Raw genomic sequence first — 72,089 nt, 5'->3', positions numbered from 1 at the left:
CCATAAGGCCCATGGCATTTTGGGCTGTATAAGTAGGGGCATTGCCAGCAAATTGAGGGACGCCATCGTTCCCTTCTATTCGACATTGGTGAGGCTTTATCTGGAGTACTGTGTCCAGTTTTGGGCCCCACACTACAAGAAGGATGTGAAAAAATTGGAAAGCCTCCAGCAGAGGGCAACAAAAATGATTAGGGGACTGGAACACATGACTTATGAGAAGAGGCTGAGGGAACTGGGATTGTTTAGTTTGCAGAAGAGAAGAATGAGGGGGGATTTGATAGCAGCTTTCAAGTACCTGAAAGGGGGCTCCAAAGAGGATGGATCTAGACTGTTCTCCATGGTAGCAGATGATAGAATGGGGAGTAATGGTCTCAAGTTGCAGTGGGGGAGGTTTAGGTTGAATATTAGGAAAAACTTTTTCACTAGGAGGATGGTGAAGCACTGGAATGCGTTACCTAGGGAGGTGGTAGAATTTCTGTCCTTTGAGGTTTTTAAGATCAGGCTTGACAAAGCCCTGGCTGGGATTATTTAGCTGGGGATTGGTCCTGCTTTGAGCAGGGGGTTGGACTAGATGACCTCCTGAGGTCCCTTCCAACCCTGATATTCTATGATTCTATAATAATGGAAGAGCAGCCAAACTTTGCCCAGGCAAATGCCACCTTGGGAACTTGCCAGGCTGCATCTAATTTTCCTAAAATGGAGTACAGTGCAACCACGTCAACACCAGCATGGAGGCGCAGCTGTGGAGGCTACAGGTCCCAGCATGAAGTTTTCTGTCTTGAACTGAGTAGCCATGCCCATATTCCACAGGCTATGTTTGGCTCTCAGGCATTCTTTGGCAACCTGAGCAATAAAGGGAAAAACTCCAGCACTGTTACTAATACTGCACCACTTGCTACATTCACAAAGAAGCTGAAAGTGAACATTGGCTTTGACCAGACAATTAATTGAATTTATGGATCCTCAACACTTGTGTAAGGATAACATGCAGGACCAAAGTATTAGAGTCTTAGCCAAGCACACTGAACTCAGTGGGGACACTTACTGTACAGCTAAATATATAATCAGGATCCTTTGCTGGTATAATTCAGTATAGCTTCACTGATGTCAAGAAGGTTATGACAGTTTGCCCCAGCTTTTCCATAATGTAGTTTTACTGAAGTCCTAGCCACCCATCTAATACAAACCAGATTGAGCTGATCGGGGGGGAAAGGGGGAAATCTTCACAACTTTTGATATTTAAAAATGTGAAATATTAAAAAGTGATCTATTTACTTATTTATTACAACCAACTCTGTTGGTGGTCAAAAATGGGGAAATTTTTACATAAATGTTGTCAGGATTTTTCTCAATTTGTTTTTACTCCAAAAATTTACTCTAAAAATCAGAAAAATGTTGCACAGCGCTACTAATGCAAATATTCAAAACATATTCCTTAAGTGCATTAATTGGGAGCATTTAGTTTTTCTTTTGTAATAATGCATCAGCTCTCTATCTTCCAAAAAGAGTCGATATAAAACTCAGAACATCATTTAACAAAGCCCAGAGCCCGAGAAATGAAATAGCATATCTTATGTCATAATGCCCAGCATGTATGTTAGGAAACAACCCTAGAACTGATGAACAATCCTCTGTTCCTGTGTCATATAAGATGAATAAATTCTTTACTCTTTTCAAAATATTGAACAAAACTTCTTGCCATTTCAGGTTAAAACATCCGCCTGTCTCTTTCTCTCTCTCTTCTTGAGGATGTTCTGCTGCGTAATTGAGGGATGGAATCCACCACCGCCCCATTTTAATTTTTTTCAGTTTGCTTTGAAAAGGAGAAGTTGATTGATTTGTTTTCACCACATCTTGTGTAATCAGTTATTGTAAGAGGGAACAGACTCAGACTTGAAAGCTGTTACTTCCACTTTATTACACCAGGAATGAATTTGGCTCGTATATCCTATGACAGGGAGACCAAGAAAAAAATATTTTCCTGGAAATAATCCCAATAAGTACATAGTGGAAAGGCAAGTGTAAATTTCTACATGAAATTCAGATATGGACATAAAAAATATGTTCCCTTCTAGCAGCTCAAGTGAAATGCATTCACTACCTTACTTAATAGATCCCTGTATAAATTTGCCCAGCCATTCACTGTTTGTTTATGCTGAGTATACAGTGCACACAGTCTTCTATTGTCCAGTAAGGAATTAAAAACTAATGTCTAACTCAGGCAAATATTCTTAAAATCCAGTGACAAACCGGAAAGTGCTCTTGGAACTCCAAAAATTAATAAGTCTCCAAAGGAATCTGCTTCCTCATTTTTCTGTGCTGCTGGTAGAACTGGTCCAATGATGGATCAAGGCTCACACTTTAAAACTTGTGATGCTTTCAAAGAATGATCCCTGGTTTTGTATCCAAAGTACTGAAATGGGAATGCTGAAAAGATATCTACCAGTGGCAGGTACTGATTTTGGGGTAGAATATTAAAAAGGAATGTTAGTCTAGGGTATCGCTGGCTGGAATACTGCTTAAGGATTCAGAGTAGCAGCCATGTTAGTCTGTATTTGCAAAAAGAAAAGGAGTACTTGTGGCACCTTAGAGACTAACAAATTTATTTGAGCATAAGGTTTCGTGACCTACAGCCGATGAAGTGAGCTGTAGCTCACGAAAGCTTATGCTCAAATAAATTTGTTAGTCTCTAAGGTGCCACAAGTACTCCTTTTCTTTTTGCTTAAGGATTGTAAATGAGCTGAAGCAAAAATGAAAAGGCATATGTGTGCTCAAGAAAAAGCTGAAGGGTTAAATACTGCGTTGATGGAGAAAGCAAACTTTCATGAGCAAACCCTCACTGTAGCTTTCTTCATTCATTCATGGCTGGTCCAGAGGTGATAGTGTGAACCTTTCTCTGTCAATATAGATGTGATATCCACAATCTGTTGGATTTAGGAAGGGCTCAGAGTCAGGAATTGGATCCTTTAAACTGAGCACATTTCTGTTTGGATGGTTTTCCATTTGAGGCTGCTGTTAAATATCTTACGCAAAAAAATGGATTTGGCAAAGCAGCATAGGATGATGCATTGTGAATAGGAATGTAGACTTAGTAGTCAGAGCTGTGGCTTGTCAGCAGTAACATTACAGATCCCAGCAGTGTTGCTTAATTGTGATAGTCCCGTTAGTATGAAAAAAACCTACAGTACAGTCCCTTGAATACAAAAGTGCCTCTGAATTCCAGCCTTAAAGAATGTTGTCCATATACAGTACCAATGATTGCACATTACCCTTCATGTTGGAGAGAAGAGTTCCCCATTTATCTCCTGAGACAAGTCTGGTTCAAAATGTATCCACCAAGGCTTGGGGTTTCTTTTCCTCCATCAGTTGGCAACGTAAATAAAACACAAATTTTAAAAAGGCCCTTGTTATGCCATCTATCCACATCTCTTAACTATAGGATTCCCTGCACCTAAAAGGGACTAAAATCAGACTCACAGGTCTTTCCTATTTCTGGAGTTGATTGATTCTGGAGTCTGTGACGAATGACTCATAGGGCATGTCTTATATTAGCTGCATAGTCATATATGAGATCTGTGTTGAGATATGGTTCAAACAGGGAAGAAGGATGGTCTGTGACACAGTGATGGGAGTTAAAAACGGTGTGTTCTGTTCTTAGCTCCAGGGCCAGATTAATCTTTTGTGGGCCCGGCGCCAAACATATTTGTGGGTCCCCATGGAGGCAATGGGGAATGGCATGGCAGGGGCTAGTCCCTGCTCCGCCCAATGCGAGGGAACTATTTACAAACCAGCAGTTGCCAGATTCACAGTATGTCTGGCCCTATGCTGCCAGCACGCCCCTTCCCCTCAGGGGTGGGTCTATGCCACACCACATAGCCTCCCTCTCCCCTACTCAACACCCCCTGACTCCCTATGGCCAGCGCCCCCCCAGCCCCACCCACAAATGCACAGCGCCCTGCACAACTCCACCCCTGCCCACAGCCCCACCGCAACTGCCCAGCACCCCCCACAGAACCCCCACTCCCTAATGCCCCAACACACACAGATCCTCCCCGCCCCTTCACAGCCCAGCACCCCCCCCCCCACCATATTCTCCACAGACCCACTCTCCCAAGCCCTGCCTCTCAGCCACACTCACCAGCCTTGCTGGGAGGCGACTGTCTGTCAGGCTGAGCTGGCAGAGCTGCCAGCGCTGGTCCCAGGGCTGGGAATCGCTCTGGCCCCTCGGGACTGGCGCAATCAGCAAGGCCAGGACCTGTCCCGGCCAGGGTCCCTCGAGACGTACTTGCCTAGCGGGGCCTAGCCAAGCCCCCCACACTGTTTCCCCCTCCTCACACCTGGCTGAGACTGGTCAGGCTTTTGCACCAGTCCCAGGTGGCTCAGCTCCGGGGAGACAGGTGGCGCCCCACAGGTGGTGGGAAGCGGAGACTGCCCAGAACCGGAGGTGCACTGGGGTCTGGCCAGGGGGCTGAGAGGAGCCCTTGGCCAGCCAGCAGGCAGGTGGTGGGCAGAAAGAGCCAGGAGGGTCTCAGGGTCCAGTGCAAGCGGAGCAGGCCGGGGCCCCTTCTGAGCATGGGCCCGGTTCCATGGAGCCACTGGAGCCATTGTAAATCCGGCACTGCTTGGCTGTGCCACAGATTTCTGATGTGGCCTGTCAAAAATCACTTCACTGCTCTGTGCCTCGGTTTCCCCATCTATAAAATGGGGGTAACACTATTCCCCAGAGCTGTTGTGGGTCTAAATACATTGTTTGTGATCCTTGGCTGGGAGGTGCTATAGCACAGCCTGTGTAACAATGGGTCATTTTTGTTTCCTATTTACTGGGTCACAACAGGCCATAACATTTACAAAAGGATCCTGAGCCCAGAAAGGTTGAGAATCTCTGCTTTAGAAAAGCCTGTAGGAGTTATGAAATTTCAAAACCATATTTAAAATACATGAAATAACCCTTTACATAACCTATAAGCATGGAGAAAGAAGAGCTCTCTCCTCTCATATAGGGCAGCCAGACAGCCCTGTGTCTAGAAGGATGCATTTTAGACACTTTAAATAAACTGCACTGGTAATTTCTGGAGGTTTCTACATTTCCAGGAGTTTAGCTGGCCTTGTAAACGTGCAGTTGGGCACACTTCAGAGAGCTGCAGGAACCTCCTTGTACCATAATTACACTAAATAGGAACATGAGCCATCAAAATTCTTCTCTTGGCTTATTTTACTTTTTCCTATCAATCCCATGTTTCGTTTCTTAAACCTGTCCCAGAGGCAGCAGGAGTTACTAGACCTTTCCCATCTGATCATTGTCAGATACCTTCTTATTCCACTAGTCAGCTTCAGAATTTAACTAATGCAATCCCTGCTTCCATTTTACTTTATTGCACTTTGCTTTTTTTAGTGTCTTCAGAAGGCCCAATCTTGTGAGATGCTGAACACCTCCTGTGAGGGACTGAGCACCTTCAACCCCTTGGATTGGGCCCTGAAGCCAAAATTTTCCAAAGCTTGTGTAGGCCCAAGTGGCTTTTTGCCTGCTCCCACATGGGCTCTGTGCATGTGACACTGCCCGAGTGATTTTCAGAGCACATGCTTATTTCCACCCATGTTCTCTGCATGGCCCTGATGCTCCAAGAGGGCAGAGCCTTGGTGTAGTTAATGGGATATATGACCAATCATTGTTTTCAAAAACACTCAGAAATTTCTCTCTCCTCCTGCCACCCCCACTGAGCCAGCTGCTCCTGGCTTAACATGTAGTGGTCCTAACAGCTACAGGACCAATCCAGGAGGCACAAATTAAGCCACTCAGGCATCCAATCAATGGTTGTCTGCCCACCACATCTGAGAACATGACTCTAGACTCTGGGGTAAGTGTAGGTGGGAGGGATGAGGGGAGTAAGATTCATCTTGGGTTTGGCAATTCATATAGGAGCTATGCAGCCACTTGCTGCAGAACAATATCTGATCATGCTAGAGTGGTATACAATGAGGCATCAGACGAGCCGGAGAGAAAGTCTGGCCCTTGTTCAGAGATGGAGAAGATATAGGAACCGAGCAGAAACTTTCTTGATCTCACAGAGGTACAGGAAATCCAAAGGCACAGACTTGGCCTGGAATCCATCTCCATCCAGCTCTCTGGGAAGAGCTGAAGGGGGACCTGTCCGACAGGAATTGTGTCAGGCAGAGTCCCTACTGCCATGATTATGCTAGCTGCTGTGTCCTTTCAGAGGTCCAAAGGGGACAGCACTTGAATAAGCCAATCTACTGCCTCCCATTGCCTTGAGGGCTTCTTCAGCACAGCAGAGAGGGCTCAATACATCTCTTTGGACATGGACTGAAACAAGCTGTTAGCAATAATGTAGGACCTCAAGGAAAGAGCCCACTTCCCTTCCATGACAGGAATACTGAATGGGATACACGTGACTCTGAGGGCTCCTGGAGCTGAGAAAAACAGGAAGCACAAAGCCTGCATAGACATGATGTGCATTGACCCTCCAATGGTATCTGCAGTTGTAGTGGGAGTGTTGAGCAGAGCTCCCTGCAGGTGGCATCTCTGCTTGTGGTGGTGCTTTCCTGTACCTCTGTAACCAGAGGAGTGTTCTCAGCCACTGCCTGTGTTACAGACACATCCCCTGTGTTCCCCCATTCACAGACCCTGGGAAGAAGGATAAAGGAGTTGGAGGCGCAAGTGGTGTTCTCGTCCATCCTCCCCGTGGAAGGAAAAGGCCTGGGTAGGGACCGTCGAATCGTGGAGGTCAACGAATGGCTACGCAGGTGGTGTCGGAGAGAAGGCTTTGGATTCTTTGACCATGGGATGGTGTTCCATGAAGGAGGAGTGCTGGGCAGAGACGGGCTCCATCTTACGAAGAGAGGGAAGAACATCTTTGCCAGCAGGCTGGCTAACCTAGTGAGGAGGGCTTTAAACTAGGTTCACCGGGGGAAGGAGACCAAAGCCCTGAGGTAAGTGGGAAAGCGGGATACCGGGAGGAAGCACAGGCAGGAAGGTCTGTGAGGGGAGGGCTCCTGCCTCATACTGGGAATGAGGGGCGATCAACAGGTTATCTCAAGTGCTTATATACAAATGCACAAAGCCTTGGAAACAAGCAGGGAGAACTGGAGGTCCTGGTGATGTCAAGGAATTATGACGTGATTGGAATAACAGAGACTTGGTGGGATAACTCACATGACTGGAGTACAGTCATGGATGGTTATAAACTGTTCAGGAAGGACAGGCAGGGCAGAAAAGGTGGGGGAGTAGCACTGTATGTAAGGGAGCAGTATGACTGCTCAGAGCTCCGGTACGAAACTGTGGAAAAACCTGAGTGTCTCTGGATTAAGTTTAGAAGTGTGTGCAACAAGAGTGATGTCATGGTGGGAGTCTGCTATAGACCACCGGACCAGGGGGATGAGGTGGATGAGGCTTTCTTCCGGCAACTCACGGAAGCTACTAGATCGCATGCCCTGATTCTCATGGGTGACTTTAATTTTCCTGATATCTGCTGGGAGAGCAATACAGCGGTGCATAGACAATCCAGGAAGTTTTTGGAAAGCGTAGGGGACAATTTCCTGGTGCAAGTGCTAGGGGAGCCAACTAGGGGGAGCGCTTTTCTTGACCTGCTGCTCACAAACCGGGTAGAATTAGTGGGGGAAGCAAAAGTGGATGGGAATCTGGGAGGCAGTGACCATGAGTTGGTTGAGTTCAGGATCCTGACGCAGGGAAGAAAGGTAAGCAGCAGGATACGGACCCTGGACTTCAGGAAAGCAGACTTTGACTCCCTCAGGGAACAGATGGCCAGGATCCCCTGGGGGACTAACATGAAAGGGAAGGGAGTCCAGGAGAGCTGGCTGTATTTCAAGGAATCCCTGTTGAGGTTACAGGGACAAACCATCCCGATGAGTCGAAAGAATAGTAAATATGGCAGGCGACCAGCTTGGCTTAATGGTGAAATCCTAGCGGATCTTAAACATAAAAAAGAAGCTTACAAGAAGTGGAAGGTTGGACATATGACCAGGGAAGAGTATAAAAATATTGCTCGGGCATGTAGGAAAGATATCAGGAGGGCCAAATCGCACCTGGAGCTGCAGCTAGCAAGAGATGTCAAGAGTAACAAGAAGGGTTTCTTCAGGTATGTTGGCAACAAGAAGAAAGCCAAGGAAAGTGTGGGCCCCTTACTGAATGAGGGAGGCAAGCTAGTGACAGAGGATGTGGAAAAAGCTAATGTACTCAATGCTTTTTTTGCCTCTGTTTTCACTAACAAGGTCAGCTCCCAGACTGCTGTGCTGGGCAACACAAAATGGGGAAGAGATGGCCAGCCCTCTGTAGAGATAGAGGTGGTTAGGGACTATTTAGAAAAGCTGGACGTGCACAAGTCCATGGGGCCGGACGAATTGCATCCGAGAGTGCTGAGGGAATTGGCGGCTGTGATTGCAGAGCCCTTGGCCATTATCTTTGAAAACTCGTGGCGAACGGGGGAAGTCCCGGATGACTGGAAAAAGGCTAATGTAGTGCCCATCTTTAAAAAAGGGAAGAAGGAGGATCCTGGGAACTACAGGCCGGTCAGCCTCACCTCAGTCCCTGGAAAAATCATGGAGCAGGTCCTCAAAGAATCAATCCTGAAGCACTTAGAGGAGAGGAAAGTGATCAGGAACAGTCAGCATGGATTCACCAAGGGAAGGTCATGCCTGACTAATCTAATCGCCTTTTATGATGAGATTACTGGTTCTGTGGATGAAGGGAAAGCAGTGGATGTATTGTTTCTTGACTTTAGCAAAGCTTTTGACACGGTCTCCCACAGCATTCTTGTCAGCAAGTTAAGGAAGTATGGGCTGGATGAATGCACTATAAGGTGGGTAGAAAGCTGGCTAGATTGTCGGGCTCAACGGGTAGTGATCAATGGCTCCATGTCTAGTTGGCAGCCGGTGTCAAGTGGAGTGCCCCAGGGGTCGGTCCTGGGGCCCGTTTTGTTCAATATCTTCATAAATGATCTGGAGGATGGTGTGGATTGCACTCTCAGCAAATTTGCGGATGATACTAAACTGGGAGGAGTGGTAGATACGCTGGAGGGGAGGGATAGGATACAGAAGGACCTAGACAAATTGGAGGATTGGGCCAAAAGAAATCTAATGAGGTTCAATAAGGATAAATGCAGGGTCCTGCACTTAGGATGGAAGAATCCAATGCACCGCTACAGACTAGGGACCGAATGGCTCGGCAGCAGTTCTGCGGAAAAGGACCTAGGGGTGACAGTGGACGAGAAGCTGGATATGAGTCAGCAGTGTGCCCTTGTTGCCAAGAAGGCCAATGGCATTTTGGGTTGTATAAGTAGGGGCATAGCGAGCAGATCGAGGGACGTGATCGTTCCCCTCTATTCGACACTGGTGAGGCCTCATCTGGAGTACTGTGTCCAGTTTTGGGCCCCACACTACAGGAAGGATGTGGATAAATTGGAAAGAGTACAACGAAGGGCAACAAAAATGATTAGGGGTCTAGAGCACATGACTTATGAGGAGAGGCTGAGGGAGCTGGGATTGTTTAGTCTGCAGAAGAGAAGAATGAGGGGGGATTTGATAGCTGCTTTCAACTACCTGAAAGGGGGTTTCAAAGAGGATGGCTCTAGACTGTTCTCAATGGTAGCAGATGACAGAACGAGGAGTAATGGTCTCAAGTTGCAATGGGGGAGGTTTAGATTGGATATTAGGAAAAACTTTTTCACTAAGAGGGTGGTGAAACACTGGAATGCGTTACCTAGGGAGGTGGTAGAATCTCCTTCCTTAGAGGTTTTTAAGGTCAGGCTTGACAAAGCCCTGGCTGGGATGATTTAACTGGGACTTGGTCCTGCTTTGAGCAGGGGGTTGGACTAGATGACCTTCTGGGGTCCCTTCCAACCCTGATATTCTATGATTCTATGATTCTATGACCCCAGAGCTGAACTTCCCGTACTGGGGGTTACGGTATTCCCTGGCCTAGAGTGATGTTCAGGAGGACTTGTGGCACCTTAGAGACTAACAAATTTATTTGAGCATAAGCTTTTGTGAGCTACAGCTCACTTCATCGGATGCATCCGAGCTGTAGCTCACGAAAGCTTATGCTCAAATAAATTTGTTAGTCTCTAAGGTGCCACAAGTCCTCCTGTTCTTTCTGGTTTGATAGGTAATGTTTCATTTGAGGGTGCGTGGATGCTGCAGTAGGCTGTTATCCAGGGAGCATGCCTTTTATGTAACATGCCTCTTGTGCCTCACCACAGCTGGAATGAGGATGAAATGAGGGTTTGGACTTACCCATCCAAGAACATTTTCCATTTGATGTCTTATGTTCCTGGGGCGGGGGCGGGGTTTGGGTTTCCTGAGTTCTTCCTATTGCTCAGTGGTCACCACATAGACTCTGCATGGCTTCCTGATGAGCACTCAAGGATCAGAGCAGCAGAGGGATGCTGGCATTTGGCAAGAAGGGGCTACAATAGTGGCTGGGTGCCATAGCCTCCAGTGATGTCAGGCTTCTGAAAAACCCCAGTGGCTGAGCACACAGCTAGAGCCAGAGCATCCACGCTAGCTGTATGCTTAGAGCAGGAGAATAATTTGTAATGCTCCATCACCATCCATCCTCACCTCTGGAAATTTCCCAGTTATTCCATTCATCGAGAAATGAACCATATTCCCTGTAGCCTGGACAAATCTCCCCCTTGTAAATCCACCTACAGACCCTCAAGGATTAATATTAATTAGATGTCACTTCAACAGACACCATCTTCCCAGATGCAGTGCAGTACATAGCTACAGTATTTGTTGTAAAGAATTGGGCCAGGTTTTTGTCTGAGGCTCTGAACTGCACAAAGATTATGTTGGGCATGCCTTGCTTTTTGGCTTCAGTTTCTGATGATCTTCTCAGAGCGTGTGTGATTTTTTTCCCCTTCCATTCACAAGAAACTAGAGAAGAGCTATAGACATGCGGCTAAACGCAGAAATACATTTTGCACTGGAGACACTTTTTGGGTGTAAATTATAAACTGGGGTAATCCTGGTTCCATTGAAATCAGTAGGAGTTTTGACTTGAATGGGACCGACATTTCACCCCGTCTCTTTAGTCTTCAGTCACCTATAGTATTGTTTTATGAAAAATACTATGATAATGATATTATGATAATATTCGGTATTGTTGGATGGTTTTAATATTTCTTCTAAGAAAAGGAGTACTTGTAGCACCTTAGAGACTAACAAATTTATTTGAGCATAAGCTTTCGTGAGCTACAGCTCACTTCATCGGATGCACCCGAGCTGTAGCTCACAAAAGCTTATGCTCAAATAAAAAAGTCTCTAAGGTGCCACAAGTACTCCTTTTCTTTTTGAGAATACAGACTATCACGGCTGCTACTCTGAAATATTTCTTCTGTTAAGCTGCCAGGCAAAAGCCTTGTAATACAATAGAGGAGATCCAAAAATACTTCTGTCTGTGGATCTGGCAACAGAGTTATCTTTCTAACATGTTTTGATGGACAGCTCAGCTCTTAGAGAAAGAAATGGCTTAAATGCTGGCTAACCATGATTTTACATCCAAAGTGAATAGATTGTGAGGATGCAGGGGGCATGGGAGAGGGGAAACCCCAAGCTAAGAGGGCCAAACTGGCTCTGGGTAAACACATTTGAAGGTTGTGGTCATGCTGGGTCTAGGCTGAATGGGGTGTAGATGGCTGGAGACCACCTACCCAGCTATGTAGTGAGTATTCTGAAATGTGCTGATGAGTTCAGTTTAGTTTCCACTGGACATTGTTCCTACAACAAAAGCCCCCACAGCAACTGGTGTTAAATTATACCCTTGGCAGCAGTCTTGCTAGGGAAGCTCTGGATTGTACTGATGTATTATATCAATTTGAAGAACAGAGATATTTGCAAGCCAATCCTTTGATATGATCTTTTAGAGCTTTTGTAATAATATCAGCATGAATAATTATGTCAGGAATCAGTTCTAATGTACCTTATAAAATTATTTTCTCCTCTCCATTTGAATCTGCTCTCTCTTCTGGGTTTACAAGAAGACATTGGTTCTCTTGGGCATCACAAGTACCAGAAATCTCATGCTTGCTACAATTCCATTTTCTCTTTACAGTTCACTTTTAACTAGAGATTAATCCAAAACTAGGACACAGAATCCAAACCATTCACAAACATGAGGAAGATCAGATCTCAATCCAGATTTCAACTTCACAGCTCAGGTTTACTTTTATGATGGGCCATTTCAGAACTCCCAATACTCTTGTGAAGAGGGCTTGGGTTTGGATCTGAAGTTTAGGAACTTGGATCAAAGCTTCACAACTGACCCATTTTTTTCTATTAACATTACAAAGTTTAATAGTGCAACTCTCCAGTTCTTAATTATTATTATTTATTATAATATATTCAGACATTAAGTGCCCAATCCAGCAAACTCTTAACCATCTGCTTAATTATAAGCATGGGAGTAGTCCCATTTAAATCAGTGTAACTGCTCAAGCGCTTGGATTTAAGCACGTTTAAATACTCTGCTGGATTAGGGCCTTTAGAAAAAATGAAATAAAATATCATTGTCACTGTTTCAGAGTAACTGCACTTGTATTTCCCCTCTGGAGTCCACTCCTGGAGTGCTCAGTCAGGTCTCGAGACACTTGTCTCTAGGTAGGGACCCTTGTCTCACTTGTTTCTGATTGGGTGTTTTAAGGCTGCGTAGACTCCTGCCTTACATTGGAATATCCCCTGCAAGCCCCTGTGCATTGCTTTCTCTCTGAAGACTATGAAGAGTATATTCCCAGCAGTTACACATTACCACACAGCTATTTCGAAGCATATACACTTATTCATAAGGCAAAAGCATTATAGAGAAAACATTTTTTTAAAAAGTTCCCACATGCTTGCCAAGGGCTTACCAGAGGTCACTTCTAGCTCCAACATAGGGCTCTGGTACATGTCAGTCTTTCCAACTCTTCAGCAAGAGTTGGGATCCTCCTCAGATCCACAGTTCTGCCACTTTGCTGAATCAAAAGGAAAACCACCACCAGTCTGCTTAAACTCAGTCTTTCATACCCAAATCCCATTTTTTGTCTGTTGGTCTCTGTAAAACCTAGTTTGAACCAGTCAATGCGAACCACCCCAAGTAGTGGTACCTCTTCAGGGTCGTTTACAGTTTCTGTGACTTGCCTTAATCATCCCCTACACACACTGTTTTTAGTTCCTGGAGAAGCTGTAGTCACCCTTCCCCAGACACAGAACACAATCATACATAAATCATTCATCAATTTTAATATAATGGTCCTCAAAGATACTGCATGGGGTTGCAATATCTGTCACAATAAGGTCAAGATGAACAACTCAGATGAGGACAAATTGGAGAAAGACCAAAGTAGAGCAACAAAAAAGAAAAGGAGTACTTGTGGCACCTTAGAAACTAACAAATTTATTAGAGCATAAGCTTTCGTGAGCTACAGCTCACTTCATCGGATGCATCCGATGAAGTGAGCTGTAGCTCACGAAAGCTTACGCTCTAATAAATTTGTTAGTCTCTAAGGTGCCACAAGTACTCCTTTTCTTTTTGCGAATACAGACTAACACGGCTGCTACTCTGAAACCCAACAAAAAAGATAAACTGATCAGAAAATATGATCTAAGAGGAAAGGTTTAAAAAACCTAAGTTTGGAAGAGAAAACCCAGTTTTGTGAAAAGGAAAGGGAAGGGGGACCTGATAACAGCCTTCAAATATGTTAAAGGATGTCACTAAGACCCCGGTGATCAATTGTTTTCCATGTCCCCTGAAGGTAGGACAAGAAATAATCTGTTAAATCTGCAGCAAGGGAGATTTAGGTTAGAAATTAGGAAAAAGGTTCTAACTATAAGTATAGTTAAGCACTGGAACAGGTTACCAAGGGAGGCTGTGGAATCTCCATTGTTGGTGGTTTTAAAGAACGGGTTAGACACCTGTCAGGGATGGTGTTGTATTCTTGGTCCTGCTTCAGTGCCGGGGATGGACTAGATGACCCCTGGAGGTCTCTTCCAGCCAGCCCTATGCTTCTATGACGCTATGAATCCCCTGTATGTCCCTGGACTTTTCATTTCAGGGCACACCACCAAGAGAAACAAAAAGAAAAGGAGGACTTGTGGCACCTTAGAGACTAACACATTTATTAGAGCATTTGTTAGTCTCTGAGGTGCCACAAGTCCTCCTTTTCTTTTTTGCGAATACAGACTAACACGGCTGCTACTCTGAAAAGAGAAACAAACACATTGGAATTTAATAGGGAGGAAGCCAAGAGAGTGCGCTAGAAAGAGCTTTACACACCCTTACAGAAATTAATAGTGAATGAGATCCCGGAGGGGTGGGGGGTGGGGGCCGTTAATAATTCCAGGGAAGGGATCTTCGCCTCTTTTACATTCTATGGGGATTTCCCCTAAGGACAGGCTGCGGGCCCAGCCGAGCAGACATGAGTCGTTCCGTTGAGCTGCTCCTCAAGCCTTGCCTGTTTCCCAGGGCAGGGCCTGCTCAGGGCTCCTCCACCGCCGGCCGGTGGTTCCGGGGCTGCGGCTATTCCAAGCATTACGGTCCCGTCTGGAGGCTGTGCCGGGAGAGGCGGGGGCTGCCGCTGGAGGAGCCGCGGCTGTTCTGGAAGGCGGGGCGCGGGCGGCGTGTGGCTGGTGAGCTGGGGGCGCTGGGCACCGGGCGCGCTCCAGGCACAAGGGCAGGCAGAGCCCCGCGCGGCCGGGGCTGCTGCTAACTTTCGGGGCTTCCCGGGCGCCGGCCGCTGCCCGGGACTTCTCAGCCCTGCCCGGCCTGGCGGGAGAAACGTGGAGCCACCGGCGAGATCTGGTGGGAAAGCGGCGCGTACCCGTGCGGCGGGGGTGGGGTGGGGAGGAGCCCCCGAGGGAGCCGGCGGGGGGCGAGCGCCGGCCTCGCCCGGGGGCGGGGAAGGGGCTGCCCCGTGCAAACTCCCCTCTGCCCTTGTGTTCGTAGGGGCCCTGGCCGCGCGGAAGTGCCCCGAGCAGGAGACACCCCCCCCCAGCAGGTAAATCCGCTGGCACTGTGGGATAAGGGGGGCGGGGGCCTGGAAGGGGGGCGACCCTTGCCCAGGAAGGGGTGTGGGCGGTGTTGCGGGGATGAGTGGAACTCCCTGGGCAGGACACCCCAGGGCAGGGTGGGGTGGGAGCTAAAAACGAGAGACCCCTCTCAGGGACCAGGGTACCATCCAGATAGCTTCAGTTTCTCTTCATAGAAGAGTTTTCATTGCTTTTACCTGCATCCCTGCTCTCTGTAACATGACAGGTTTCAGAGTAGCAGCCGTGCCAAGTCTGTATCCGCAAAAAGAAAAGGAGGACTTGTGGCACCTTAGAGACGAACACATTTATTTGAGCATAAGCTTTCGTGAGCTACAGCTACAGCTCACTTCACCGGATGCATTTTTCCACCGAATGCGTCCGATGAAGTGAGCTGTAGCTCACGAAAGCTTATGCTCAAATAAATGTGTTCGTCTCTAAGGTGCCACAAGTCCTCCTTTTCTTTTTGCGAACACATTTATTTGAGCATAAGCTTTCGTGAGCTACAGCTCACTTCATCGGATGCATTCGGTGGAAAAATGCATCCGATGAAGTGAGCTGTAGCTGTAGCTCACGAAAGCTTATGCTCAAATAAATGTGTTCGTCTCTAAGGTGCCACAAGTCCTCCTTTTCTCTGTAATATGCTTTTTGAGATGGGGTGCCCACTACAGCATGCTGTATTCCAGATGAGGTTGCACGTTGTGTATATACATTTTATAATGGCATGATCTAGGAATGGTCTACATAATACTGCCATAAGTGCAGGACTGGACTAGATGACCTCTTGAGGTCCTTTCCAGTTCTATGATTCTGTGATCACATTTTTGTAGTATGCTCCATCCCAGTCCTTATGCCTTAGGAGTTTTCTCTGAGCTTGATGGATGGAATTTTCCAGAGCCTGTCCTACAACAGGCAGTTTGGAGCCAGTCCCACTTCTGGTCCCAGGGAGCAATGGTCTGCAATTGCTTCCATGGAGGATTTCTAACGGATGGGCTAGAGACAGGTGCCCAAAGAAAGAAGATGGGGAGCAGCTGTGTTGATTCCAACTTTCCGTAAAAAAAAAAAAAAAATTAGGGTGACCTGTAAATTCCTCAGGGTGCTGAAGAGTCCTGTTGTCTGACATTCAGTCTAGCGAAGGGGATAACATGAAGGGATAACATGAAGCAATGTCTGGAATTTAAAAAAATTACATTTTTTCCCCCAATGAGTTGTTAACCATTGGAACAGCTTCCTAAAGGATGTGGTAAATTCTCCATCACTTGGAGTTTTTAAATCGTGACTGCCTGTCTTTCTGAAAGGTACACTCTAGTTCATCTGCAAGCTGTTCGTCTCACTAATGAACTGATGGGTGAATGTCTGAGCAGTGTTATATAGGATGGTCATAATAGTACCTTCTGGCCTTTAAAGTCTGTCACCCCCGTACGTCCTAAGCCAGGATGATTTTCAGGTTACCTAGAAACAGACAAACTATTATTAAATCACAGATTCAAAATGTCATTCAAAACAAATTTCCTGTAAATCACCCCCACCACCGTAAAGTGTGGGGCCTGATTCTCCCATCCTTGGTGCTCTGGGTCACTGCTTACCCCTATGCAAAAACAGTGGGAGACATTTCTAGATCAGAAGCACTTTGCACAGGTATCTTTGACACAAAGTGGCAGGCAGTAGAGAATCCGAGATAACCTAAGAAAGAAAGGACATGTCCACATACAAGCTTGCACTGGCTTAGTTAAACTGGTACAAGCCTCTGTGTGGGCACGTCTTATTTTGGTTTAGCCTAAACCAGTTCCTAGCTATAAGTTAAACAGAAATAAGTCTGTCTTAAACAGAAATAAGTGTCCACTACAGGGGTTTGCATTTGTTTTAACTAAATCTATTTAATTTAAACTGGTTCAAATTGTGTGTGTGTAGACAAGATCTCAGATTTGTCCTCTCCCTATCTATTTTTGCCTTCAATGGTTTTATTCTCTTCTCCTTACCTCTCCCTATTCTATTCTCTCTCTTTTTCACTCTCCTTTTCTGAGCTCCCTTCTGAGTTCTCCTGTCTGTGACATCTACCATTAGTTTCTTCTTCACTTCTCTTTCTCCCTGCCCCCATGGTTCTCCCTGGGTTGGAAGCCAGCCCAAGGGTCCAGCTCACTCTCTTGTCTGTAAGCCTCCTTGCTCCCCATGCTGTGCTGCCAGAGTGAGTGATGAATGGCAGTTCCTGAGCTGGAACTCCACTTGTATAAGAAAGCAGGGGCAGTTGACAGGGCTTTCTCTGTGAGGGCCCCTCAGTTTTGAAACCTGCTCTGAAATGGTCCTCCTTTATCAACCTGCGGGACTGTGAGGCCCATTTGTTTCCCAGACCTGAGAGGGTTTGGGAGGACTCTGGTAGGGGTTGATAAACATTTTTCAGCTGCTGGGTTATCTTTATTAAATATGTTTGTAACTGGGCGGAAGGAGTCCCTGGAATAGTTTACTTGTAGTCCTGTATTATTGAAATGTGCTGAGGAGGGCCTACAGCAAAGAGTGGGCTCTCCTTATTATAGAACAAGTGCCTAAATCCAGTTATATAACTGCGGGTGCTGAGATGGTTTGAGAGTGCATGAGTGAAGGAGGGAAACTGTAGGTGTCACCTCCACATGGAAGTTAGTTACCAGCTCAGCATCTGGCCATAGGGGGAACTTTCCACCCAAATACCCCCACATTCCAAAGAGGAGAAGGGAGAGAGGAGTAGTGTGATAGGAGGCTCTCCTATCACACCCATTCTGAACACTGAACCATGGCACAGATCTCTGCAACGTGAGTTAAAGGAGTAACTCTGTTAGCTAGTAGCAGTAGTAGGCTATCTTCTATTTGGAATAGTGTGTAGAAAATGTTTGAGCAGTGAAAGATGAAAAGCTATCTGCGGTCCAGGCCTAGAAACAATGATGTGCTCCCCCAGCTGCTACTGTGAGCATGGTATCAGTAAGAGGCAAATCAGATAGATGAATATTTGGATTTCTGTATGCAGTGGAGAGTCAGCCAGTTCAGGACACTTTTTACTTGGGTTTCATATCCTTTGCCAGTTAATCCCCCACATTATCAGACCTGAAGGTTCAGTCCTCCAAATAGGCTTTGACACAAAACATTTCCATAATAAAACTCCTGATTGCTTCAGTTTATAGGTGCACTGGGAGGATAGAAGTAAGCTGAAAAGGACTCCACAACCACCAGTTCCCACAGCTGTGTTACACGGAACAGGAAACAATCCCTCTTGTGTACATAGTGACTGCTGGCCATACATAGTACTTGACAGGCAGAGGTCCTTGGCTGCTGTAAATCAGCATAGCACTTAAGTTAATGGATGAGGGTCTGGCCTTTTGATTATTCCTTAACTTCTTTAACTTTATTTTGCTGCAGCCCTAACTCAAATATATGCATCATTGAAAATTTGGGCCTTTATTTCCCACAAGTATTAAAGGAGTTAATAGTCAAGAGTAACATATGGGCTATTAGTCCAAAGAATTTTCCATTTCTAGACTTGTTTACATAAGACAACTGTTATATTTATATTTGCCACACTGTTCATGATGGCAGATTTCTTAGGAATAAAATATAAACATGTAGATAGGTTTTATTTTCTGTGACTGATTCTGTGTATAGGGTTTTATATTTGTAGGGAAGTAGGATGCTGCCATGCCAGAGTAGACTCAGACTCTGTGCTGTCCAAAAAGAGTCTTTCTTTATCTTGCTTTATCCTCCTGTTAGCAGTGGAAAGAGAAATAAATGCTTCCTGATATGTTTTAAATTAACCTTTTCTGAACACTTAATGCAGTTTCAAATGACCTTTTATTTTGAACGTTCTCAGAGAATTTGGAAGTTTATCTGAGAGATTTTGATCCATTAAAACTATGGGCTATGTTCAGGAACACAGGTACACTTCAGGATTGAAAAGACTTGGCAAATTGCAACGGGTTAAAAACATGTAGTTTGGTCAACAACCTCTCCACTTATGGTATAGCTTGTTTGGGGCATTTAACGCTCTACTGACTATTGTGTTTAATATGAGATGAGCTTGCTGTTATCTCAGGGGAAATGATGGGCAGGACTACTGCTCCTAAGATTGACGTGACTTCTCTCTCTCTTTTTTTTTTTTTTTACTGAATTAAAATTAAATATTTTGTCAGCTGTGATTTAAAGGAGCTATCAGAAGTTAATCCAGCTGTTGATATTTCTTAAGGTTACATAACTACGGATATCACAAGTTTTACACTGAAGGAAGCCAATAGAAATTTGAATAAAGACAGTCAATATCAGTGCATGCAAAGAAACAGCATTTTTCTTTGGTCTGTTTTGGAAAAACAAAGGCAAGCAAGTTGTTGGGCATGTAGTTTTTAATTATTTGCAGATGCACATTAGAGGCTTTGGCAAGGAAGCTGGTGATGCAGGCATGTGGAGACGAGTGTGATGCTTTTGATGCAAAGGAAGCGTCAGCCAGAAAATAGTTATCTCTAGGGGATGGGCACGGGAAGGATCCACCAGTACAGAGGCAGATGACATCAAGAGCCAACAAGACCCCATTTTTGTTAACGAGAGCTGCCTGCATGCAGCTGGATGATCTCATGCTATGAACTGCCTCAATAGAGGGTTCTAAAGTACAGCCTGGTGGCTAGAGTTCTGCACTGCGGTGTGATAAATCCAGACTCCGTTTCCATTGCTAAGGGCAAATTTACAATTGGCCCAGGCAAGTGTAGGTCTCCTGAGTACATCTGAATTACAGCAGTAATGAATTGCAAGATTCCTAGGCTCACCTTATAGTCTTAGGGACCACCCACTGGATGGAGATCATAATAGTAATGAGGGTTTCTGTGCTATCTAATCTGCTGTCAATTAGTGCATATGATAGCAAAGTTGTAACTTAAAGAAGATGCTTAATATGGTTTGTTCTAGTTTGTAGATGCTTTTCAGCTGACCTTATTAAAATCCTGCTAAGTGGAGTATTTTGTGATTGCTTTCCTTTTTGAGCTTTCTAAGCATAGTATACTCACCTCCCAACATCCTAAAATCCTAACTATGATTCAGCACAGCCCTTGGCATTTGGCCGTGAGGGGACATTTAGATTTTGTCTGTGTTATCCATTTAAAAATCATTAGCCTTGTAGCCGAAGTCACCCAGATTGACAGCAGCTTGGCATCTGATGGCGTCTGGTTTTTAAGCAGAGAAAGTCTGTTGTCTGTAGATGGAGGAAAAATGAAATAATGTACGTTTAGTACTTCACTATTTGTCCTTTCTGGTCCTGTAAGTGAGAGTTCTGATGCATCAGATGCCAGGGTGGATAAAAATCAATGATTTAAAAAAAAATCTTATATTTTTAATTTAAATCAGATTTTTTTTGATAAAATGCTTTTTGAGGAAAAAACCTATCTAAAGATAGTTTTTCTACATTATAGCTCAAAGATATCTCATAATGGAATAGGGATTATAAATTATAATTCTATAGTATGAGACAATATATTCATGTAATGTTTAAGAAAAGTTTTGTAAATGAGTTCCAATAGTTAATGGATTAGGGACCCAATTTTATGGGCTTCTACAGGCTTCTGTATAGATTATTTAGATTAATCTTTCTATCTACCCAATAAGACTCAGTGCTCAGTCTAGATTGAAGATACCATCAGAGATGCTTAGTTCTGCAGTTTTCAAACTGTGGATTTGTGTCTCCAGAGGTAACATGATTGTTAACAGCCAAAATGGTTTTAAATAAATAATATATAAATGTGAGAAATAACAGACCTCAACTCTATTGTCCCTCTGCAAATTTGTGTACGCAGAGTCAATCCCTTACCTCTCTCTCTAAAAGTGCAAAGTTTCAAAAAGTTCAATGAATAGAAAATTGTTGGGGGCAGAATAGATCTGGACAAGGAGAAGAAGTCTGGAGATAAATGTGAGAAGCGAGGGACATACACTTGTTTTGTTAAAATATTATATTTTTGCTGCTGAAGAAAAAAATCCAGAATATTTAATATTGTTGTTTTAGTTAAAACAATTTAAATGCCTGTCTGGTGATGTTCTCCTAATACAACCTGGCAAGAAAATCCTTCAAATATTAATGATTAACCTGTTGAATTGGAGATAGTTCACCTCCCAATGACTTCATAAATATCTGCTTCAGTTACCTTTAGTAAATGAAATAACCAAACAATAATTCATTTTCTAATATAGCTGTAAAACTAATCTGAAAAGTTTTCAAAATAAATCAAAGTTTAAAAATGTATAATGTGTACCTTCTAAAAATGAAACCTATGTCTATCTCTGAGTTGTGAAGAACATGTATTAAGGTTATAACAACCAACAAGAATGCACTTTTATGTAGAAAATCATGATTAAATCAAGTCTTCCTGACTAGTGATTTAAATCATGATCTAAATCAATTTGATTTAAATCAAATCCACCCTCTCAGATGCAGCAATGGCATGTGGGGAAAGTGTAAGCAGACTTGGCTCAGACAACAGTTCGACCTTAAATTGCTATTTGTACAAGTGTTGACCTCTCTTCATGGCTTTGTATTTGGAGCATGCCTCTGAAGTAAATACCATCAGCCAGTAGCCATGTATGCCTTTGAAACAGTTAGTTCTTTGTTTAAGTCAGGCTGGTTAGACTTCACCATGATAGTTTAAATTTAGATACACGTTGGAAACAACGTTTATTTTGGCTTTGATTTTGAGGTAAATTTCAAGTCTGTTGTGCAAGTACAGATTAGAGCCCAAACATCAATCCTTACTCACTGTTCAGTGCTGGTTTACTGCAGTTAGGTGAGTAAAGTAATTGGGGTATTAATGGGATTTAGATTTTCTTGTTATATGGTATCCTGTCTTGCAATGCCTTATACCTTTGTACATTGTGTACGCTGGGAGTGCAAGATTGGGAACTAACTAAGAGCAAGAGAACTGCAGTCTGTTTTGTGGCATAGTTAATTTTATATCATTACAGAAAAAAATCTGTGTTCTAAAATAAATGTGGAAGAAACGAACAGATCATATGTTGTGTACATGATGTGATTTATTATGAAAACTACTTTAACCAAGAATGTGCTGTGACTTAGTTGGTATGTTTCAGAGTAGCAGCCGTGTTAGTCTGTATTCGCAAAAAGAAAAGGAGTACTTGTGGCACCTTAGAGACTAACAAATTTATTAGAGCATAAGCTTTCGTAAGCTACAGCTCACTTACCATGACTCATCTGACTGGAAAGAGAAAATTACCCCCTGAATCTTCAGCCAAAAGATAATTAATTTTTGAAAGTCCAGGATACTAATGGCGCCATAAGTATCCCATTGCAGCTTGTTTTGTAATGCGGCTTCAAAAAGTAAAGTAAATGCAGAGTATAATGCAAACCATCTGAAGATGAATCATTGTAACAACGAAATGAAAGATTGCTGACGTATCAAGAAAAAATCATTTTATTTATTAACTTTCTCCTGTGTGTCTTACTTCAGATGCACTTGTGAAATTCATCCTAAAGCTACTTAAACTGTTTCTCCTCCCTTGATGTTCACATCTCAGCTGCTAAAAGAGGGCCTCATCCTCCCTGATTGAACTAACCTCGTTATCCCTAGCCTGATTCTTGCTTGCATATTTCTACTTGCCTCTGGAAATTTCCACTACATGCATCTGACGAAGTAGGTATTCACCCATGAAAGCTTATGCTCCTATACGTCTGTTAGTCTATAAGGTGCCACAGGACTCTTTGCCTGTTTTAACTTAGTAGCTGAAAGTCTTGCAGTGCTCCAAGGAAGGATGAGGGATATTTGTGCTCTGAGCTGCTGCCTCCTTACTGGGGCGAGGGTCTCTGGTGGTTGAGTTGTGGCTTCCCTGTCCGGTTTTACTGCCTGAGAAGGGGGCAGAGCAAGATTGAGGTGCAGGCAGGAACAGGACCCCAAAGGAGGAGCATACTTAGCAGCCATGTGATTTTCTTGAGCCCAGCTGAGCAATGGGAGTCCTTCCATTGGGATGAAAGGGAGTTGGATTGAGCCGCTTGTGGTTATTGGCCCTGAAAGTCAGGAAGACCCAAATTTCAATTAGGGATGTAAAATATTAAACAATTAACCAGTTAACTGGTAAGCATTTGTCTTACTGTTAACCCACCCTAACGGTTAACCCCCAGCTGTCCCGGTCCTGCCGAAGCAGCCCCAGCCACCCCAGGCCGGCTGACCCCAGCCACACCGGCTGGAGCAGCCCCAGGCCACGCCGGCTGGAGCAGCCCCAGCCCCTCTCCCTTTAATCAGTTAATTGGTTAAACGATATAATTTTAATCATTTAAATCAGGGGTCGGCAACCTATGGCACACATCCCAAAGACGGCACGCTAGCCGATTTTTAATGGCATGCTGCTGCCTGCCGGGTCCCAGCCGCCGGCCCCGCTCAGCCTGCTGCCAAACCCAGTCCGGGACCCCAGTAGGCAGCAGCGTGCCATTAAAAATCCTACCCCCCCACCGGGGCAGGGTGAAGAAGCTTGGTCCTGCTGGCTGCTGCTGCAGAGGCCGTGCTGGGTTCCTGCCCCTCCTCCTCTCCCTCTCTGCCGCGGATGGCCCTTGCAGGGGAGGGGGAGAAGCGGAGCTGCAGCGGGCTTGCTGCTCTGGGGAGGAGGCGGAGACGAGGTGGGGACGGGCCGTGGGGAAGGGGGGTGGAATCAGGGCATATCCCCTCCAGCCCGCTGCAGTGAGCTGCTCAGGGCAAAGGGCTGGGAGCACCCCCACGACCCCAGCCCACACTCCCAGCCCTGACCCCTACACCCCCCCACACCCCTCCAGCCCTCTGCCCTAACGCCTGCACCCAGCCCTCTGCCCTGACCCCTGCACCCCCTCACACACACCCAGCCCTCTGCCCTGACCTCTGCACCACCCCCACGACCCCAGCCCTGACTCCTGCATCCCCCTCACACGCTCGCAGCCCTCTGCCCTGACTCCTGCACCCTCCTCAAACTTCCCCTGCCCTGACTCCTGCACCCCCCACACATAGACAGCCCCCCACCCCCCATGTCCTGACTCTTTCACCCCCCTATTCCCACCCCCACCCTGAGCACCAAATGGGAGCTCCTGCACCCCCCACCACCACATACCCACCTGCACCCTCGCACCAAATGGGAGCTGCCCAGGTAAGTGCTCCACCCCCAAACCTCCTGCCCCAACCCTGAGCCCCCCCCCCCATTCTAGCTCCTGGCCAGACCCTACAGCCCAACCCCCAGCCTGCTCCTTCACCCCCAGCCCTGTGCTCAGTGCACTCCCACCCTCAGCTCAGTGCAGAGAGAGAGGAAGAGAATGGCCAGAACTAGGGAGAAGGTAGGTACCCACTGTATGTGGGCAGGGCCGGGATCCCAGACTGGCAGCAGGCTGAGCGGGGCCGGCAGCCGGGAAACTGGTTGGCAGGAGCCAGCGGACGGAACCACAGACCGGCAGCAGGCTGAGCTGCTCAGCCTGCTGCCGGTCTGGAGTCCCGGCCGCCAGCTCTGCTCAGCCTGCTGCCGGTCTGGGGTTCTGGCTGCCGGCTCCTCGCCAGCCGGGGTCCTAGCTGCAGGCCCCGCTCAGCCTGCTTCTGGACTAGGTGAACAGTACCACAGGATGGCAGCAGGCTGGCGGCGTAAGATCGGCATTTTAATTTAATTTTAAATGAAGCTTTTTAAACATTTTGAAAACCTTGTTTACTTTACATACGACAATAATTTAGTTATGTAATATATAGACTTATAGAAAGAGACCTTCAAAAAAACCATTAAAATGTATTACTGGTGTGCGAAATCTTAAATTCAAGTGAATAAATGAAGCACACCACTTCAGAAAGGTTGCCGACCCCTGGTTTAAATGGTTAACTTTTTAAATGATATTTAGATCCTTAATTTCAGTAGCATTTCAAAGTAACATTGTGGGGAGAATTCAATTCTGTAACTTGGGAAGAGAATTCTGTTCCTGCCTCCTCTGTGGCCTTCCTACCCCTGACTGTATGTGAAAACCTCTTTCCTTCTGCCAGCAGTTTCAGAAGTACAACAGAGCATTTTTCTCAACGGAGCAGTGATTCACTGAGATTTAGCAGTTACAGAGAAGCCAAGTGCTTGCACAACATCGTTTAGGTTTGACTATTGAGTGCAGTTATCAAGGGGTGTTTGGGGTGGAAGGAAAAATTCGGGATACTAAGGCCTGACTCTGATTGGCCCTACACTGGCGTTACAATGGTGCAGCTCCATTGATTTCAGTGGAGTTACTTCTGATTCTCACCAGTGTGAGATCAGTACCATACCTCAAATGAGGTAGGGGAATAGGCATCAGTTGTTGGGTGAACATGCCTCCCAGAGTCCCTCTGCCAGCAACACTTGCCATGACAGCTTGGCCATTTTCCCAGCTGCCACAAGACCCATGACAGCTTGGGTACAATTGCCCTAAACTGCACCCAGGACCAAATTGTCGTTCAGTAGCCCCAGCACAGAGAAACAAGATGCCTCTCCTCTTCTTATTGCACTGGGCTTTGCACAGGCCTCTGGATGAACCGGGGTCAATAAGAGCATGCTTTTGAAGTCTTCCCCAAGTCTGTTACAGATGAAGTTTAGAAGGTTTAAGCAAAAAAAAGGAAATCCTAAATGTTGCCTCAACTAATGTGACATTTTCTGCTTTCAAAGATAATTTTGATATAAAGCCAGCCTAAGAGGAAGGGTGTACATATGGGAAATAGTTGCCCTAAATAGCTTTCTTATTGCTGAATTCTAACCCCTAAGCATTTCTTGAAAACCAGAGTTTTGTGTTTCTCTCCCAGCTTGAACGAACAGGTTAGTTTTATATTCAAGTATCTTGGTCTCGGTTACAGGGGTTTCTGAATCCCCAAGATGTTCGAGCTGTAATGATGTGTGGGGTGTACAGTCTTCTCTCCAAAAACATATTTGCAAGAATTGTTTTCAGGCTGTAGTTAGGAGGTGTTGGCGCTGGTGTTTGAGATGTGCAAAGAATGCCTGTAAACAATATTAAAATCCCTACAGACAGGTACCTTTCTCTTGTTCAAGCTAGAATTGATTTTCTGTGTTTACTGAGTGTGCCTGTTTACTGATTCTTTCTGTGCGTGTGATGGCAAAGCTGCTAGATTTGGTAAATTTTATTGTTCTTGGCAGATGTCCTGAACTACAAGAGAATGTTGGGAGTAGGGAATGGAGGGTTATGCTGTTTTAAGTGGAAAATTCGTTCATAGTCACTTGGCCAAACTGTGTGTGATGATTCCAGAAAACCACTCTGGGAAACAAGAACAAGCTATGCAGCTGGACAGCCAGGGTTTAATATATCCGAGTGCCTGTATCTTCTGAGTGCTCTTGGCTCACTCTTCTGTTCTGCTATATCACTTATTGTGGCTTTAGTATTGGCGGAACTCTTCATGGCACTACTCATTCAGCTTTGCTTAGTGCTCAGATTACCTGTGTATTAGCTTTGCAGTAAAACATGTGTCTGAAACATAACAACTCTAAAGCACATGGCATTGAAAAAATATTCAGCATGACGCAACTGAGACAATGTTCTCACACTTGCACATGTATACACCCGATATACATATTGCAATAAATATTTCAGATTCTTCCAATAGATTTGCAAAGGGTTTGGGGGGGAGGTTTGTTTTAAAAACTGAACAACGGTTTATGAATATAATAATATAAACAGAAGAAAACAGAGCTGGCATGTAAGTGGTTCTCTCCATGGCAGCTTTATCCCTTACTGTGGCATTGAATCATTGTACTTTTCTGTTTGCTCATTTCTTAGTCTTAGAGCAGTGCAGTGGCACTTTCTCCTGGGTTTTTGCAGTAAGTGTACAAACTTAAGTGACTCTTTGTCTCAGTCATTGCTTTTCTATATAGTTGAAGGGGTATTGTATTTTCAAAGCAGGTTGTATTTGCAAGCTATTTAATATCTGGAGTTAACCTTGACCAGATGGGGCACAAAAAGGAACAACCGCAAACAAGATAGTCCATAGCTTATGATGAGTCTAAAGTAACCCCCTTTTTAAAGGTAATTTTGAAGTTTATTGAGCATCGGAGTCTTTGCAGTGAGCATGCTGGCTGTGGTAGGCATTTGTGGTCAGCAACACTCTGAGAACAGTCAGTTCCCAGAGAGACTTTCCTGCAGGATGACCTCCAGGTTGCACATACAATACAGACTTCCACTGTGTTCAGTGGCCAGATTCAACACCAATTTGACTGCAGCTCCTAGAGTGTCCTGCAGGGTACTCGGTCCTCCTAACCCACTTTCCCGCTGCCATTGGCCTTTCGGTCTGCTTTGGTTGCATACTGGTCCCCTCCGGTATCCTCTGTCCTGCACTCCTTGAAAGACCGTGAGGGTATTTGGGCTTTTGCTGGCAGTGAGTCCTGCCTTGTTTTCCCACTTCGAGTGGTGGCACACCCTATGCTGTCAGCCTTCCCCCCTAATAGTCCTCAGCCGAACTCTGCATGGGAGCTTCTGATTGTTGGGTGGGGAGAGGCTGGAAAGCAGCCATGCAGCTGGAGCAAGAAGACAGGCTGGTAGTAGCGGGATAGGTGAAGAGCGAGAGCAAATTCTCACCACAAGTTTGTGAGGTGCATGCTTTACATGGGTGGGAAAAACAGACATGCAGAGGTTAAGAAGTTCACCAGTGAATCAAAGGCAAAGCCAATGCTCAAAATCATACACTGAAATCAAAGGGAGTTTTGCCATTTACTTTAGTGGGAGAAATATCAGATCCTTAATTTCATGCAGAGGCCATTAGACTACATCACTGAAGTCAAGAGAATTTGCTTTTGCTTTCATCAGAGCTAAAATTAGCTTCAGGTGCACAAAAATAAAACATCCTTATTTTAAATACTTGACTAGTACATTTTTTTTTTTAAAATGATGCTTTTGCGGTCTTGAGTCCCAGTGCCCTGGAATAGGGATGAGAGCAAAAACTCCTTCCCATGATACCATTCTCCTTGAAATGCACCTCTCCTATTGCTAACCCCTCACTCTTTTAATCCTGTTTTTGTTTAAAAAAATAAAAACTCCCTCCAGGTCTGGAATCTGTGTGACACTTGCTCTCATTTCCTTTCAGAGACAGGTGCATCACTTCTGTGTCCTGCCTTATCTCTGTCACTATATAGAGCAAACCAGGTCTTGCATGGGGCAGTGCAGAACATTGCTACTGTAGAGTTTCCAGCAGAGATCATGAAAGGGATGCCAGCTATCATCCTGTTGGATGTATTTTTGAATAACAGAGTCTCTAAATTTGAGGTAGGGATTTTTGAGGAATGGGAACTGCAGGAAGTGGTGCTGCTTCCCGCAGCTCCCACTGGCTGGGAACGGCGAACTGCAGCCACTGGGAACTGCAGGCGGCTGTGCCTGCAGACGGTCAATGTAAACCTTGTCTCGCGGCCCACCAGCGGATTATCCTGGAGGGCCGCAGGTTGCCCATCACTGACCTAGATCCTGTTTCTATGAAAATTAGGGACTCTTGACTCATCCTTATTAGGGTATCTGAGAGTTGTTTGTACACAGGGTATTGAGTTTTTTTCCTCTCCAAATATCCTGCAGATCCCAACTTTATTGAAGATGAAGTCCTGGATACTGTCACTGATGTTGACCTGCATTAGCTGCACATGGCACACAGAAGCTGAATTTTTCACCTCTATAGGTAAGGAAAGAATCAGTGCAAGATAACCTGATGTTGGAGCACAGTGTATAAAATTCTTTGTGTGCACTAAAGAAAGTTCTCTTTTGGTAAGCCTCACACTGTAACCCTATCAGACAGGGTTTACATTAGAGAATGTTACACTATTGCAAACCTAATGCAATTGTGTACAGCAGGATTTGCACTGGGACCACTTACTCCCTCTAAACCTCACCAGTGATGAGCAAACTGGTGCAGATTTCTCTCATGCAGACAGGGCCTCAGATTTGAATAAAACGTGCAAAGGGAAAAGATGACTAATTCCTTGCTGTTAATTGGCATTGCGTATCTGTTCTGGCTTGAATATGGCACTTAAACCTTACCCCTGAAGGTTTAATGCTAAATCACTGAGTAGCTAGGAAACCTTTTTAATTAAAAAAAAAACAAAACAACAACAAAAAACAAAACAAAACCTCCTTAGTGTAAGAACTTCTTAGAATTGGGAACCTGATATGGTAGTTTTGAATAAACAAAGAATGATGACTTCACATGAAATTTAACAATATGTAACAAAGCTTCATGGTAAATTCACTTTCATTTCTTGACATATCATTACGACTGTTTCTCTCTCACCTCGGATACAATGAGTGGGCCTACACGTTGCCCATCTTGAATAGATTGTTTTTGAAAAGTTCCATTTATAGACAGATAAAAATGAACCACAGGCAGGATTGACAATTGCTTCTAGTAAAGCTGTACTCCCTGGTTTGAACTCCACACGGATGAAAAGTTACAGAATGTGTTTTACCTATATGATTAAAGTGGACTTTGTATACTATGGCTGAATTATTTCTGTTTCCCTCTCTTCAGTGTGTCCTATGTTCTGCAATGAGAATTACTTAAAGTTGTTTTGCAACAGATGTGAATTACTGCACATGCTGGGTGCAAAAAGAGGGCAAAAATAAAATCATGTGATTTCCCCCCCCCCTTTAAAACAAGTCTTTTCAAGCCCTCCTATAAATTGTCCAGTAAATTAATCAAAAATGTCACATAGAATAGCTGGAAACTTTGAAAACAATCAGACGAGTGATCCTAGCCCAGGCTGCTTTAGTTTCTTCTGTTTAATAGCACTGTCTCAGTATACAGACCTCAGAACACTATTGCTTATGCAGGTAGATTGTTCAAAAGCACATCAGAGATTGAGAAGCATAAGTCCTATTAACTTTCAATGGGACTTATGCTTCTGTATCTATAATGCTGTACTGTGAATAGTGCTCAATATTCAATTGTGATTTTAATGGCTTCGAAATGATTTATGCCCCATTTAAACCATTGGAGTTACACTGGATGGACATCATGCCTTGATTAGACTTCTGCTTTATTTTGTAAAATTCCTCAGTCAGAAGAAAGCATATTGAGTCCCATACAGAACAGATTGTTCTAAGATGCATTTAAATATCTGTGATGAAAATAGATAGAAACTTATTGTTGGTAGTCTTTTTTTTTCTTGGCAGTTAAAGATAACTATTGATATGCAGTTGTTGTGAATGACCTTCTCCTTGTATTTCCCCATTTGCAAGTCTGACCCAGGCTGAACAGAACTCATTTCTGGATTTCACCTAGGACTGCTGCTTAATTATGCTTCAATCATAATTACTTAGTAATGCTGAAAATAAATCTGCAGCTATATTTGTCAATCTAATCAAATCATGCATGTGCGTGTTCAGCTTTGGTTGCCAAAAATCAAGGGCTTCTTATGTGTAAAACACAAAATGAAGTAAGATTTGTATACTAGCAATCTCCATTAGGAGACTTTCTGCACATCGGTTAGTCTGCGAGTGTCAGACTGTAAGTCTTTTATATTTGTTGTTTCCACAGTTACTATTTGCAAGCCACATACCAAGGAACTGTAATTCTAACTAGTGCATGTGGCATTCACTAATAAACTAGCACTATGACCTAATCTGTATCCACATGCAGAGCAGATGCCATGGCAATTATTTTGACCGCTAACTGTGTTGCTTCTAACTGTAATTGTGTCAAATCTCTTTTGACTGCACACAGGTGCAAGTAACTAATATTAAAATAATTCAAAGGCAATGAAGGGGTCACAGCCAAGTTCCTCCAGAAGACATTAAGGCTGACATTTTCAAAGCCACCTAGAGGATTTGGATACCTGGTTTTAACAGGAATTCAGTGTCCCAAACTCTAGGGCTTTCTCATTTTAGCCTCAAAGTAGTAAATTGCTTGAGCCTGAATATGTTGATTCTTCAAGCTGTTTTACTAGCCCTAGAGTGTCTGGGATGTTTCCCTTCCTCTGTGCCCATGGGAAAGAGTAGGTCCCTTGTTTTACTTGTGTAGTAAAATTTCTCCTTCCATTGTAGGTCAGATGACAGACCTGATTTATGCAGAGAAAGATCTGGTTCAGTCTTTAAAAGAATATATTCAAGCAGAAGAATCTAAACTCTCTAAGATTAAAAGGTAAGGGGAATGATTGCATAACAAATCTGCACTTTTCCATATTTTGTATGTTGACTGTACAATACCACCTTTTCTCTCTCTCTCTCTGATAGTACTGCCACTGCTTTCCCCATTGCCTGACCAAGGGAGAGGGATAAATAAGAGCAAGCAGGCTGAGGCTTATTCCAGCAAAAGCAGGGGTGAGGGAAATCCCAGCTCTAGGTGTTCTTTTGGATCTTTGTAGTACTCTCAAGTATTAGCAATGGCCAAGAGTGCATTTTCCATCAGTTGAGATGTTGGAACTTTTCCTCTCGCAAGAAGACTTTGCCATAGTTATCTATGCACCTCTCAGCTGGACTGTGTCAACATGTTACGGTTGAGCTACCCTTGTAGACCACTCAGAAGCAGTAACCTTAAGGCAGAACATGGCAGGCTGCTTGTTTAGCAGGCCCTCAATGAGCACTTTGCACCCATGTGTCTATGCTGCACTGATTATATTTACTTCCAATGCGGATGAAGGTGGCTTCTGATCTATAAATTCTTATATATTCTGGGCCCTGGCTGCCTCAGAAGTCACTTTTCTCCTTGTACATGATCCTGACAGCTGAGATGTTCCTGCCAATCATCCCTGTTTAAATGTCCCTAAAAGTAGATTGTATGAATTTTTTACTATTCATCTATTTAAAAAAGAAAAAAGTAAGTTCACCCAGAGCATTGAGTGTTGGCATGTGTTTTCTGAATAGGGATTATAGCAACACAGATAGAGGAATAACACTCAGATAGTTCTGTAAAAGATTTAAAGCCATTTTTCAGGGCTAGGTCTTAGAAATGTTATTCACCTGTAATTGGGAACAGATTTTGTAAAGTGCTCAGAACTCAACAGTTCCACTTATTCTCAATGGGAACTTCTGGGTGCTGAGAATTTATGAAAATCTTGCCACATCATTTAAGTGCTCCAATGGCTATTGAGCTCTCTTGAAAATCTGGCCATTAGGGGAAAAGTAATCTACATCCCTTACAAGTTTTGAAATCCAGTCAGTATATTTTCCTTTAAAGGGAGATGGTCAAGTCAGTTTAGATTTCAGATGTAGGTTTTTGTTGCAACGAGCTTTTGCATAAATGTCAGCAGAAATGTCTTTTGTGTATGTTTTTAAATTTCAGTAGAAATAGTTAATTAAAAAAAAATTCCCCATAGTGTTTGCAGCCTAAATGTTGCAGCATTCTACTAATATACAAGAACAAGAAACCAAAGCTCCTTAGATACTAATTATAGGCAAAAATGAAACTGCCATATTGTGATAAAATAAGGACCAAATTCTGCCACATTTACTCACTTAAAGTGGTACTTTACTACTCAGTTGGTCTCATTGGTTTCAGTGGAGCTGTTTACAAAGTAAGATATTACTCAACGTGATTATCAAAATTTGGCCCTCTTTTTGTACAGCAAAACCCCCCAAACTATGTAAATAGTGAAAATTAAATTACTAAAATTGAAAGAATATGAAAAATCTAAGAATGTTACTAGGAGCATGGGTAAAGTAATCTGCTTTGACGAGTATGTGGATTTCAATTTGACAGGATCTCTTTAAAGTTTCTCTGAAGAATTAGTAGCTTTGGATTCCATTTTGAGCTGGAACATTATAATACACAGAAAATACATGAGCAACTTGGGGATAATTGCATAAATTTATACTAAATTATCTCTATATCAGTTGGAAACATTATTACATTTGTGACCCCTCTGATTATGAAACTGAAAGCTTGCAAGTGGAAGCTTATGGACTGTGCTCAAGGATCTTGCTTAGAGCAAAGCTCTTTTATTGTTCACTTTTTAGTTTTGCCTCGGTAGTGTGCTCAGTTCCCACTGCATATTGGAGAGAGAAATGTGAAGCTCTGGTGCATACGCAATGGTTCAGCTAAGAGATCAAATAAAGAGGGGGATCAGAGCACAATTGTAGCATTAGTGAAGTACTATATATCGGACTAAAATAAGAGTTCATCTATGACACTCAAAAGAATATTAGGACTCATCACTATCATTTTTTAATTTGCCAACTTCTGCATGAGCATATGATGGAACTATGTTCATTAACCTATTGTTAGAAGAAAAGAATAACTTGAAAAATTAAGGGGTTTGTCTTTCCATCTGCGTGCCTGGATGACTCCCATAAGAGCCTAAACACCTTTTGTAAAAGCAAACTGATTTTGTGGTGGTGATAGTGAGATGTAAATGAGTGACTTTTTAAGAATTACAGTGTAGGTCGTCTTGCACAATGTATCTTTTTCATAATTCAACATAATATAAATTGTTGGCTGAGACATTAATGCAAATAAGATTTGTGCCCAGTGGCCTTACAAGTAGGAAATATTTATATTTTGTTGCAGTTAAAAAAAATCAGTTGTGCCAGGATTCACCCTTATGGAGTTAAAAGTAAGTGGCTGGCTATATATAGCAAAGACAGCTGGCTATATATAGCAAAAGAAGCAATTCCTTTTTAGATGTGATGATAATAGGGAAGACACGTCTTCATAAAATTATCTCAGATTGAGATACTATTAGAACATACTATTCTTTTTCCAGCTGGTCTGAAAAAATGGATGCACTGACTATGAAATCAGCTTCCGACCCAGAAGGTTATCTTGCACACCCAGTAAATGCATATAAATTGGTGAAGCGTTTAAACACCGATTGGCTGGAATTAGAGAATCTAGTTCTTCAGGACTCCGCAAGTGGTAAGATGTTATAGGGAAGAAAATAGTTTCTGTAACTTTGCTGCAAGTCTCCTTTTTCCTTCCCCTGCTCATATACTGGAAATCTGAAGACTTAATTGTTGTGATTTCAGATACTGTTGCCTGAGTTGTGTGAAACTTACAAACCAAGAAATAACTTATTGTTTACTGGCTACCATTCACCACTTCCCAGCCACCATTAGATATTTCCCTTTGGTCAATACCCTGATCTGTCCCAGAAGCAGTGCCATTAGTTTGATTATGGCAGAAGCCCTTCATGCTATTTTAGAACATCGGGCAGAGGGAAGAAGAATATGATATACCAAAAGGTCCAACTGTTATTTTTTTATTTTTTATTTTTATTTTATTTTATTTTATTTTTATTATTTATTTATTTTTTTTAGGACAATTTTTATTTAAAGCGTTTTTTGTCTTGAGACTTCAGCTTTATAGGAAAGATCTTATTCCACTCAGTCTTCCCAATCTGTTTTTATTCTTTTTTCCCTCCTCAGCACTCAGTTGTGTTAGTCTTTGGTCTGCCTTGGCCTTTGGATCAGTAGATAGAAAGACTTAAGAATCAAACTCTGCTGCCCAGACTGGATCTCCAGAGGCTTCTGATCTGTTCCAACATAAACAGCTGGCAAACATTATAGAGTTAATGTCTATATATTTGTCTATTATTAATGAGTTTATCCTTCTAAAAATGTTCCATAGCTAACCCTGCTTCTTACTTCACAGAGAACCTGTCTTAATCTTGCTTCCTTAAGCTTAAACATTTTTAATGTCAGTTTATTTTTATTGGACTCTCTGAAAGTAAAAGAAAAAAAAAGGAGAAAATATTTTTCTTTGAACTCCACTGCATGTTTTCTCTTTCCATTCTGCTTATGCTAAAAGTTTAGATGCTTTGAAGTCTGTCTGTTCAGCCAAGCGTTTTATAGCTGTCCTGGAACAAATAAAATTACGAACTTTTCTAACAACTAGATCACTAATTCCACTGAGCACTTACTCCTGTCTTTAATTTTGCTCTTAAAGATTTCCCTGTAATATTTTGTAAAATCAATACTATTGTGATTGATGTAACACTTAAAATTAAAGTCAGAACTTTCGTTTTCTTCCCTTATTTTTTTTTACAACCTTTCGTATAATTTTGGATAGCTCAACACTACAATTCATTTGCATAATGCACTTATAGTTCTTCCTTTATGCAACCTGTTTTGTTAGTTGCGAGTATCCCTGTAAAATGAACGCATCATCGCTCTGCTGTTGATGTTGTATGACAGAAGTGGGCAAACTATGGCCTGTGGGCCATACCCAGCCTACGGGACCATCCTGCCTGGCCCCGAGCTCCTGGCAGGGGAGGCCAGCCCCCGGCCCCTCCCCCGCTGTCCCCCTTCCCCCGCAGCCACGTCACCGCTTGCGCCTGCCCACCTCCCAGGCTTTCCAACAAGCCTGTCCTGCCACTCTGAGCAGCGTGGTAAGGGGAAGTGGGGGGCAGGAGGTCCCGGGGGGCAGTCAGGGGACAGGGGGCGGTCGGATGGGGCAGAGGTTCGGGGAGTGTTGGGGGGGTCCCAGTAGGGGGGAGACAGAGAGCAGGGGGGTGGGGTCCTGGGGGGGCAGTTAGGGACGGGTCCTGGGAGAGGGCAGTCAGGGGACAAGAAGCGTGTGGGGGTGGTGGATGGGTCAGGAGTCCCGGGGGGCATGTCAGGGAGCAGGATTGTGAATAGGGGCGGGGGGTCCCAGGAGGGGGTGGTCAGTGGACAAGGAGTGGGGGGGTTGGATGGGTGGGGGGGCTATGAGGGGGGCAGTCGGGGCAAGAAGTGGGAGGGGGCGGATAGGGGGCGGGGGCCAGGCTTTTTGGGGAGGCACAGCCTTCCCTACCCGACTCTCCATACCGTTTTGCAACCCTGATGTGGCCCTCGGGCCAAAAAGTTTGCCCACCCCTGTTGTATGATGTTGGTCCAGCCCTCTCTGTTTCATTGTTTGCTATTAAATGAACAATTAACTTGTCAGAAAGTAAAGAAACTTGGATCATTTTCACTCTGTTAGAGATGGGTTGAAGCAGTTGGAAAATACATAATCAGGCGTGAATCTCATCCCACGTACCAAACTAAAGTGAGATAAGTACTCAGTCTCTCCCCAGACACCCCCTTTGTGTTATCAGTGGGATCTGAGACGGTCCGAGAGCCTCTTTTGGGTCATCTGAGGTCTTCACATCTCACAGAACTCCTATGGGTTAGCAGATGCTTGAAGTTCACAGAGTTTGGAGGACTCCAGAGAATGCTGAGATCCTGCATCTGCCTTGGTGGAGTGTTGCCAAAAGAAAAGTGAGGGAGGATATTTTGGAAGCAGGAGAGATGTTAGGAAAAGGCATTATGGGAAAATAAAAATTATTAGGGTTAAGGCTATAATATCCATTGCCCTACTTTGTTAATGATGCATCACACGAGAACTGAACATCTTCTGTTAATGTCTCTCATTTGAGCTCATAAGCTTTGCCTTTAAACCAAAAGGTGAAGAACAAGATATGTATATAACTAAAGGGTCTGACAAGAGGGCTGTTTATGTTTAAATCTCAACTGTTTGATTCCCACTGAGGATGTGTTGCAAAACAAAACACATGTTCCCAATCCTGGTCCAGTCTGGTATTGATTATATGCATATGAGTTGTGGAGTTAACTGTTTTCTTCTTTTAACTGAAAGGTTTTATCGCAAACCTCACAGTTCAACGTCAGTTCTTCCCAACTGAGGAAGACGAGACAGGCGCTGCTAAGGCTCTAATGCGTCTACAGGACACATATAGACTGGACCCTGAGACCATGTCTCAGGGGAGACTACCAGGTAATGCTACAGCAGTCTCCTCTGCTTGAAGATTCAGCTTGTATTGAAGAAGTGATTTTATTGACATGTTCATGATGGCAACATTTCAGGAGACTGGGCAAAAATTTCAAAAGCACCTGAGATGTCCCTTTTCAGAAGTCACTTAGAAGCACTTGCAAGCCTGAATCTCTTTGAAAGTCAGTGGGATTTAGGCTCTTAAGTTATTTATTGCTCTTAAAAATTTTCCTCTTTAACTTGTCCCCTATTCAGAAAAGGACGGGTAGTGTTATGAAACCTGGTGTTGTATTTGTCTCCAATGCAATAAAATTCTGCACCAGTTAGCATATTCTGCACAAATTAAACAAATAATAAAGTGTTTTTAATGCAGTTTTGATTGAGCAGCTAAGCAGCAGACATGACAGGAATCTCTCCAGAAAATGGCTAAACAGTCTCATCTCTCTTCTGTTTATAGGTCTTATTATTATCAGTCAGTCATCGAGTGTCAGGCTCTGAGAATAAAATGAAAACTTTGGGAATCGGGGCTTCTTACTGCCTTTCCACTTTTTAAAGATCTTTAGTTTGTTAATTAACCTCTTTCAGTTGTGCTCAGCATTGGCCTAGCTCTGCTCTGCTCTGAGTTTTGCTGTTGTCTGCAGTGGGAACACAGTCTGGCCAATTCTGAGCACTATTGATAATCCTTCCTTTCATCTAATATAATTTGTATATTAACACATCAGATAGTATAGTGTTTTATGGTATGTCTCCTTCTGATAGTGTCAGAAGTCCCAAGTTTAAATTTTCTGGGGGCCCTGGAGATAGATGTGCAAATTATACACAGAAGCTTAGAAGAACAGTGGAAAGTATCATGCGTTGTGTACTACTGGTTGCAAATTGAAATTGGGTCTAATCCATTGCAGACCTTAATCTGTAGCTGGTCTTAACATCTGTGAACACAGACACGTGCATTGAAATGACAAGTTTGTGAGTAATGGGGTATACTGGCCCTTTAAGACCAGGCTTCCCTATTCCAGGAATTCTGGAGCAAACAAGGGCTTGGAAATGGTAGAGGGCAAAGTGTTGGGAGACAGGAAGTGCCCCTAAGAAGGGGTAGTTAGTATCTGAGACATAACTAGGTTACTGTTTCTTTATAGAACTGGGACCGGGAGCCTTGTGGTATACGGTGAGGATAGGCTTCCCCCTTGTCTACTCAATCAGTCGGTCACCAAACCAACCCTGACACCCTGGGCAGGCAGGAACAAAACAAAAGGGTCCCTGTTCTCACTGGGAAGAGGGAAGAACTAGAGACGGTTTGTTTGCCAGTACACTGTCAAGTTCCAGGAGGACGAGGGATGACCCAGCATCTCCTTTCCAGGCAGTGCAAGGGGAACGCAACCCCACCACCCAGGAAACACGGAGTGGAAGGTCTTTTGCTATCAAAGTTCTTCTGTTTGAGAGCTCTGTTTTTTGAAAGACTTTTATTGTCAACCCTGCTGAACCAGTGGATCAGTGAAAGTTAAAGGGCTTGCTGAGTGAGAAAGGGAGAAGGCCTTTAAGGCCATCAGACAGTTCAAAATGGAGGTTTCCCAAATGTCTGAGAACTTGCTCCTTCTTGCATCCAGGTGTTAAATCAAACTAAGAGCAGCTAAAATTATCCAAAAAATTGCCTAATATTACCTTTCCCTGTAAGCAGCTACTGCCAAAGGGATGTTATTGGCTTGGCAGTGAGAGGAGATGACACTCTCATAATTAAGATAATGTTCATACTGTGAAAATGATTGAGAAATTCTGGTGGAAGGTTATGAATTTTGTTGCTACAAAAGCCTCAGGCCGCCATCCAGTCACATCCATAACATTTTATAAAGAAATTATTTTCACTAAGCCTAGGAGTGCAAGTGTAGCTACTGTCCCTAGTTTCTGTATGCATTCCCAGGGCAGCCATCTCCACCAAAGCCACATAATCTTTTCCAGCTGATTTTGAGAGCACAGTATACAGCAGCAGCAGCATAAATATGCCTTCTTGTACCGACTACACACGTGGTGCTGACAATGTGAGCCATCCTTATCGTGGTGTCAGATTTGTGCATATGTAGGTCACACAAGATGGCTTGTGTGTTATGTCTTTTAACTGTCTTCAGTGACTCGTAGAAATAGATTTGTGTGGGCACAAACGCTTTACTTTCAAAAGAAAACGCTAATTACAGTAATTGGAGCCCCATCCTGCCATTATTATTGTAGTAGCTAAGGACCAGAAACAGGGGTTAGGTTCTCATTGATACTGTAGTCGCTGTACAAGCAAATAAGCAGAGACAGCCCTTGCCCCCGAGACCTCACAATGAGAGGAAGGATGGCTTGTGGGCAAAGTCTTAGGCTGGGACTTGGGAAACCTGGGTTAAATTCCCTGCTCTGCTACAGACTTCCTGTGTGACAATGAGCAGGTCACCTAGGGCAGTGGTTCTCAAACAAGGGGGGTTTCCCTGAACAAGCGGCACCCCTAGTTTGAGAACCGCTGTCCTAGGGCATGTCTACATTGTTCTAAAACCCATGACAGCAAGTCTCAGAGCCCAGGTCTGCAGGCTTGTGCTGTGGCGCTAAAAATAAATGTGTAGACACTGCAGCTGGGGCTGGAGCACAGACCCTGAAGCCCACCCCTCATCCTGGGATTCAGAGCCCAAGCTCCAGCGCAGGCCCAAACATTTACACAGCTGTTTTTAGTTCTGTAGCACCAGCCCAAGTCTCTCAGCTCCGAGCCTCACTGCTGCTTGCTGTGTAGTCAGTCGTACCCGTAGTTTCTCTCTGTGCCACGGTTCCCAATCTGTGAAATGGGAATAATAGCACTTCCCTGCCTTACAGCGGTGTGGGGAGGAGAACCACATTAATGATTATGAAGTGCTCAGATCTGCTGTTTGGAGTCAGGTAAGTATCATAGATGGAATGTAGGCTAGAGCTCACAATCATATTTGTATACAAAACTCCCATTGACAATAATCACATGGAGCTATGTCAGGATATGACCCTTAACTCTTTAAGATAAATGGATTTTGGTGAGTGGTAGAGGATCTGAAATCTTGGCCGAGTATCCCCTTTTAAAAACCTTTTCAAACGAGGTCAGTATTGACAAATATCTCCCAGCCAAAAATATTTTCACTCAAGATTTGCACAGAGCACTTATAGTTTGTTTTATTTTATAAATTTAGGAACAAAATACAGATCATCTTTGACAGTGGACGACTGCTTTGGCATGGGAAAGATTGCTTACAATGAAGGAGATTACTATCATACCGTGCTGTGGATGCAGCAGGCGTTGAAGCAGCACGATGAAGGGGAAGATGCAGCCATCACCAAAGTGGAGATCCTGGACTATCTCAGCTTTGCTGTCTTCCAGCTCGGTGACTTACACAGGGCCGTGGAGCTCACCAGGCGCCTGATTTCTCTTGGTGAGAAGTACAAATGATTCATTTTTCTAAAGCCAGGGAGGAATGGGATGTACCATAGGTGGCAGTGTCAAGAACACCTGTGCTCCAATCAGCGCAATAACATTTACGGAGCAATGTCCTACTCTGTGCCGCACAATAACGTAAATATTGGGTACTACAGCCTGTTTGTATAGAAAGCCCTCTTCAAAATGTGTCCTACAATTCTTGCAAAGCTGACCCCAAAAGCAAACACGTCTGACATGGTGCAGCGTCAATCGTGTGTACTGTCTGTCATGGAAAGAGGCTTTTTGTTGTTAGTGGTGGAAGTGTGTATTGTCTGAGGCCTTTCTCTCCATATCGACTGACTCTCTCAGGATGCTGTTTTCTCTACTAAATCCTACCAACTTCTCTGCTTCATTACTAGATGGTTTTTAATGTTTCTTTATGCCAAAAGAAAAGGCTTTTGCCCACAGGTTTTCAAGGGACTGGATTTTTCAAATTCTTAAATGAACTTGGTCTAATTAGGCTTTTAAAAAAACCCCTTTAGCTCATAGCAGGTTTCAGAGTAGCAGCCGTGTTAGTCTGTATTAGCAAAAAGAAAAGGAGTACTTGTGGCACCTTAGAGACTAACAAATTTATTTGAGCATAAGCTTTCGTGAGCATCCAATGAAGTGAGCTGTAGCTCACGAAAGCTTATGCTCAAATAAATTTGTTAGTCTCTAAGGTGCCACAAGTACTCCTTTTCTTTTAGCTCATAGCAGATCAACTTTCATTTCTTCCTTCTTAGTAAGAGAGTGAGGTACAGGTTAAGTCATATGGGAAGTAATGATTGTACCCGGTTGTGTGACCTAGCCAATCTGAAATGCAAGGTATGTATTCTTCTCCAGTTCACGCCCTAATCAGCTGTGCTATGTGGCTATACACTGGTAAACAGTTGCTGTCTTTTACCCCAATGTTGGCTGCACTCCAATAGGGGGCAAAGTGATCTTTACACACACATACCAGCTTAACTTTGGAAAGCTCTTGAGGATCAAAATCCCCATATAAATGTGAATGTGTATTATTGTTAAATACAATCTTCTGTGCTAGTGCCTGGGCAATGTCTGCAAAGCACAAATAAATCGTCCTTATCACTATCATACAATGGGACAGATTTGGCAGTGGTTGCTCAGAGAGGCTCAGTGGTGTTATCAGTGTAAGGAGGCTTGGCCTATACTTGCCTGCACTCTTTGATGCTATCCAATATGGTTAAATAAGTAGAGCCCTGCAAATCTGTGGATATCTGCAGATGCAGATCCAAATTTTCTATCTAGAGCCTTGCAAATTTGCAGATATCCGCTTGATATCCACCAATATTCTGCAACCATGGATATCTGCATCCGTAGACCATGTTTGTATCCCAGCAGAACTCTATAAATAAGTGCTCTTAGGAAAGCTCAGAATTATAAAATAAAACCTGCGCAGAGGGGAAATTGTTCTTCATGTTTGTCTCAAAACTGCATGAAGCTATTAATGAAGACCAGGGAATTATTTCTTTCTTGGTTCAGACAGTTAAAAACTATTGACAATGCCTGTAGACACATCAAAATTGATTTAATCTAAATCCCCACAAGATGGAAGAGGCCTAATGCTGTTAGTATTATAAGATAACTCTTTTAGTAAACCTACTAGATGGCACAATCCTGAAATTTTTCCTAGAGATTGGCTCTTACCAAAACCCCGGAGGTGAGTATCCCCAAACTTCTGGAGATATTCTTGTCCAGATCTGAACTTTGCAGCTCTGATCCATCTTTAGCCTTCACTCAAGGCAAGATTGTGCCTTGCACATGGAGTATGGGAGGGGTGGGGAAAGGGGGCTATGTGGTAACTGGACTAACTCAGCCAGACCTCCTCCTTAAACCTCCAGCATGCACTCACCTCAGAGGGAACTCTGCTGTCTGTGGAGAGGATGCAGCATATTGCCAACTTGGCCTGGCTGGAGCAAAGTGGGAGTGAAGGTCATGGCTCGGACCTTACCCTAGACATTCCCACTCTCTTTGAAACTTGCAATGCTTGTGTGGGTGCTGGTGCTGGTGGGGACTGTGTTCTCCAACAGGATGACAGCCAGTTCTCACAGTTCCTTCTTTCAGTGGCTGTGCACAAGGATTCATGTCAGGATAGGGGACAATTAGTCTGTTTCAGCTCTCTCACCTCTAGAAGAACATGTTAAGAAATGGAAGCAAAAAGTCACTCTGTAAGAATTACTTTTAGGCGGCTTAACACTTTGCAGTACCTTCTTAATCTCAGTCTCAAATTGAAATGGGAAAAAAGAATTTAGCCTTACATTTCAACAGAAACCTGGGAGGATATTTGGCTTAACGTGAAGGATACTTCAGGTTCTTGTTCTGAACGAATCACAAGGAAGAAGATATTAAACCGGTACAACTGGACTCCAGAACATTAGTTTAAAGCTGGATTGCAATGTACAGCACATATTGGAGATTCAAACAGCCACTGCCAGCCTTTCATATATCCTCTATACCTGTCAAACAATACATGCCAACCTTTCATATATCCTGTATACCTGTCAAACAATACCACGTTCAGTGCTCTCTCAAAAACTTCAATGTCACTATCTTTCCGTCTCCAAGCGTTGCATTTTAGGAGTGCTGGATGAGTTGGTATTACCAGTTAACATTAAGAAATGGATTGCAGTAACTATTCTAAAGGGCAAAAGAGTTATTTTAAGAAAGTGGGAATCTGCAGTTCCTCTCCCATACACAGACTGGCTTAAAGAGCTCTCTGCTACTGTGTTAATGGAAAAAATTAGTCTGTTTAATAGAAATGGTTGGAAAAAAATATGAGGTTGTCTCATCACACATGAAACTTTTGCATCCTTTTGCAGTTTAGTTTATGAGAGTCCCTGACAGTCATAGGGTATCGTCTCACTTATTTATCTATTTAGTTACTTTAATTATTGATGCCTTTAATGACTTCTATGGGTTCAGGATTTTTTTGGGAGGGGAGGGTGATTCTTCAGGTTTGCAAATAATGAACGATGAATTCTTTTATTTATATGCTACTTCCATCTTATGCATATATATATATATATATAGTTTGTTTTTGTTGTATTTATATTTTATATAAAAACATACAAATAAAGTTAAAAGGATTACAGCCACCTCTGCGGGAGGACAAAAGAGGTGAGGAAACACCTTGAGCTCTCCCTTCGATGTGTACAGCTGATCTGGCTTTCAATTCTCATGGATTTCAGAGATGGGAGCCCATTGTGTATGTTTGCACCTCTGTTCTAAAACAATCTCTATCAAGTGGGAGGCTGGCATGGGCAGGATTGCTGGTGCAATGTTGATGGGCTCAAGGCTTTCTCTGACTAGATTACTGAGTTAGGACGAATGAATTCCACTATCTTTTTTTTCTTTTCATTCCCCCCAACCAAGATTCTGCTCACGAGAGGGCAGGCAGCAACCTGCGATATTTTGAGAAGTTGTTGGAGAAGGAGAGAGTGGCAAAGCTACTAAATAAGACGTCAACAATAACAGAATCGGCCACACAACGTGGGCTTTATGAGAGACCTGCTGACTATCTGCCAGAGCGTGATACCTATGAGGCTCTCTGCAGAGGCGAAGGTGTGAAAATGGTGAGAGAAATACAAAGTGCTGACTTGGGACGTTCTTCCTACAATACATGTTGCTGTATAGACTGCCAAGGGCTGTGTCCTGATAGTTCCTATGGCTTATAGTAAAGTTTTCAGTTTGATTTATAGTGTTCCCTTCCAAAGCTACTTTTCAGAACACATGCTCCCTGCCAGATGCCACTGCCCCAGCAAGTATGTAACTGTGCAGTCAGCAAGGGGTCTGTTTTCAAAAGTCATTCCTTTCTACTCGGAAATATTCTGGGGGAAAATTAATAAAGGAATAGAAAATGTCTGCCTGTGAGGGGAAAGACGCAGTAGGTAAATTGAATCAATCACAGTGGTTGTAGTAGAATTTAGGTGACTCACTGGAATCTCTTTACCATGATATTATTGGAGTTTCTCTAACTGCATTTGGTATGCAGGATAGTGGGAACTCTGTGATTATTCCTAAATGGTATCTGCCTGTGAATGTTGACCTCTTAATGGTGGCCTCTGTATAGAAACAGAATCCATTAACTCTCTAGCTGTTCCATCTCATGTTGACCCCTGAGTAAATGGCAGTCATTGTTCTTTTTTTAATTATTATTATTTAAGCAATCTGCATAGTATCAATTTAAAAAAAAAATTCTCCTCTTTCCCTATCCCCATCATTCTCCTATAGACTAGCCTAGATGTTTACTTTTCTCTGCCAGTAGATGGTGAAAGGAACATAGTTTTGAGGACTCTGCTTCTCCTGCTATACATAGGAAGCCTGTAGGCTGTGGTTTCTTGTCTCCTTTAGGTAGAAACTGCCCTTTCTGACTGAGCTGGGTTTCTGTATGTATAAGCAGGTTCACTGATGCAGGGCTTAGGTTCTTCCTAATGTGGAGTCATTTAGATATTGCACTTGAAAGAGCTGAGAGCATGTTTCTTAATTAAGTCCACACTGGAACTTCCAGCTGTTTAACAACTAGGCATTCGGACGTCATAATATAAACCTGCATAGAAAAAAGGGCTCTCCACTGCTCATTCACAGGATGTTGCAAACAGTTGTCCTTCCAGTGTGTCTGGTCAGCAATTCTGAACACTCATTGTAGCTGGGTGTGCTAGAAGCTTTTTTCTATCAAGGATCTGTCATGCTTTAACTATTGTTGAAATCAGTTGTCTCTATGGGGCAAACATTTTGATCGCCATTTTAGAGGGCAGAAGGGAGTGGTCTCTGATACCTTTCTTCAAACGTGGTTGTAATTTCTAGATTAGACACTGCTTTGGGGGTCTTCTGAGTTTTTCTTTTCTTTGTTTCAGCAGTCTTGCAGAAAAGCCTTACATATGAAAAACAGAATTCTAGCCAGTTGGCTACTTGCTTTGTCATTTGGTTTCCATAACCTGCAATTTATTATGATTTATAGAGGGTAGAATGTCACAGCTGTTACTCAGTAGCATAGGGGAGAAAAGACTATTCACTACTCTTTACTTGCAGAAGATTGTAAAGTAACAATCCTATAAATTTTCTTGGCCAGATAGTGTGGACATTCAATTTCCCAATATCTTCTCTAACACAGTATAGAGGACACTTTGCTTTTGGTCTTAAACATTTAAAGAAAACAAATGTGTGGGTGTTTGGGGCTTATATTTTAGACACCTCGGCGACAGAAGAGGCTGTTCTGCAGGTACCACGATGGAAACAGAAATCCCCATCTGGTCATAGCTCCCTTTAAGGAAGAAGATGAATGGGACAGCCCTTATATCGTCCGATACTATGATGTCATGTCTCATGAAGAAATAGAGAAAATTAAGGAGCTGGCTAAACCAAAAGTAGGTGTCCCCTCTTCTGCTGTTTCCATCTCACCAATGCTTGCTGTTTCAGCACTTTATCTCTAATAAGGAAGACTGAGCAAATGGATTCAAAATGTCTAATTTCACATCCTGGACTATACAATGCAGCTAAACTACGTGCAATGAACTTAACGGTAAAACTTTCAAAAGCAACCTAAGTGACTTAGGAACCCAAGGCCCAGCTTTTTAAAGTTTTTAGGCATTGCTTTGCTTAGTGTTGCAGGGCCTAAGTTTCATTTTCAAAAGTGACTCATAAGGAGCCTAAGTCCCATTAATTTTCAATGAAGACTTAGGCTCCTAAACCACTTTTGAATACAATGCTTTTGAAGATTTTTCTCTAGGGCATATCAAACAAGAATTGGAGAAATAATGTTGCTTTGGTTGTTAAACGCTTCCTCTTTTGTTTCTTTGGAGATATATTTTTATTTGGTTTATTTGATTTTTTTGTTGTTGTTGTGAAAGCAATGTATTCCATCCTAAAACAAAGTATGTTAATCAGTATCTCAGCCTGATCTAGGCTGTGTTTCCCTTGATGAATAGAGCTGCAGTATTCTTCTGAAGTCATTGGTATGTCTTATCACAGAATTATTGCATTGCATAAAATAGAACAAATAGAGCATGCTTTTGTATGCTCAACAACAGCTTACAGTCCTGAATGCTGGAACTTGTTATGAAAGTGGAGTATTGGTCAAAGTGAGGGCTTGACCTTCTTCTCTTCCAAAGGCGCACTGGGATCTCTAATGTCTACCTGGACAGCTGGGAAGAAGAGGGCTTGGTTCTTCAACACCCCCTTCTCTGCTCTTGGGTGCATATCAAATGCAGTGCCAGCTCAAGATTATGGGCTCAAGTCTTGGTGTGGTACCTTTTTACCCAGACTCTAAGTTGTAGTGACACCATATATCATAAACAATGATATACTGTGTTATACAGCTAATATGAACCTAACATTTCTTTAGCCGGTATAGTTTTCTGGTGCTGCAATTGTCTTCCTTTACTTGCTAAACTGCAAAAAGGAAAATAATGGCAGCTCAAAACCAATACTAGATGTTAAGCTTGATTCATTCTGCTTTGCAAAGTCTGTCAAGAAACTAAAATTAAAAGCATTTATATTGATTGTTATATTATGAATTATTCATGTTAATCGTTTCTTCTAGCTATTGCTATAAACTATGCAATTAAAATACCAGTGAGGATAACCTTTCTGCATGTATTTCTGAATGAAATATTTTAAGATATAATTGGAAATGGAGTGAGAAATTGATACCTTTTAGGAACATGAATTATAGTTAGTAAGTTTCTGAAGTTAGATTTCTGTGTTTATCAGCCAAGTGCCTTGGCAGAAAATGTTATTTCTCTTTCAAGACTCGCACCTCCATGAACTTAAATCTTTTTCCTGATGCTTCACCATGGCATCATGCTGTAAAATGGTCCTTGGGACTTCAAAAGCTTCAGATAAAACAAAAATTGAAACTAGCCTCTATCATTGGAAATTTTTTCTAGTCTGGCAAAGCAAATGGGCTATAAATATAATAAGACAATAATTAACAATTGACTTAATTTAGTGTGTTTGCTGTTCAGATTTCATTTATGAAATCACTGCCAGGTCACATGCACTGATTTTACATCAGCGTCGCTCCATTAACTTCTGTGAAATTACTCCTGATTCCTCATGAGTATATGTGAGATCAGGATCAGACCCGTGTGTGTAGGTAAAAGTGATAGTTTTGATGAGTTTATAAATATTCCTACATAGTTGTTCACAAACTTAATTTTTCAGCATCTGTCTCAGACCTAACTACTGGACTTACTTTGAAACCTATGGTGTTATGCCCAGAAGGGTGGAAAATATAACATTATGATGGGATAATTCCTAAATAAAATAAATGTAATTTCAGCCAGGAAAATTTTATTCAGTAATCATTTAAGTTTTACAGGCAGAGCTCTGTGAGGTAGTGTGTTACTATCTTGGATTTGGAAAGGCTGGGAGCTCCCAAGTTATCCCTAATATTGTAGAATATCTCCTCAAGAAATCTCTCCTCCCAGTTCCAAACATTATCTGCAGGTTTAAATGTGCCAAGACTTTGTTTTTGAAGAAAAGCAACATCTGCGTTTGAGAGAGGGTAGCTGTTCAGGGCGATCAGGTGTTTTTCATACTCAATTTGCAAAATACAGTCATATTTTAGTCAACTGTTAAAATTACTTTCTAAACTAAATGAATCTGTTCCTAACTATCAACTAAACTGCTGGAAGCTTCAATAAAACTGTTAATTGTAAAAGGCATGGATTGCACTGGGACAGGTGTAGCATGGAAGCATATAGAATGTAATTGTAAATTTTAACAATGGCTTCTTCATAATACAGATGTGCCAGATTAGACAAAGGTGCATCATAGAGAGGAATGTATAGAGCCTCACTGACCTCACACTTATAATGCACAGTCATCCTGGGTTACAGGAAAAGCTGTGCTATTGAAATACTGAAGAAGCTACCTGCGGCAGGGATGGAGAGAGAGAAAACTGAAAGTGAACTGAGACTTCTTCCTGAGAAGAAAAGCAGTTTTGCTGTTAAATAGGAAAGAATGGAATTTATAGTAGAGCAGAATTTTAATGTAGACACTATAAAGCCCAGAAACCATATAATGCACACATTGTGTATTGGTTTAGGAATGAAATCTGGGGTGTTTTTATTTTGTTTTTAATCCACTATTATTAATTATATGTTGTAGTCAGGTCTACTATGAGCTGAAGACACGATTAAAGTCAAGAAGACAAGATTTTACAGAGAAATGTAGTATTCTAGCACCACACAAATGAGATACCAATTAATAAATTTGTAGCCAGGCATATTTTAGCTTCTCTTCTTTGTTTAGATCAACTGGTGATCATAGAAAGAAACCATATGGAGGACCCAAAGGAAATAGAAGGGTAATGAGGAGTTTGGCAAGCTAAATTATATTACAGAAAGCAACACTTCATTGTCCAAATAAAGTAAAACATTGTCAGCCTGACTTCCCTACTTAATTGATCTTTAAATATTCATGGTAAATAGGCCCAATGGCCTGCAATGAGATGTTAGATTGGGTGGGATCTGAGTTACTACAGAGAATTCTTTCCTGGGTATCTGGCTGGTGAATCTTGCCCATATGCTCAGGGTTTAGCTGATTGCCATATTTGGGGTCGGGAAGGAATTTTCCTCCAGGGCAGATTGGAAGAAGCCCTGGAGGTTTTTCGCCTTCCTCTGTAGCCTGGGGCCCGGGTCACTTGCTGGATGATTCTCTGCTCCTTGAAGTCTTTAAACCGCGATTTAAACTTCAGAGAACTTCAATAGCTCAGACATAGGTGAGAGGTTTTTTGCAGGAGTGGGTGGGTGAGATTCTGTTGCCTGCATTGTGCAGGAGGTCAGACTAGATTATCATAATGGTCTCTTCTGACCTTAATATCTATGAATCTATGACTTATGGAGCAGAATTCTGGAACAAAATACCAAATTAGTCAGAATTACCGGGAAAGTTGTGCCAAGAGCTGTGGGTAGAGACAAGAAACCTAACAAGCAGATTGGAAGGGAAACAGGAGAATGACACATTTGGGGAAATATGAAGGAAAATGTGATTATGCATTGGAAAAAAAATACAAAAGTCAAGAGAGATTGTGATTGAATGGGGGGGACATGTAAGTAAGTGGGTTTGGCACTCTTCATCTTCAAAGTGATGTAACTTGTTCATCCCAACAGCATTCCTGTAGTGTAGGTGAAACTTCTGCATCTTACAGATGGAGAAACTGAGGCGCAGTGAATTGAAGTGAAGTTACTTGCCCAAGGTCACACAATAAATCCATGTTAGAGCTGTGATTAGAACTCAGGAGTTCAAGGTTCATTCTGCTAGGCCACAGTGCTGAACATTCTCACCTGATCCAACAGCAGATACATCCCCAGCCCAGCACTCTTGCTCCCAGCACTTGTGCCTAATAAACCCAACACTAAGAGAAATAATGAGCCTGTGCACTTCCATCGAGGCAGTGTCCATCAAGGGCACAGGTTGAGGGCTCTCTTGTTCTGATGAACACGCTCCCTTGTGATTTCAGTGAGGTGGATCCTGTGAATTCCTCAGTTGTCTGCACTGTAATGCCTAACCTACTTCATAACAAAGTCATTGTTTTCCTCACCTGCTCCTTGAGAACACCAAATGATGTGGAAGTAGATAAAGGGAATTTGGGCGCAGGCCTCTGAAATGATCAGGAGTCAGGCTAACTCTAGCTTTAATAATGTGAGATTTGTAGAAGCGGGGATTGTGCGAGGTGAGTGGGAAAAGAACTGAGAGAGGTAAGAATTATCTGTATTAGATAAGATATATTATAAGAATTATCTGTATTAGATAAGAATAGAAAGTAGAAGAGAAATTGGTGAGAAAAATAAGATATCGTGAAGAATATGTATACACAATATGCAGCTGTTGCTCATTATTGTCCATAATAAAGGTATAAATGCTTACTTTAATTGTTTATCTTTAGAGAGACCTGCCTAGGTGGGGGAAACCCTGTGTCCTAGTGTACTCTCTCCCTCTGTGCAATTGCTTGAGATGATAAAGTGTATCTGACTTGCTGCACCCAACCTGAAGAGTGAGAACTGTGTTTTTCTCCGACAATGCAATTCTTATGATCTACCCCAGCGCACCTTTGAAATAGTCTGGCTGAATCCAGAGAATATCCAAGAGTTAACTTTCTTTCTTCTCTGTCAGTAAGGACACAAACTTCATGGGTCATTAATTTTCTGTTGTTCCTTCTTGCTGATATTGACCCAAGCCATATTCCAGACAACAGTACTTTCCAAACCTATTCGTCAAGCAACATCAAATTATAGCTTTAATGGATACCATGGTTCATGCAGCCCCTTAGCCAGATTCTAATCAGGAGGATGACTGCTATATCTCATCCACATTGCATCATAGACTGTTCTTGTGTGAAATCAGAATAAGGTCCAGATTGAAGCTAAGAATTTCACCCAGAAATATATCTAACCCAGGAATTTGAAGTCTGACAATTTGGGAGGGAAACAGACAATTGGTAGAATTTTGAAACAGATTTTTTTTAAAACTGTTTATTCTTGTTAATTTTGTCCTTGGCATTTCTTTTGACACAGTTGGCACGAGCCACGGTACGTGACCCCAAAACGGGTGTCTTAACAGTGGCCAACTACAGGGTGTCAAAAAGGTAAGATGACTGTGAAAGAACTTGCATCCTACTGTTTTGTCTTCAAGCTCCACTCAACCTGAATGCAGTGGTGTAGCTGTCACTAGTCCATATGCTCTTCTTAACATTCTTCCCCTTTCTGCCTTCTTTCATTGACAATGTAGAATGAAGAATGCTATCTATCTGATTAGATTGCTTTAATTGCATATACTGTATTTTGTACTACATCTAAGATTAGGCAATGAGTTTTATGGCCTTTAATTAATGCTTTTTATTTTTGTATTCTGGAGGTTGAATGTGTGAAAATTCTGGTGCTTTTAGGTGCTTTACGAGACTCATAGACAATAGCCTCTATTATTTTAAATAGCAGTAACACTGATATTAACTGTAAAGATACTTTACTTTAATTCTGGATTTAAGGATTTATGAATCCTTATGACAGGTTTCAGAGTAGCAGCCGTGTTAGTCTGTATTCGCAAAAAGAAAAGGAGTACTTGTGGCACCTTAGAGACTAACAAAGTTATTTGAGCATAAGCTTTCGTGAGCTACAGCTCACTTCATCGGATGCATCCAATGAAGTGAGCTGTAGCTCACGAAAGCTTATGCTCAAATAACTTTGTTAGTCTCTAAGGTGCCACAAGTACTCCTTTTCTTTTTATGAATCCTTATATCAATGTACAACTTAGAATAATAGAATAGAAATTTATTATGCAGGGGTTTTTTGTGGAGCGTCTATCCAGCTTTACTGATCTAAAACCAAATATTTTTGTCCATTTCCTTCTGGCGACAAGAAAACCTGTACCAAATAGTTTTCAAACAAAACTCAAAATATACAGTTTGGAATATCAAGCAGTATTATAATACTTTGCACATAAAGTCTCACAAAAACCTTGTTGATGTTGAAAATTGTTATAAAAGTTATGTCTCTAGAGATGTTAAACCTTCATAGATTAATATATTTTAAAGGTCAAAAGGGACCATTGTGATAATCTGGTCTGATCTTTTGCGTAAGCCAGACTATAGAACTTCCCTGAATAAATTACTGCTTTAAGTCCAATACCTGTAGTTGAACTAGAGCAGAGATTCTCAAACTCTGGGTCGTGATTCCATTTTAATGTGGTCGCCAAGGCTGGCTTAGACTTGCTGGGGCTCAGGACCGAAGCTGAAGCCCGAGCTCCACCGCCTAGGGCCGAAGCCAAAGCTCAAGGACTTCAACCCTGGGCGGCAGGGCTCAAATTATAGGTCCCCTGCCTGGGGCTGAAGCGTTTGGGCTTTAATGCCGCCCACCGATCCCCCGCTGCCCAGGGCAGTGGGGCTTTGGCTTTGCCCCACCACATCTAGGGCACCAAGGTGTGGGCGGGCTCAGGCTTCGGTCCCCTGTTCTGGGGTCATGTCGTAATTTTTGTTGTCAGAAGGGAATCGCGGTGCAGTGAAGTTTGAGAACCCCTGATCTAGAGCGTATCTTTTTAGAAAAACTTCTAATGGTGAATAGAGAGGTTTAGAAACTATACAACGTAACCACGTCAACATCCCTTTTAAATCCCTCCATTGTCTTCACTCTACTGCATCAAGTTTGAGGGTCTACACTACAAACTTGCGTCAGCACAGCTGTGCTGCTGTAGTACTTCTGGTGAAGACGCTTTAAGCCAATGGGAGAGCTTAATAACTCCACCTCCGTGAGAGGCAGTAGCGTTGTCGACAGGAGAAGCTCTCCCACCGACATAGCACTGCCTACACAGGGGCTTACGGTTTGGATAGCTACATCGCTCTGGGATGTGGATTTTTCACACCCCTGACCAATGTAGTCATACTGAAGTAAGTGTGTGGTGTAGACCTGGCCTTAATACCTTCTCCAGGTTCAGGGCAGGGCTGTAATCCTCTGCCATCTGCTTCTAAAGGGAAGCATATTATATTTCCTTTTTAAGGTTAATCAGTTTTATCTCCTGCCCCTCCCTTGTCAAGTTCCTGCAAAGCATTTACTCAGTTTCTGGATGAGTGCTGCACTGGTTGCTACCGGAATAAGCCAGTAGATTGTAAACATGATGGGGAAGGGCAGGAAAATCTTCCAGCATTTCAAGACAAGATTTCCCTTGACTTCAGTGGGCTTTATGTCAGGTCCAGGGAGCCCAGTTGCTTCTCTCTATTGCATTAGTTCACATGTTAAGTTCGTCTTCTCAAGGAAAAGGACGTTTGTTATTTCCCTTTGCCTTCCCCCAGTATCAGGAGGGCCAGGACTGTGGGTTTCCTCAGGCTTAAAGGTAGTTGTGCTACGTTTCAACTGTGTCATGCACATTTTCAACCTCCTAATCTTTTGACTGTTACCTTTACCCTACTTCCCTGCATGATGTTTTCCACCTCCTTTGCTGGCTGTGTTTTCATTTTTCTCATTCAGGAAAATCAGACCTCTATAGAGAGCATCCAGCATCCTGCAATACAGCATCTTCTGAGGGGGAAGTCTTTTTGAAATCCAAAAATCAATCAGATTTTGCACCTAGACAACCAGAAACATGCACCTAGATTTCCAATGCTAAATCTCAAGGTGGAAATGTTCCCTGGAAGTTTTGCTTAAAGGCCGAGATCACAAACTGAGCCATGTGCTAAAAACAGAATGCAGTGATTTGGTAAGGGGAGGAGGGAATCACAGTGATGTCTCCATCTTGTGTTATTTTGGGCAGGAATATCTGATGGACAGGGCAGTCTGTGGTTGCAGGATAGGTTTTAACAGAAGGCACAATTTTTTTTTTAAAACTAGTGGGTAGAATGGGTTCCTGTTATCTAGCGGTTGGCAGAATAACTGCACGTTTCAGGAACCGCAGACATGTTTCTGTGCTTAACACAACAGAGGTTTGCACAGCAGCCAGGTCAGTACAGCTTCAGCTGATGTTGATGGGTTGCACTGGCCCAAAAAACCCATCTGCGTGTCTTTACTGTCTGTACCCCGTGGTTGCAGTCTCTTCAGTCCTCTTTGCCAGTGTATACGAGAGTAACATTTTTTCAAAACAAACCAACTTCATCAGCATCACAAAGCTGCATTCTTCCTAGTTTGTGGGGTTTTTTTTTAGATGAGCACAAGAGCTGTAGCCCAACACTCGGTACAGCTAACTCCGTAACGATGTTCTGGATGCACGAGAAACACCTGTCATAATCTTTGAAATCACTATAGACCTTGAAAACCTGCAAATCGCTCAGCTTTTTCGTCTATCAAGATTTTATGTAAGGGAGCACCTTTGCCGCTGATTTGCTTAAGCCACATAAGCTGGGGAGGCTCCAGCTTTTCAAAGGTTACTGCCTTTGATTGGTTTTTTGCATATATGCTCTATCACACTTTTCAACAAATAAATAGTATCAGCAAGTGGCCGGAACCTCAGACAATGAAGACTAAAATATCTCAAGGTGGGGAACTAAACTCAGAGAAAAGGGGAAAGGTTTGGCTTGTGTGTGTGGATAAGAATGTTGATGGCCCTTTGCTAGGCCTGGAAGCTCTTTCCTCTAGTTTCACCTTCTAGTTTAGAGAGAGAACACCCACTTTTTGCAGTTTTTATTGGTAAAAGTTGTACTATATCTGTGCAAAAACAAAAATCAAAGCCTTTCACACCTGCCTCTGCTGTCTGTGATCGAAACTAAATTTGAAGTACTTCACAGGTGGCAAAACCTTGCAGAAACCACCAAAAGTTCTGGTATAGAATCATGTGGTAAAGCTGTGTGTGGCAGAGTGAAGGAGTATGCAGTGTAGTGGGAGACAGGTTGGTCCCAGGATATTAGAGAGACAAGCTGGGTGAGGTAAGACAATGAAGTAGGGCTGTTCTGAGTCGAATACTGGATTTCTCATCATCTTTTTTTTCTTTTCTCTTTTCCCCTCGCCTCCACACCCAGTTCATGGTTGGAGGAACATGATGATCCTGTTGTTGCCAGGGTGAATCACCGAATGCAACATATCACGGGATTAACAGTAAAAACAGCTGAACTATTGCAGGTTGGTTCTGATATTTCTTACCTGGGTTAACACCGCAATGCTTAGTAAGCAGCTTCCACGCCTGTCAGTCAGGATTGGGCCTTACGTGGAAGTGGGTATAGGAAGGGGATGTTTTCCCAAACATCTCACTCAACAGGTCTCAGAAGGCCTAAGCAATGCAGAACTGGCACGTTCCCATGGTGTGGGTGGGCAGGGACCCCATGAAGAGCGTCAGCATAGGCATTCCACTTCCTGCTACAGAGCCGTGCAATGGGGCAGTTTGTTCTCCCTGTGGTTAGCAAACGTGGAAGGACAGAGGACAGCTCAGGAATAAGAGGTGGAGCCAGAGAAGCTGCAGCCCTGGCAATCCACTAGCCGGTACTGCCATTTCGAGGGAGGTGCAGCAGCCCCACCCCCAGAGGAGGATTCTTTTTCTCAGTTCGGCAGCCACGCCGGACCCTTTAAAGAGTCCTCTGTACTTACGGGCTTTGGGCAGGGATCCAAGATTTGGCAAAAATAAAAAGTCTTTAAATGAAGATTCCTGTTTGGGAGGAAAATAACATCCTTATTGTGTTGCCTTTAGGTCCCTCTAGAGAAGGATATGGAGACCGTGAGCCCTGCTCCAGCCCTTTTGTGCTATTCTGATGATACAGAGGGAATGTGAATTGTCTGCATCTTGTTCCTAGGGAATAGCCCTGCAGTCAGGGGTTCCATAAGTGGCACAGAGCTGCCAGAACAGCTCTACATACCCCTTGTAGACTGCAGTTTTGGAGGAGTGCCAGAATATGGCTGGAGCCCTGCTACTCTGGCTATTGTCAGGTGTCAGATAGCCGCTTAGTGGCTGTGGCTGCTGAGTAGAGTATAGAACAATCCTGAGGCTGCACTAAATCATGCCAGAAACAGCCGGGGAGGCGAAAGGTGGTTTAAATCCACCTTTGACCCTCCCTGTCCTCCTACAGCTGCCTGTATGAAACTGGCCATGCATGTATAATGCACACACTAAAGCCAGGCTCTCTAGCTGGAGCTGTAACAGACTCGCAACCTCTGTGGATCAGACACATAGAGGAGCACATAATACACCCTGGCCAGTGAATTATATGTGTTTATAGAAGTGGAAAGAGATGGTGGACAAGCATGTGAAAAATCATTGTTTCTGTTCTTTCATTTGTTAGCCTTTTGCTATAAAAGTCAAACATTCGAACGGAACATTGCCAAAGGATCAGTATTTCCAGCTTTATTTAAAAAAAAAAAGTTTCTGCTTAATATTTTAAAATAGTTTCTGAATTGATCCAGCAAGGGAAGACGGTTATAGTGACCACATTCAATTAATTAGACATCCCTTCAATGTAATAAAACATTTTCCCCCTTACTTTTTATTTATTTATGTACTCGTGTTCATTTTGGGATAGAAAAAGGGTGGATTAAACATAACGTGACAACATAAGAGTGCAATGCAGTCCTGTCAAAAGCCACTTCCTCTCCGTGGGTGGATATGGCTTGGGTCTTTGCCTCCAAGAAGAAAATATTTGTCTTCCCAACTATCTAATTTGCTATTAAATGTGTTTGTTTCCCCCCACATCCTAGGTTGCTAATTATGGAATGGGAGGACAATATGAGCCACATTTTGATTTCTCAAGGGTAAGATCACAATGTCAAACTCATTCTACATTAATGCTAAATGCAAATAGTACTTTAAAATAAGGTTTGTTTTGAGAGATGATGTAATGTTTGTTTTCATTAAAAATTATTTTAATATTTATTAACCTTGGGCCTGACCCTGCAAGGTGGCTAGTGACCTCTGCTCCTGTTCGCTTGGGTATTTAACAGCTTGCAGGAGGTACTTGGAATCTTGCAGGATTGGCTCTCTGAGTACCAGGCTGAAAAAGACAGTAGTAGCTCACGAGTGCCACCTAAATGCAGTCAGTGACCATGCCAACCCTACTGGGGAGCTATGGTTTGCTGTCTTTTTTTGATGTATTCCATTTATAACTGCTTGGTTTAAACCAATGTTTAGTTAGTGTGTTAGGGTTAAATCCGAATTCAGATTCTGCATTTGGACCCACTAGCATGGACTCCTGCACCCATCAGAGTCCCACTGATTTCAGGAACACAAAGTTCCACATTCATGTTTCTGAATACAGAATTGAGACCTTCATCAGCATTAAAACAAAACTTCAACACTGACCGCTCATGTTCGTTAGCAAACTTTTACTGCTCATAAACGAGTTTTGGCTTGTTAGCTTTACTGAACATCACTTTCCTGTTAATTTGGAGTCTGTGTAATCTGTTGATGCAAATAAATACATTTAAATTCTTGTTAAAGACTTTGAATAAAGGAGGTTGATAGAATCTCAATAAAGAACACAAATTAGCCGTCAAATTGGCCAACATAATATTTATGCTTGGATTAGGCACTTAGGGAGGAGCCGCACTAGGAATTTATCTGGTAATTGCTGCCAAAATTAATGCAAGGCAACAATTAGACTCAGTATGGGTTTGGAGTGGTCCTCTCCACTCTGTGTGCATTGCAGATTTCCATATTTTGCAATCTCCGTACAAGTTTGCAGCTCTTTGTTTGCTCACAGAACTTTGTACAGTGGGTTTTTTTTATTATTATTTTTTAATATAAAAGTATGTCCCACTTTGAGCACTAATGTCAATCACTCAAAACTTTCAGACCTGTTTTTACGAACCAAAACTCCAAAATCTTCACACAGGCTGCATTTGGCAGAAAGGCTGCAAGCCTGTCAAGGTCCAAATTTTAAAATTTTCTTATTAATTTTTGGTTTCAAGTTCATTGTGATTTAAAACATACACAGTGCCTTTTGTGAACCCATTTCAGGACAGACATGTATTCTTGCATCCAAAATTGATTTGAAATTGTTTATATTTTTGAGTGTTTTTTTTTTAATCCTGATTTCCTCCATTCCCTATCTAATCTTCGGGACTTTCTTGTTTGTTCCTTCGTAACAATTCATCTTAACATCTCCTGGCTGAAGTTCCTTACTGCTTTTGGCACTTGAGACATTGAAATAAATTGTCACTCGTATCGTGTGATGATGGGTGATTGATGCCACTCCTAAACAATAATGAATGAGGCTCCAAAGCATTTTCTGGGGATTAAGGATAAATTCATTAATCCCAGACAGTTGGAAGTGTCTGGCTGGTGTCATTACTGCTGTTACAACCTGTCACAGTTAGCTAAAAATACTCTGCTCCTTTTCCCAGAGCAGCGTATATTATATGTGGGAACAATTGGTGAGACCTGCACTGTTGTAGCTGCATCAGACATTTAGGAGAACCAGGGATCTGATACAAAGCCCACCAAAGTGAATGGGAATCTTTCCATTGACCTCAGTGGGCTTTGGATCAAGCCCAGTAATACCAATACAGCTGCCATCAACACTGAAAATGTTATAAGGGTTATAATATTTATTTGCAGAATGTTTGTGCTCTATGCTCTAAAATTTCCATTCAGATGCTTCTGATTGCTGAAGAACCGCTTTGATTCAATTCTACGTATACTTATCCAATGTGCACATTGCATACATTTGCAAACCTAGTTTGGCTACAAGATATAATGCTTTTATATGCTACTCCATGTAAAGTGTCCACATTTTGTGCCAAACTACTGAAATTGTTTTTGCAGAGAGCTACATGCATGTAACATTAGTGTGAGCCTGTTTGGAACCTGGGTTAAAGTTGTTATCTATTACAGCGACCCTTTGACAGCACACTCAAAACGGAAGGAAATAGGCTAGCAACGTTTCTTAACTATGTAAGTACCTCTGTGTCCTTGTTGTTTGTTCTCTTGAAGTTTGCAGTTGATTCTCATTTAATTTTGTAGAAAGATGAACCTGATGCTTTCAAGCGTTTAGGGACTGGAAATCGTGTGGCCACTTTTTTAAACTATGTAAGTATGATAATCCTGTACATGTTGAGTGATGCTTTCCGTAGCATCACATTTAGAAATAACCAGTTGTACAAGCTGTAATACAGACTCATTAAAAAGCTATAGCATCTGAAAGTGGGGATTTCCTTGTTCTCACACAATCTGCTGCTATCACAGATCAGTATCTCTTACCCCGAATGTGGAAAACCATAATTTGAATAGAGATTAAATGTTTCTCTTGTTTACACTGGAACAAATCCATTGGCTTCACTGGATCTGCACAGGTATGAGAGGAGAATTTGACTCAGAAGTTTCAAAGTGAAACTTTGAAAGGGGCTGAGTGACTTCAAACATAACCTTTCACTCAGCATCCTGGCCATCAGATGTTTGTCAAGGGGACTTCCATCTTTTTCACCGGTGTCTGATAGCACTTGATGTTGTGGAGCTTCTGGCAGTTTCCCCTTTGTAACTCTGTGCTCAAAGCTAATATACAGCAGTGTAGTTATTACCTTTGCAAATGGAGACATGACTTACGAAATGCTACGTCAGTTAAGAAACTCTGCTACAAATGCAAGTATTGAAAATAAAATAATGTTAGTATGGTGCATTTCCAGCATGGAACCTAATGGCCATATATGTTAGATTACCATGCATCATCCCCACTGAAATTAATGGGAGTTCTGCAAGCAGATTCCAAGCTGTATATGGCCCTGGGTATGCTTTCATGGCTGTTTTATTCTGACAATGACATAGAGGTTATCTGATAACTGTAGTATTTATTATCTCAATAGTTTGGGTCTTCAGTCCTGTTGTATAGTTTGTGGGTGATACAGGGTAGGTGTCACTCTGTTTGCAAAATGTTTTGAATGAGCTGATATTTCGAATGTCAAGTGTAGCTTGTAAAACAACCAGAAACAACTTGACTGAAACAATGAAACAGTTGTCCGAAACAGTGGTTCCAAATGGGTCTGTTAGTTAGGATGAAATTTCAGTAGCCACAGCTCATATTGGGCTTTTCACATTTTCTGACTAACCTTGACCGAGATTAAAACAAATAAAAATTACATACATTGTCAGTGGTACATGTACAACAGCAAATGTCCCTTATTATATGACATGTACAGTATGTCAGCATATCCAAGGTGCCTATTATAAAAGATTTTGTTGCTAAAATGTAGATTTTTAATTTGCAAAGCTGCATGCACTATGCTTTCTAGATTGGGGAGACAGGGAATTGGCCCCTAATGCCAATGGCATCTTGTGCCCTTTTGTGTGTACCAAACTGGGACACAAAAGTAATAATAATGTTACTCTTTAAGCAGAAAAACAAATCAAAATGAGAAAGTGTGATGATATTTAGGACGGTAATATTTACAAAACACAAGATACAATCCTGCTCTCATTGGTGGCAATAGTGGTTGGGCTGTTGACTTCAAAGAGAGCAGAATCAAACCCAGTTTTATACCTCTTCACCTAGGGCCTGATCTAAAGGCCATTGAAATCAATGGAAATACATGGAGACGTTTCTGACCCGTCAGTCTTCATCCTCAAAGGAAACCTGCACAACACTTTCAAAAGATGAGCCTGAACAGATGGACTGAACAGAGACACTGAGTTTATGGCTTATTACACCAATCTGAAATGCACTAACACCCTCTTTTTGTCCTGTAATTGGAGAGGTGTTTAAAGGCCACTCCACCTTGAATGGTCCCATAGAATATGTGCTAACTATGTATGCTAAACTATCTGTTCCACCTTGGGTTTAACTGTGACGCTGGGAGTACCTTTCCCAGACCTGAAAAAGAGCTCTGTGTGGCTCGAAAACATGTCTCTCTCATCAACAGCAGTTGGTCCAATAAGAGATACTACTTCAGCCACCTTACCTCACCACATCACATATATACATGTGAAGTGAACAAAAATCTTTGGCTTCTTTAAGAGTTTTAAAAGATGGACCAAGCTTAGATGTTCTGAGGATCACCCAGACCCAGTAAGGGGTTCTCTAACTTCCTGCCTTATAACTTTGGGTGCCTTGCCGCTATGGCTCAAAGCCCTGACACCAATAGCAAGCCTACAAGCATAAAGGTCTCACCCTGCCTACCACCACGCTACTTACTCTCAGCAGCCCTTTCCGTTCTGAGTCCCCACATCCATCTACTTCAAGTTCTTAGCTACCAGACACTAAGACTCTTCCCCTGTGGTTTGTCACCCCTGAAGGAGTGCAACCTGCTCCCCGTTACCGGCTAACTTTGGGGAACACACGCCACACAGTTTGCACAACCTGTTTGGGGGTAAAAATAAAAGGTTTATTTAATAGAAAAACCACAGATTCAAAGATGAAATAGTAAGGAAGATAAACACATACAAATTACACAGAAAATAAACATAAAGACCCAGCCTCAGGTCTCTACATTTACACATCAGATAAAAATCCCTTTTCTAGTACAACTGCCTATTGCCTTTGCTCAGTTTCCCAGCATGCCCCCTATCCCTAAGGGGGGAATCCAGTGTTCACAGACTGCCCCATGCCTTCAAGACTGTCCCTTAGTTCTGGATCCTTTCACTTCAAACCCTTTTCCTTTTAACAGGGTTTTCGGGGGTAGGGGTCTTTCTCTCAGGTCTGGTCTACACTACAGACCTTTACTGGTAGAACTACATTACTCGGGGATGTGAAAAATCCACATGCCTGAGCGGCATAGTTATATCAACGTAACCCCCATGTAGATGGCACCATGTTGGAGAACCTCTCCCACCGACATAGCTACCGTTTCTCGGGGAGGTGGATTAACTACACTGACAGGAGAGCTCTCTCCCATCGGCATAGAGTATCTTCATTAAAATGCTACAGTGGCTCAAGCTGTAGTGTTTTATGTGTAGATCTGTCCTCAGACTGTGTTCATTTATTGTGAAGGAAATTCCCTCCTTTTTCAGTTTGGCAAGACTGGGGTTTTCTTTTCAGTTTCAAGTTGTTTCAGTGTTTTCCCATTAACTCAAATGGTCCACTCTCATCTTTGCCTGGCTGGACAATGGATGGGTCCTTGAAGTTAATTCTGTGTAAACAACTAGCTTGGGAGGTGTACACGAAATTGTAGCATCAATCATGAGCAAGGATACGATGAGGTAACGGATTCCGTGACTTTAACAGATCTCCATGACTTTTTGGCTTCTGCTTCAGCCCTGGATGGTGGGGCTTAGGCTGTCAGCCCCGGACTTTGGCTTCAGCTCTGCTGTGACCATACCCTGACTTTGTCCTTTCTACCAAGACTGTTCTGTGAATTTTGCTTAATTTTACTGTGACAAAATCATATCCATAGTCAGGAGCATATTCCACATACATGAATACATAGATTCAAAACCAGAGCCAGTATACATATCTCATAATGATCATCAAGTTCAGAACATTATAAGCTTTCATAAAAACCTTAATTGGCATATTTTTATACACAGCATTGTATACAACCACTGCTTATTCTTTGTGGTTCAGACTCCCTCTTCTCCCTTTGGGGTGTCTGGATCCTGATTGTCATATAAGTCTTGTGTGTTCTGTTCACATTTCAAATTCAGCATCCTCCATGTAATTAATTGTCTGTTTATACAGTATATGAGTTATAACTTTCTGTTACCACTGGTGCTTTGGGCACTTTTATAATGGTTCAGTGGTTGTGATTTGCATGCTCTGACATTGCATCATAAAATGTTTGTGTTATGGTGACTTTAACTTATTTTCCCAGATGAGTGATGTAGAAGCTGGAGGTGCTACAGTTTTCCCAGACTTTGGGGCTGCAATTTGGCCCCAAAAGGTAACAACTGCTTTATTTGTATATAGTCCCTCTCCTCTTTCCCCACATGCACACTAAAGTTACTGAAAACATTGTTGCTTTCATACATTTATATGGTACGAGTGGTAGCAGTGACTTACTTAGGGCTGCCCTAGTTTATAGGCCTACATATTGCCATTATAGAAAGCAACGATACCTGATTCTGGGTGGCTGTAGAATGGCAATCTGAACAATTTCTACAAAGGGCAGCTTTTAACAGGAAAGGAGTTGCATGGAGGTAAGATTACCCCCTGCTCCAGACACAGTACACCCATACTAGATATTAAACACATCATCTGCCTGTTACTTAGGGTTTTCCTTTGTTATCTTAAATAAGAACAAAAAGCAACCTCATCTTGAGCTTCCCCTTTAGCATAGCAGTACCTAGGTTTTCTCCTTTCAGGACTCCCTTGTCCCTGTCCCTAGTTCCTTTTGACTTATAAAGAGTCCCAACCAATTTATATGCATGAGTTTGAGCTAAGACTTGGCTGCCCAAGCGAGTTAGCACAGCAGCTGTGGCTCTCTTATGCAGAGTTGTAGCTTCTGACATCCTGTCATAGGAATGAAACAGGGAAAACTTGGATCAATTTAAAGAAAAATATAGACAGTCCCATAAACCCAGAGTGCACTATGGAAGGGATGGAATGAGAGGCTCTTTATTTAACAGATGTGAAGCTCAGAAGAGCAAAGAGAAAGGTGAGGTAAATTAATAGTTGGAGCTTAAATTATTTAATTTTGATATACTGTCAACAGTGAGCCATAAGCTTGAAGTTACTGAGAGCCAGATACTTGGTGTTTTTACTCTCTCTCTCTCTCTCACACACACACTCTCTCTCTCTCTCTCTCTCTCTCTCTCTCACACACACTCTCTCTCTCTCTCTCTCGCACACACATTCTGAATAGTTGTGTTGAACTTTGTTTAATCCAGGCTTTCGTTTTCAGGGGACAGCAGTGTTTTGGTACAATCTTTTCAGAAGTGGTGAGGGTGATTATCGAACAAGGCATGCAGCTTGCCCAGTATTAGTAGGGTGCAAATGGGGTAAGTCATTGTCCTCTATTTGCCTTTAGTAACAAAAATTGCAAGCTGTCTAATAAATTCCCCTTTCAGTGGAAAAGATAATATTTGAACTCTCTTCAAAAAGGATTCTGTAATTGTGGCATTTCCATTTTAACTTTTGCCATTTTGAGTCATAAATACACATCACTCCACCAGTGTTGTGTTAAATAAAAATCACACATGACATCCAGTTATTGCATTCTCTGGTCAATGTTGTGAACATCATTTTTTTTTCATGTTAAGAACACTTATAAGGCTGCTGTTTCCATATTGTAGATCTCTAAATCCAGATGCCGTGAAAGTCAAGGATGATTGGGGTTCAAGACGCTGATCCTACGAAAACATATAGATGGACTTAACTTTAAATGTGCAAATAGTCCCACTGAGGTCGGTGTGACTACTTACATGCTTAAAAGTTAAACACATGTATAAGTGTTTGCAGGATAGGGACCTAAGTACTTACAGAGGTCCCTTTGTGGTCATATCCCCAGGTGACATACTCTGCCTGGAATATAGAAGGTGGACTCGTTATCTGAACTGGTGGTCTGGAAAGTGACAATGTAGTTTTGACTAAATAGTATCTGAACATTTTCTACTGCACTGACACTTCCAGAGCACCAGAGAAGATCAAATGGAACCCAAAGAGAAGAGCTTTTTTTGCAATGTACTTAGGAATTGATTACTTTCAAATCACCCTAAGTAAAGCAATTGGCATGTGTGTGTGCATCTACCAACTATTTCTAACCTTTCACTGGAATATCTTTTTCATCATCACCTATTCAAAACAGACAGTTTTACAATATGTTCTGAAAGTAAATAGATTTTGACATCAGGCCAATGGAAAGTGAACTCTACCTTTGGGTCTCAGATGTTCACCTCCACAGCCTGTGAACAAAAGTCCACATCCTCAATCCTCTATCCAGCTGCTTTGTGCTGGAATATAGAAGGTGGATTGATTAGCTGAGAATATTTATGGGAATAAACAGAGGTCTGTACCACCCATTCCAGCATAAAGGGCATTGCAGAGGGAGAATTACCAGAGCACCCTGCACTGTGGGGTGATCTCAAATTGGTAGAATAATGCAAAGGGGAATGTTGCCACCATAGCTGTAAGTTAAGACTGGCCCCAGAATTGAGGAATTGGAAAGGTACCTTGCACGCCCTCCCCTGAGTCTCTTTAGCTCTTGTGCGGGAGAAGGAGGAACACAACCATCCAGTTCAACCACCTCATTTTATTAATCCAAACAAAATTTCATCTCTAGAAACCAAACTTTGAAGGTTACATACAGGCTTCATGTACAGTTCTAACTAATTTATCTCTTTTTGTTCCACAGTTTCAAACAAATGGTTCCACGAAAGAGGGAATGAGTTCTTAAGACCTTGTGGGTCAACAGAGGTCGACTGAAATCCAACCAGCTGCTAGCTCTTCCTTTTGTCCCTTTCTTTTTCAGTTCATTTCTAAGAAATGATCCATCTTCTATTATGAAAGAGCTCTGGCACTTTTTAAAAAGAATTTAACATCTATAAATGAAAGAAGCAAAAGGCTGTAATGACTTGGCAGTACTCGGTAACTATTATTTCCCCCACCCTTCCCCCAGTTTCACCTTCTCACCACACCCTCCCAATTTGTCTCTTCTGTCATAGCAGTGCAAACAGCACTTTTGGCAATTCAGTGCATTTGAGTGCCTGGTCTTGTGCCTTTCATTCCTCAGATGTTTTAGATGTTAAATATTTCATTGAACCAAAGTTTTGTGTACATGTTTAAATTTATTGTATTTCTATGGATTGCAAGTTTTAACAAATGCTGTTTCAAAAAAAAAAAAGTCCTCTGCTCTGAGCTTGTGTCTAATGCTGTGTCCTAGCTTATCTATGGGTCTGGGCCATTTGCTTCATTTAGAAATGTTTATGATCAAATTTGGACTAGAACTTCGGAGCTCGGTCACACAAGGTGCTGAGCACCCACACCTCCTAGGGAAACCAGAGTGAGCTCAGGTTGCTCAGTACCTTGCAGGACTGAGCGTGTAAATTGGTGTAGCTGTATTGAAATCTTACAACATGCTTACAGTGTTGTAACTTGGCCTGGGTTATGCCTTTGTCTGAATTGACTTCAATGGATGCATTGCTTGTGTAAGAACCTCCAGATTTGGGCCCGAGCTTACTCCAGTTAACAGAATTGTCACTTTCATTTTTAAAATTAGAAATACAAAACCATCTATAACACAATAAACTCCTGTGTTTCCATTATCTTTAGGAAATATTGCATATGGGAGACCTAAAATCTTTGAAAAATACATAGGTAGATTTAGGACAGTCTCTAGTTACGATTTTAAACATTTTCATTATTTTTGTGTGGCGCCTTCAGATTTTTGTGACTTTTTCCTCCCAAAGTATATATTTCCTTTGCATAGTACTGTGCCTCTTTGCTGCAGGAAGCCCCTGATCTAATAAAGCACTTAAGCACATGCTTAACTTGAAGTCAACGGGAGAACTCACAAGCAAAGTTTAAGCACGTGCTTAAGTGTCTGGATAGATTGGGGCATGTGCTCTTGTGCTGAAGTCATCATTTTCTTCTGTACCAGACACAAGGAGCCAGATTCCCAGCTGCCTTGCATCTTGTGTTGGTCACTTAACACATGAGAAGGGACTGTAAAGAGCTTGCAAATCATAATGGTTTCGTGAAGGGGCAAGGGCTAGAGGATAAGACTACACAAAGCACAAGACAATAGAAATTGGGGCCAAATATCCGTATTTAGGTGCTTTACAATTTCTGCAAAAAGTATGAGATGATTACTTATGGGGAGTTAATAGCACAAAAGGTCTAGCAGAATTGAGAAGAAATAAGGCATGTTTTGAGGGAAAAATTAAGAAATGCTGAGCCAGATTGTGGCTGACTCTTGTGCAGATGTGCCAGGGAGTTGACTTCAGTGGGAGTTCTTCTGGCCAGTACTGGGTATGAGGGTGAACGTTTTAGAGTATTAGTGATTTCAAGTGAACTCCTTAGAGTGAACTGTAAAAACCTACACTATTGCTTAAAGACTGTGGGCATTGACATTCAGAACAGACATCAGTGAAAGAAAATTCAGTTAACTTGCAGTGTCTAATTGCACCCATAATGTCATCATAAGATGAACATTGATTTCTTCTCCATTGTACATTTCTTCTCCATTGTAAGGTAACTGTTGAATGAACTAATACTTAAAACAATTATCTGTCAACGTCCTCTTGAGGGCTGGAAGCACTACACCTACTAGATTGTGTTCTTAGGGAAAGTGCAATTTAGAGAGTATTGGATTTCATATGGCAGATATAATGGACATCACCCTCCCTGGTACGATGGTAGGATAATGTGGCTCTGATTCAGCAATAAACTTCAGCACGTGCCTAAATTTTAGCATGTAAATATTTCCTTTGAATTCAGTGGAATTGCATGCTTAAAGTCTGGCACATGCTTAGGCCTGATTCTATCAAGTACTAATCATAAGTTTTAATTTCACCGTGAGTGGCAAATATACTCTTGACGAGGAGGCTGGAAGGTTAGATAAACTAATAGAGCTGATGGAATCATTTATTGTGAACGATATGGGTGGGAAGGGTTGTTCGTTGAATAATTATGTGTGAATAAATCTCTTTATCCTACAAACAGCTGCATTAAGTAATGTGAAATCATAAGCACTTTCACAAAGCCTATGGTAATAAATGCAATACACTATACTCTGCATTTGAAAATCTGAGTGTATTTCTCAGATTGTTTTTGAGTGTTTCTCAAAGCTGGGAAAGTGTTGTCCCAATTTTATAGATGGAAACAGGGGCATAGTGTGGCTATGTCATTTACCCAAGCCCACATAGTGAGTCCAGTGGCAGTCAGGAACAGAACCCCAGTTTAGCTGACCCTGAGGGCAACCTTCTTTAATCTGCTGTGTCCTTTCCACAGTACTCTTGACTACAACTTGGTCATTTTTCTGTAATCTTTCATGGCTCTTGTCCAGAAGAGTTGCTGAGAATTCTTATGGTTTCTGGCTGTTTCTTCAGAAAAAACTACTGATGAGCTGTAGCTATGTTGGTAAAAATCTCTAAGCACAACAAAAACACAAGAAATGATTTGCTTTGTTTTAGAACAATGTGTGCAACATATAGCAAACCCACAAACATTTGGATGAAACAGAGATGGGCTAAAACCTAAGATTTTAACTCTCTTGAATTTCAGGGTGTGGGAGAAGAATCTATCTATTGTAGCTATAGATTTCTAGAACGACCATCACCATGGTATGTATATAGGCTCCAACAGACCAGATCAGAACTCTAGTCAAAAACTGCAAGTCACACCATCTCAACCAAGAGGGCTGGGATAGACAGTTGGGTAATTCACACACCAAACTGACTTCAGTTCTCTTGCTCCTGTTTTTCCAGCTAAATGCCTATAATACATAATGGATACTCTCACCTAGCCTTTAGCCTCTCCTGCAGAGAAAGAAGTGGAGTGAGTGTGTATGAAAGTGTTTGAACTCACAGGGCATGACCCTTTATTATACCATGTACAGTAATCTCTTATAGCTAATCTGATTTGTAAAGTATTGATCTATTAAGTCTGGAGAGTCTGGGCTTTTCTGCAAAACAATGTCTCAAACTCCTGGGTGTCCAGTAAACTCTGAGATGTGTGCATAGCTTGTCAGATTGCGTCCACCATTCTGCTCCCTGGCTTTATAGAAGATAGACTAACTATGGCAGCAAGCCTAAAAATAAGCCTACAGGACATTGTTTTCAGACCTAAAAGAGAAAAGCTTGTGCATGTCTTGGAATTATCAATGCCTTCCACTATGCAGGGAGAGGAGCGTTCCTATCTGTGTGTTACAGGTATGGTGATTACTTCACACAATGGTTTTAACCTGATAGAATTCTGTCTCATAAACACGCTGCTTATGCTTCTATATTTCAAAGGGTGTAACACATAACAGCAGCTATTTTTTCATAGTAATCTGAATGGGAGTTTTTTTGTTTTTTTTTAACATTTTCAATTTACCATAATTGTAATTTGGGGACATTAGTATATCAGGTTTAAACAAGAGGGGGATTTTTTAGAGCCAAGTTTGTCTAGAAATGTAAAGAACATTTGACAAGAATCTGTTAACAATATTAAATTAATACATTTGACACTTAACTGCTTTTTAATAGATGGCATTTTCCCTTGAAATTGACTGCACATTTAGATGGTAATGATAGTATTCTCTATTTTGTCTCTCTTAGTATAGAAGCACTATGGAGATTTGCAGTGTTCTATAAATGGTTAATAATGATATAATTTTGCAATGGAATTGATATCACAAACCCGGTGACATTTCATGGAGAATATTTGGGATCTGAGCCACACAATTCCAATTACTTGCTTCACCTCTGAGAGAATATATTTTAATTCTGGAGTGAACATGAAAAGCATCATGTTTATGCTGGCAAATAACCTTTGACTCTCTGTATTGCTACTGATAGATTCTTCATAATAAGAAGACTCTAATGGCAATTCTTATGAAAGTGGTCTTTTATTAAGAAAAATGCATTTAAAATTAATTCCCTGTCCACTGTTCAAAGCCATTTTAGAGTGACAATATCTGAGCTCTCTGCATCAACCATTCTGCTCCCTGGTCTTTTCAAACATAAGTAATTATTTTCAGGTTTTCAATAACATCACTACTGGTAATGTTCCAGGCAAACATACTCCACCCTGAGAAGATAAGGAAAAAAGTTGATGTTAAAAACCATATCTCGTGTATTCATCAACCTGAAGAGAGTGAAGATTTGTTAGAAGATAATGAGATGGGGAAAAAACATGACTCAAAAGCCTAGTAACAAAGAACCGAATTCAATTAAATCTATGTGCATTTACTTAAAGCTCCCAACTATCTTCAATGTCAGACACGTTTTGACTTTAATTGAAAAATGCAGTATTTGAGGCTAGGGGATGGGTTTTTTGGATACTTAAAGCAATAATTTCACCTTAAAGATGTTCTTTCCTCAGCTATTTTATATTCATGATTAATAAAACACACTGATATGTAACGTACATGAATGATCACACAATATTGTTTTAAACTATAGTGTGTGTAGACACATTGCATTAACCACTATGCATCCCTCCAGTTGAATGGGGAAATCACCTAAAAATCCAGATTCCCCACGTTCACTAACTGAAATACTTGTACTTTTCTTTGTTCTGCATTTAACGTTATTTGTTATTATTTCCTGTCCAAGTTACCAGAGAAAAAATGTGAAAATCACCTATGTGATCATTGTGGAGAAGACAAGCATCCAGTACAAAATCGATTGTACGTGGCTGCTGAAAGATCTAACCTTGATAGATGGAAAAGAGGCCATGCAAGTAAGCCTAACTGTCCAGCGTACGTTACCTCACAGATAATTTGTGGGGATACTGTGAAGGTTCTTGTAAGGCACCTCACCACCACCTGCCCTTAGCAGGAAGTAGTCTTGTCTGTGTTGTGGATCACCAGTCTGGAAACCACTAGTCTGTGGCAACATAAGCACTGCCTTCCAGGCCTCCGCAGGCTTCACTCTTTCTGTACAGGAGTGCTAGGCACACACCAACGCTGGCATTCCCTGCAGCATCCAGCCCATTCTGCACTGAACATCAGAGAATTACCAGGCCTGCTATTCCCAAAGGAACAGCATACACCAGCTTGTATGATTCGGCTGGGGACCAGCATGTTGCTGAACACCACAGCACTTAAACTTATTCTTGTTTTCACGACAAATATATCATCAAAGAACAAAGATTCTAATGATAGTGAGTCAGAGTACTGGAAACAAATGCTTACATATAAAGCAACATCATAACATGCTTTCTAGAGATTGCATTTAACTAACAAGTTAACTTCCTGACTACAGAAGTCTCTCTCACCCAAATTTCTCTCCAGCATTTTTTCCAGCCATGCCTGGTTGAGACCCCCTTTGTCATGAAGCAAAATCACTGTCCTTTTGCTTCCTCCAGGAAGGGTGAAAGTGTGTATCCTTTGTCCACTAAGTATAGTCGAGCAAGTCTTTGATGGGGACCTCCAGGTAAGATTCTCTTCCCTCCCTTCTTGTTTTTCTCTTCCTGTTAGTTTCTGTCTAAAATCCACATATTCAGTTCAGCCTGCTGATAGGAAACCCACTGTAAACTACACAATACTTAATTTACATGTAAATGGCCAGCTAGTTAAACATTTCTTTTCTGACACGAAACTTGATTTCCCCTTTGCAGGTGACCAGTCCCTAAACATAGGCCTCATAATTTTCAGTGTATGTACATAAGTCTTTACACAACATTCATGCCGGCAGCAATACTAAGAACCAGGGTGACACTAGCTTTTATTTGAGACTTCACATGACACTCTTTGGTGAACTGGAATGCACGTGTCAGATGCCGGAGATGGCGGTAACCCCTATGGACCTGCGCTGTGCCTCCTGCCTGTTGGTACTAAGAGGTTCCTGGGTCACAGATGCTTAACTGTGGTTTTCTATCAAGGAGAGGACTAGAATTAAAAAAATGTCTTCAGCTGCATTGATTTGGGTAAAATCAGTGTCTAACAATGGTGAATTGGGACTTTTCAAATATTTTTTTTTGTATGAATATTTGTCTTGGCATATGAGATCACAGAATGTGCCTGCCTCCCACCCCCACTCCAGTTATTTTCATGCCAAGGTGCCGGGTAAAATGTTTGAAAGCACGTAAGTTACGATGGCTTCTAAATGCCATTTTCAGAAGTGCCTTAGTCACTTAACCCCACAGTTGTTTTCCTCAGGCACAGCTTGTATTGCTCCTATGGAACAGAATTTGTAGCCTACAGGTGAAGAGATTGGGGGATGGCCATGTTAGTGCTGAGTGTCCTATGAAACTAAGTCCTAGGCTTTATCCTAGATATCAAAGGCGACTGGTTTTTCTGGCATGAGTAAAGTACCCTGATTAGGGAAACGTAGCACATGCTCTTCCCACAGGTGTTCTTGTGTGAAATCTACTCCAGCTTGAAAGATCTGAAAAGCCCAAACCCTGGTCAGCAGCTGGCCTGTGAAGAGATACTTTGGATGCTCTGGGGGAGTGTGGGGGGAAAGAAGACAAGACAAGAAACACTTACACATTTAATGCACCACTCTGAATATTTCGGTGGAAGAAGGAAACCTACAAGAAAAAACATACTATGTGCATACAACAGATATAAATATTCAGAATACAGTCAACCATATGTTTACTGTCCACTATCTGCGGTACCCCAAATCAATGTCTTGGACTTCATGCCTAAGACTTGCTGCCCGTCTCTTCATGTCACTCTGTCCTTAGGTCTAAATCCTCAGCTGGCGAGGGGCAGGCAAAGATGGTTCTAAGTGACTCAAACCAGCCTCAAGCGCAAGTTAGAGACAATTTCATGGTGTGCTCTGGTCCCACCTTCCCTGGATCCCCTTTTGCCCCAATCTGCTTCTACCATGCTTCTTAAACCAAGAGGAGCAGGTATGTGGAGACAACTATGCCAGCTTCACACCACCAAGAGTTCCCCTACAGCAAGGGAACCCCAGCTTTCCAGGTGGTTTGCATTGTCTTAAATGGAATGGGGGCCCAGGATCTGGCTTTCTGAAATGTTAAACTCTTCAGGGCAGAGATTCTATCTTTGTCTGTGTTTGGTGTATCATCTAGCACAATGCCA

At 42.4% G+C, this 72,089-nt stretch overlaps 1 protein-coding gene across 8 annotated transcripts; it reads left to right on the top strand.

Annotated features, from left to right (window-relative positions):
- Positions 1 to 14,461: 14,461 nt before the first annotated feature.
- Positions 14,462 to 67,122, top strand: P4HA2 (prolyl 4-hydroxylase subunit alpha 2). Of its 8 annotated transcripts, none has more exons than XM_038414087.2 (15): positions 14,462 to 14,640; positions 28,562 to 28,661; positions 31,022 to 31,118; positions 33,679 to 33,830; positions 36,528 to 36,665; positions 39,839 to 40,078; positions 43,495 to 43,694; positions 45,309 to 45,485; positions 50,640 to 50,710; positions 54,563 to 54,662; positions 56,226 to 56,279; positions 58,489 to 58,554; positions 62,265 to 62,333; positions 63,294 to 63,390; positions 64,743 to 67,122. In XM_038414087.2, the coding sequence occupies exons 2-15, from the start codon at positions 28,580 to 28,582 to the stop codon at positions 64,811 to 64,813; spliced, it is 1,614 nt and encodes a 537-aa protein (XP_038270015.1). In that variant the 5' UTR covers positions 14,462 to 14,640; positions 28,562 to 28,579; the 3' UTR covers positions 64,814 to 67,122. The 8 variants fall into 8 exon arrangements, with proteins under 8 accessions (XP_038270015.1, XP_038270010.1, XP_043346481.1 ...); XM_038414082.2 differs by lacking the exon at positions 58,489 to 58,554 and adding an exon at positions 58,360 to 58,419 and having other exon boundaries at positions 14,473 to 14,640; positions 64,743 to 67,113; XM_043490546.1 differs by having other exon boundaries at positions 14,482 to 14,640; positions 63,280 to 63,390; positions 64,743 to 65,184.
- The last annotated feature ends 4,967 nt before the right edge of the window (positions 67,123 to 72,089 follow it).

The sequence above is a fragment of the Dermochelys coriacea genome, chromosome 8 (genome assembly GCF_009764565.3).
Source record: "Dermochelys coriacea isolate rDerCor1 chromosome 8, rDerCor1.pri.v4, whole genome shotgun sequence".
NCBI classification, from domain to species: domain Eukaryota; kingdom Metazoa; phylum Chordata; order Testudines; family Dermochelyidae; genus Dermochelys; species Dermochelys coriacea.
The sequence above is the reverse complement of the archived record's forward strand: the minus strand, read 5'-3'. Positions and strand labels throughout refer to the sequence as shown.

Excerpts from the sequence above, each read along its gene's own strand:
- P4HA2 (XM_038414087.2), top strand. The coding sequence starts at position 28,580 with ATGAAGTCCTGGATACTGTCACTGATGTTGACCTGCATTAGCTGCACA. Across the intron at positions 50,711-54,562 it reads AACTACAGGGTGTCAAAAAG|TTCATGGTTGGAGGAACATG; the intron begins GTAAGATGACTG and ends CTCCACACCCAG. Across the intron at positions 58,555-62,264 it reads TGGCCACTTTTTTAAACTAT|ATGAGTGATGTAGAAGCTGG; the intron begins GTAAGTATGATA and ends TTATTTTCCCAG.